At 46.2% G+C, this 68,302-nt stretch overlaps 4 protein-coding genes across 4 annotated transcripts in view; all 4 read right to left on the bottom strand.

Annotated features, from left to right (window-relative positions):
• The window catches only part of LOC148382085 (janus kinase and microtubule-interacting protein 3-like), a 2,153-nt gene extending 624 nt beyond the window's left edge, over nt 1-1,529 (bottom strand). The window contains exons 1-4 of the mRNA XM_088362679.1: nt 1,086-1,529; nt 931-1,001; nt 234-794; nt 1-11 (exon numbers count right to left, since the gene is read on the bottom strand). The exon at nt 1-11 is cut by the window's left edge and continues 52 nt beyond it. Coding sequence (XP_088218805.1) covers nt 1-11; nt 234-302 — 80 coding nt within the window. The 5' untranslated portion in view covers nt 303-794; nt 931-1,001; nt 1,086-1,529. The remainder of the gene's footprint in view (nt 12-233; nt 795-930; nt 1,002-1,085) is intronic.
• Nucleotides 1,530-21,167: 19,638 nt separating this feature from the next.
• LOC148382084 (janus kinase and microtubule-interacting protein 3-like) lies at nt 21,168-23,316 on the bottom strand. Its single transcript, XM_088362678.1, has 6 exons — nt 22,873-23,316; nt 22,718-22,788; nt 22,021-22,581; nt 21,736-21,798; nt 21,551-21,649; nt 21,168-21,461 (listed from the first exon to the last, which is right to left on the bottom strand). The coding sequence occupies exons 3-6, from the start codon at nt 22,087-22,089 to the stop codon at nt 21,168-21,170; spliced, it is 525 nt and encodes a 174-aa protein (XP_088218804.1). The 5' UTR covers nt 22,090-22,581; nt 22,718-22,788; nt 22,873-23,316.
• Nucleotides 23,317-44,902: 21,586 nt separating this feature from the next.
• Nucleotides 44,903-47,717, bottom strand: LOC148382083 (janus kinase and microtubule-interacting protein 3-like). Its single transcript, XM_088362677.1, has 6 exons — nt 46,608-47,717; nt 46,453-46,523; nt 45,756-46,316; nt 45,471-45,533; nt 45,286-45,384; nt 44,903-45,196 (listed from the first exon to the last, which is right to left on the bottom strand). The coding sequence occupies exons 3-6, from the start codon at nt 45,822-45,824 to the stop codon at nt 44,903-44,905; spliced, it is 525 nt and encodes a 174-aa protein (XP_088218803.1). The 5' UTR covers nt 45,825-46,316; nt 46,453-46,523; nt 46,608-47,717.
• Nucleotides 47,718-67,111: 19,394 nt separating this feature from the next.
• The window catches only part of LOC148382082 (janus kinase and microtubule-interacting protein 3-like), a 2,815-nt gene continuing 1,624 nt past the window's right edge, over nt 67,112-68,302 (bottom strand). Inside the window, exons 3-6 of the mRNA XM_088362676.1 lie at nt 67,965-68,302; nt 67,680-67,742; nt 67,495-67,593; nt 67,112-67,405 (exon numbers count right to left, since the gene is read on the bottom strand). The exon at nt 67,965-68,302 is cut by the window's right edge and continues 223 nt beyond it. Coding sequence (XP_088218802.1) covers nt 67,112-67,405; nt 67,495-67,593; nt 67,680-67,742; nt 67,965-68,033 — 525 coding nt within the window. The 5' untranslated portion in view covers nt 68,034-68,302. The remainder of the gene's footprint in view (nt 67,406-67,494; nt 67,594-67,679; nt 67,743-67,964) is intronic.

The raw sequence follows: 68,302 nt of genomic DNA, 5'->3' as shown, positions 1-68,302 counted from the left end.
CACTTGACATTCTAGAAGAGACAAACGCGTGGACAGCTTTGGAATGTTGTGTCATTTTCATCCACAAATTCTTTGGTTGACTGGAAAATGACATTTGCTTTTCTCCGCATTTTCCCAGCCACGTTCGGGGGGGGGGGGGGGGGGGGGGTTGGTCCAGTAATGCCAGACGGATGAGTGACTGAAGAATGTAGCTATTTTGTCTGAGAAAAAGGTGTGCTCATTGATGAGCTTACCTGTCCTTGTTGCTTCAGCGCTGACTCCAGATCTGCTACTCTGCTTTGATAGTGACCCATTTCTACCATCAGCTTTTCTCTGGTCTGAAAGGAGGAGGAGGGAGGCTCCTCCTCCTCCTTTCAGACCAGAGAACACCCGAGGCTGGGTGAGAACGGGGAGGCTGCGACCCGGCCGGGGGTTGCGGGAAGGGGCGCCACCTTGATCTCCTTCTCGGCGTCGTAGTCCCCTTTCGCTGGTCTGGGCTAGCAGAGCGTAGGCTCGTTGCAGCGCTTGATATTCTTGCGTCAGCTGGCGGTAGCGAAGCTCCGCCTCTTCATGCACACACCAATGCAACACAGCACTAGTACCAGAATCAGTCAGACCGGCGACAAAGCACCCGCGACGCAAAGACGAGTCCGATTCCAGGCTGAAGAGGAATGTTTGGTGCCAATACGCTGGCAGAAATGGCGGGCTACCTCTTCGGGTTCCGTGTCGGGGGTTCTGTCGGTGTGAAAAGACAAGGACGATCCGTCCGAGTCCACCAACACGTCTTCGTCGTAGCCGTAAAATGTTTCGATGACCTGCGGGCGCGGAAGCAAACATCTCTCTGAACAAACTGAAGCGACACCTCACGATGAATCGACGAGAGGAACGATAGCGAGAAAAAGGCCATTTCATCTTGCGCAACACCAAGCAGCCGCAAACAAACAGACTCACCTTGCAGGACCTCACGCTTTGTTCCTCCTCAGAGATTCTCGACGTCGGTATTGTAGCAGCAAATCTCTCTCCTGTCGACACAAATAATCCGCCTTTGAGATTCTTTGGATGCAAAGGGAACGAACGGCTCCGGCGCAGAAACAAACGCGACTCACAATGACATTTCTGACATGAGCTCCTGTCTCCAGAGCCTGAAAAACACGTCACCGGCGATGATTGGAGGGACGCTCGTCTTTTCCAAAAGTGACAACTACAGGGTGTGTCAGGGTTTTCCAGATTATCTTTATCGTATCATTGTGTTGCTTTGACTTTGACTGCGACCTGTAATAAATAATATTATTTATCCCTTATTTATCCCTATCGCTTATCCCTTCCTACACAAAGTCGTAAAACACCCCTTGCTATGTTTTGACTAGAGGTCAAGGGCTTCCTCTATTCAATCCACTCTTACACCCACCCTGTTTCTCTTAATTAAAATGCTCGTGCAGGAGCCGAGAGTCAGACTTCATTCGTACAACGGATGGACTCTCCACCTGCAGGTGTCCAAAAGAACTTACTTGTCTCCCGTGTGGTTCTTGCAAAATAAGTTGGAGCGAGCGCAACTCTAACAGGGTGCATTTTGCCACTAGCTGCCTACGGACAATGACGTCGCGCTCGCGGCTCATGGTTGACGGGCTGAGCAGCCGGGCAAGTCCGTCGTTTTCAGCGCACAGCGAGTGGCAAAGGCGCTGACAAAACGGGAGCTTTGAGCTGCTGAAAACGGCAAAACAAGTCTAAAGCGTGTTCAAACGCGTGCGCACAATGCTCCTGCTTGAAAGGTCGGAATTTAAGGGGCCAATTTTTTGGATGGCGGCCGCCGGCCAAGCTTTGGACGGAAAAGGTTTCCTGGCGACAGCGAGCGAGCGCGGCGCTGCCGTACGTGCACCGAGTCGCCTGCCTGAAGACCTTGGACAAGTCGTCGATGATGTGCCGCTGCTCCACAACTTGAAGGAACTCCATTTCACCGTCCTGCTGGCCGCAACCGCGGTCCAGGTCATTGAGCGAACTAGGCCTTCTCTGTGGAACACAAATGCAGTGGACTCTGTTGGCACGCCGCCGTTGTCCGCGTCGACTTACCAAGCTTGCCATCTCCTCGTTCTCCTGGGTGACAAAGCGCACTTTGTTTTCAAGGCGACACAGCACCAGCGAGAGTTCTTCATTCTTCCTGCTCAGGCGTTTGTTTTTGTACAGGAGTGGCAGAAACTGGCTTTCTGTTTCTCTCAGTCGCTTTAGCTGCAAGCATGAAGTGCGGGATGTGAAAGACGCACAACACGCGGGCCAGAACGTATCCATTCCTTTTGCATCGGTTTGAACGGAATCGTGGCTTTGGCTCCCAATAAAAGACATCTACCAGGCAACCGACTCGCCGCGCCGCTCAACTAATAAGCAAGCGCAATGGGTGCCTCGCTGGATGGCGCGCATCAAACGTAGCGCAAACCTTCAAGCGTGCCGTCAATAAATTACCAGTTCATTGCGCTCTTCAGAAAGCAGGGCGTTTCGATCCTCCAGTTTCCTGATGACTGCGCTGAGCTCAGCGATTTTCAGATGAAACCGTCGCGTGTCCCGATCCTCCTGAGACTGAAAACGCCCCGCAACACACACACACAAGCACTCGTTCAAAGTTCAAAACTGTTTTTGTGCTACCTTCCTCCAGCAACGAACTAAGTCATGCGTACTGCAAGTGTGTGATGAGGTGGCTTACGCAATGAAGAGGATTGCTAGTAGCGGCGTTGACCCCACTTCCAGGGTAGTTTAGGCCCGCCCTTTGGGAATCCCTCAGGGCAGCGATCTGCTGCTCGGCAGCCTGAGTCTGCAGCTGAAGGCGGTGGACGTGGCCGGCCCCAGGGCTTCATCCAAAACACTAACCGCTCTGTCTTTCAGCTTGATCTCATCCGTCTGGATGTACAAACGGGGAGCGCTCAGGCAGGCGGGCAAACTCATTTGCCAGAATTGTGACAAAAACAAAGAGAGCAACCGGCCAATTTTTTTCTTGAATCGACTAGAACACCTTTGCTGTGACAAAAGCGAAGCGAGCAACCGGACATTTTCTTCTTGTGAAATAGAATAGAATAGAATGCCTTAGGTGTCATTGCACTGCAGGTATACAACGAAATTGGGAACATAGCCACGCACCGCGCATCTGATCAGTCCTACCAGTCGGCGGATCTCCCTCTCGCAGTCTCTCTTGGTTCGGCTCAGCTCCTCCCGATGCTGGTGATGAGCCGATCGGAGCTCGGCCGCTCGGGACTGCCAGGCCTGCTGGGCCGCTGCCAGGGCTTCTTCCGCGCTCCTGGTGGAGGCGACACCGCTCGGTCTCCCGACACCGCCGCGTCTCCTCCACCTCCGCCAGCAAAGCGCCCCCCCTCCTCACCTGAGCAGACATTGCGCCACACCGGGCCGTTGAGACCGCAACGGAGCGCCGCGACGCTTACTGGGGACAAGCTACACAATACGGTAGCGGCCGCATCGAAGCCCGACGTGGCGTGCGGATAGTCAGACACGGATAGAGCGGATCCCCTTGTCCATGGAGCCGTCCCTCAGGCTGAGGACCAAGGCATTCAGTCGCTGGATCTCTCCATCTTTGATTTTGATCACTCTCATCAGCTCCATTTCATGCTGCCGCAGTAATGTCTCCCTGGTAATGGCTAACTCTTTCTGCTTCTCCTCATGGAGTTTGCTTTTGAGTTCCGTCATGGCGGCGGTGGCACGGTGGTGCTCCGCCCGCAGGTCCTGACTTCTCTCTCTCTCCAGACAGCTGACCTGACATGACTTAGACTTAGACTTAGACAAACTTTATTGTCATCTTGTCTGCACATGGTGCATACAAAACGAAATTCCGTTGCATACGTCTTACAACAAAGTAGTGATATTGCAGTTGAATAGAAGTAACATACCCTATGAAAATATATATATATACATATATACTATATATATATATATATATATATATATATTAAAAATAAGTATAAAGTGCAGCAGTGATAATTATGCAATAGTGCAAGTAGGCAAAACAGTATTCAAGAGTGTGCAGAGGAATGCTAAACCATGTATTAAACTTCTATTTAAAGGGTTTATACAAGTTCAGTAAAGTTGGTAGTGCGAGATAGTGCAAGATAGAGGTCCGTAGTGTCATAAAGTACAGTTCTGTGAATGTGTGATGCAGAGTTCAGTTTAGAGCTCAACAGTTCTAGTGTTCAACAGTCTGATGACAGCAGGGAAAAAGCTGTTGCAGAACCTGGTGGACCTGCAGCGGATGCTGCAAACCTCTTCCCAGAGGGCAGCAGGGAGAACAGTCCATGGTGGGGGTGTGATGGGTCATTGATGATGTTACGGGCACGGGACATGCAGCGCTGAGATGAAATGTCCTGAATGGAGGGAAGAGGAGCCCCTATGATCCTCTCTGCTGTCCTCACCACTCTCCTCACGTTCTTCCAATCGGAGGCGGTGCAGCCTCCACACCACACAGAGAGACAGCTTGTCAGAATGCTCTCTATGGTGCTCCTGTAGAACGTCCTCATGATGGGTGGGGGCAGGTGGGCTCTCCTCATCCTCCGCAGGAAGTACAAGCGCTTCTGTGCCCTCTTGACCAGTGCCGTAGTGTTCATAGTCCAGGTGAGGTCTTCTGTGATGTGGACCCCCAGGAATTTGGTGGTGCTGACCACCTCCACAGCTGAGCTGTTGATGATCAGTGGAGCGTGGTGAGGCTGTTTTTTCCTGAAGTCGACGATGATCTCCTTCATCTTCTCCTCATTCAGGATCAGGCTGTTTTCTCTGCACCAGCCCACCAGCTGCTCCACCTCCTCTCTGTAGTCCAGGTCGTTGTTGTCTCTGATGAGCCCCACCACCGTTGTGTCGTCTGCTGACTTCACGATGTGATTGGTGGTGAACCTGAGGACGCAGTCGTGTGTCATCAGGGTGCACAGCAGGGGGCTCAGGACGCAGCCCTGAAGGGAGCCTGTGCTGAGGGTGATGACATCAGAGGTGTTCTGTCCGACCCGGACTGACTGAGGTCTGTTGGTGAGGAAGTCTAGCAGCCAGTTGCGAAGGGGGGTGTTGAAGCCCAGGTGTTCCAATTTTCCTACCAGATGCTGTGGGATGATGGTGTTAAACGCTGAGCTGAAGTCCAGGAACAGCCGCCGCACATGGGTGTTCTTCTCCTCCAGGTGAGCCAGGCTCAGGTGAAGAACGGAGGAGATGGCGTCCTGAGTGGAGCGGTTTTGCCGGTCGGCAAACTGGAACGGGTCAAATAATAGGGGGAGTCTGGAAACGATGTGACCTTTAAGCAGCCTTTCGAAGCACTTCATCATAACCGGAGTCAGTGCAACAGGCCGGTAATCATTAAATGAGGTGATTTGAGGTTTCTTCGGCACCGGAATGATGGAGGCAGTCTTAAAGCACGCCGGCACTGTGGCTTGGCCCAGCGAGGTGTTAAAAATGTCTGTGATGACCCCAGCCAGATGACTTGCACATTCCCTGAACACACGCCCAGGAATGTTGTCGGGGCCAGGGGCCTTACAGGGGTTGACTCTCCTCAGGGTCTTCAACACATCGGCGGAGTCAAGGCAGAGTACCTCCTCTTCCTGATGGGGGACAGTTTTAACTGCTGGAGTGCCGTTTAGTGCCTCGAACCTCCCAAAGAAGTTATTTAGACCATTTAGAAAGTCAGCATCAACTACACCCACCGGGGGGGGGGAGGGTGAGTTGTAGTCTGTAATCGCCCGTATGCCTTGCCACATACTCCTGATGTTTTTGACGTCGTGGAAACGATCCTGAAATTTTCGACTGCGGTCTCGCTTCGCTATCCTGATGGCACGGTTCAAGTTGGCTCTCGCTGTCCTCAGTGTCTCCTTGTCGCCAGACTTGAAGGCAGAGTTCCGCGCTCGTAGCGTTTGACGTACCTCCTCAGTCATCCAGGGTCGTTGGTTGCCCCGGGTGATGATATTCTTAGTGGTGCTGACGTCCTCGGTGCATTTGTTGATGTAGGCTGACACAGTCATGGCACACGCATGTCTAATCTACATCGGGAAAACTGGGAGGGAGGGAGGCAGGCAGGGAGGCAGGCAGGGAGGCAGGCAGGGAGGCAGGCAGTGTCTGTCTGTTGAGGTTTTCACCTTGTTCTTCTCCTGCTGAAGTTCTAACTGGACGTCCATCAGTTTGGTTCTCAGCTCGTCATTGGCGGCCTGAAGGGCGTCCGTTCGCTCCGCCTTGGCCCGCCCTGCCGGAGCTCGTTTGGACATCTCTTACTCGAGTCTCGCCCGGTCGTCAGTCAGAGATCACAACATTTGTACCTGGAGAGCACAAACGCAGCGCTGTTTTCCACTGGCTTCGAACTCAACTTCAATCGGTACCGTAACTTACAACATCATAAACATAGAACTAGCTTGACTTATTCATTGAATAAATGCATTTGGTTCTTCAAAACTGCATCACGCAACATAGCGTGACCGAGACGGCCGTTATCCACCTGCGTGAAGTTATTTGGTGAAATGAATGAGATGTTTAAGACACCATCGTTCTGTCTCTATGTAGATGAAGGTAAATAATCGATTGCTGAAGGTCCAAAGGTGTTGTGATAAACAAATAAACATATTAGTGATTAGTGACATATTTGTGATAAACATATTAGGCAGGATAATCACATATGTTAACGTGACTGCCCACACTGTATTTATTTATGGTTATTTGTTAAATCGAGTACTGTTAGACATGAAATAGGAAGTGTTTAACATAAATGGAAGACGAAAGGGGTACTCACCATTGTAGCTCCTGCTGGTCAATGATACGAGCCTCTTCTTGCAGTGGAAAACATACAGCCAACAAACACCGTGGAACCTAAAGGAATGAAATTAAACATTAACATTTAGCCTCAACCAACATTCACAGATACAACGCAACGCAAACTACACAAACGTAAATCTTTTTAAACACAATGAGTTGTACTTACCGTGTACGCTCTAGACGGTCCACTTGCAAGCGGAAAATAAAGATATTTCTGTTGATAATCGTCGCGTTTGTATCCGGTGTCTCGCTCAAGGCCATTGCGCCCACAGATTTGAATTTTGGCGAGAGTTCAGCCTATTGACGTCATTTCCGCGGTGTAATACCCGCATATCTGAAACGGCAAAGTTAAGAGTAGAGTTAAATAAAGTTTTTAGTCAACGCAATAATTTACAACCGTTGACCAGTCGAAATAATCGTCGAAATTTGGCGTCTGTGGCTGGAAGCAGACGCCGAGTTCGACATTCCTCCCAAACGCCACACTCCCTCGCTTTTCAGGGCTAAAAAAAAACAGTTGTAATTACCTTGTACGCTCTAGACGGTCAAGTTGCAAGCTGAAAACAAAAATATTTGCCTTGTTAGTCATCGTGTTACTAACCGCTGTGTCTTGTTTGCCAGAACTGCCGCTTTCCTACTTCCTGTTGCAAGCCACGCCCACGGATTATAATTTTGCCGTGAGTTCCGCCTATTGACGTCATGTCCGCGTCACATGACTGCGACGTAATATTATCTAAAACTGTTTGTGCGGTATTGTGTTGTTCTGTGCGGTATTGTGTTATTCTGTGCGGCGTCGTGTTGTTCTGTGCGGCGTCGTGTTGTTCAGTGCGACGTCGTGTTGTTCAGTGCGGCATGGTGTTGTTCAGTGCGGCATGGTGTTGTTCAGTGCGGCATGGTGTTGTTCAGTGCGGCATAATGTTGTTCAGTGCGGCATAGTGTTGTTCAGTGCGGCATGGTGTTATTCAGTGCGGCATGGTGTTGTTCAGTGCGGCATGGTGTTGTTCAGTGCGGCATAATGTTGTTCAGTGCGCCATAATGTTGTTCAGTGCGGCATGGTGTTGTTCAGTGCGGGATGGTGTTGTTCAGTGCAGGATGGTGTTGTTCAGTGCGGCATGGTGTTGTTCAATGCGGCATGGTGTTGTTCAGTGCGGGATGGTGTTGTTCAGTGCGGCATGGTGTTGTTCAGTGCGGCATAATGTTGTTCAGTGCGGCATGGTGTTGTTCAGTGCGGCATGGTGTTGTTCAGTGCGGCATGGTGTTGTTCAGTGCGGCATGGTGTTGTTCAGTGCGGAATGGTGTTGTTCAGTGCGGCATGGTGTTGTTCAGTGCGGCATGGTGTTGTTCAGTGCGGCATGGTGTTGTTCAGTGCGGGGTGGTGTTGTTCAGTGCGGGATGGTGTTGTTCAGTGCGGCATGGTGTTGTTCAATGCGGCATGGTGTTGTTCAGTGCGGGATGGTGTTGTTCAATGCGGGATCGTGTTGTTCAGTGCGGCATAATGTTGTTCAGTGCAGCATGGTGTTGTTCAGTGCGGCATGGTGTTGTTCAGTGCGACATAATGTTGTTTAGTGCGGCATAATGTTGTTCAGTGCGGCATAATGTTGTTCAGTGCGGCATGGTGTTGTTCAGTGCGGCATGGTGTTGTTCAGTGCGGCATGGTGTTGTTCAGTGCAGGATGGTGTTGTTCAGTGCGGCATGGTGTTGTTCAATGCGGCATAGTGTTGTTCAGTGCGGGATGGTGTTGTTCAGTGCAGGATGGTGTTGTTCAGTGCGGCATGGTGTTGTTCAGTGTGGAATGGTGTTGTTCAGTGCGGCATGGTGTTGTTCAGTGCGGCATGGTGTTCAGTGCAGGATGGTGTTGTTCGATGCGGGATCGTGTTGTTCAGTGCGGCATGGTGTTGTTCAGTGCGGCATGGTGTTGTTCAGTGCGGCATAATGTTGTTCAGTGCGGCATGGTGTTGTTCAGTGCGGCATGGTGTTGTTCAGTGCGGCATGGTGTTGTTCAGTGCGGCATGGTGTTGTTCAGTGCGGCATAATGTTGTCCAGTGCGCCATAATGTTGTCCAGTGTGGCATGGTGTTGTTTAGTGCGGGATGGTGTTGTTCAGTGCAGGATGGTGTTGTTCAGTGCGGCATGGTGTTGTTCAATGCGGCATGGTGTTGTTCAGTGCGGGATGGTGTTGTTCAGTGCGGCATGGTGTTGTTCAGTGCGGCATAATGTTGTTCAGTGCGGCATGGTGTTGTTCAGTGCGGCATGGTGTTGTTCAGTGCGGCATGGTGTTGTTCAGTGCGGCATGGTGTTGTTCAGTGCGGAATGGTGTTGTTCAGTGCGGCATGGTGTTGTTCAGTGCGGGATGGTGTTGTTCAATGCGGGATCATGTTGTTCAGTGCGGGGTGTTGTTCAGTGCAGGATGGTGTTGTTCAGTGCAGGATGGTGTTGTTCAGTGCGGCATGGTGTTGTTCAATGCAGGATCGTGTTGTTCAGTGCAGCATAATGTTGTTCAGTGCAGCATGGTGTTGTTCAGTGCCGCATGGTGTTGTTCAATGCGGCATGGTGTTGTTCAGTGCGGGATGGTGTTGTTCAGTGCGGCATGGTGTTTTTCAGTGCGGCATAATGTTGTTCAGTGCGGGATGGTGTTGTTCAATGCGGGATCATGTTGTTCAGTGCGGGGTGGTGTTGTTCAGTGCAGGATGGTGTTGTTCAGTGCAGGATGGTGTTGTTCAGTGCGGCATGGTGTTGTTCAATGCAGGATCGTGTTGTTCAGTGCAGCATAATGTTGTTCAGTGCAGCATGGTGTTGTTCAGTGCGGCATGGTGTTGTTCAATGCAGGATCGTGTTGTTCAGTGCAGCATAATGTTGTTCAGTGCAGCATGGTGTTGTTCAGTGCGGCATGGTGTTGTTCAATGCGGCATGGTGTTGTTCAGTGCGGGATGGTGTTGTTCAGTGCGGCATGGTGTTTTTCAGTGCGGCATAATGTTGTTCAGTGCGGCATGGTGTTGTTCAGTGCGGCATGGTGTTGTTCAGTGCAGGATGGTGTTGTTCAGTGCGGCATGGTGTTGTTCAATGCAGGATCGTGTTTTTCAGTGCAGCATAATGTTGTTCAGTGCAGCATGGTGTTGTTCAGTGCGGCATAATGTTGTCCAGTGCGCCATAATGTTGTTCAGTGCGGCATGGTGTTGTTTAGTGCGGGATGGTGTTGTTCAGTGCAGGATGGTGTTGTTCAGTGCGGCATGGTGTTGTTCAATGCGGCATGGTGTTGTTCAGTGCGGGATGGTGTTGTTCAGTGCGGCATGGTGTTGTTCAGTGCGGCATAATGTTGTTCAGTGCGGCATGGTGTTGTTCAGTGCGGCATGGTGTTGTTCAGTGCGGCATGGTGTTGTTCAGTGCAGAATGGTGTTGTTCAGTGCGGCATGGTGTTGTTCAGTGCGGGATGGTGTTGTTCAATGCGGGATCATGTTGTTCAGTGCGGGGTGGTGTTGTTCAGTGCAGGATGGTGTTGTTCAGTGCAGGATGGTGTTGTTCAGTGCGGTATGGTGTTGTTCAATGCAGGATCGTGTTGTTCAGTGCAGCATAATGTTGTTCAGTGCAGCATAATGTTGTTCAGTGCGGCATGGTGTTGTTCAATGCGGCATGGTGTTGTTCAGTGCGGGATGGTGTTGTTCAGTGCGGCATGGTGTTTTTCAGTGCGGCATAATGTTGTTCAGTGCGGCATGGTGTTGTTCAGTGCGGCATGGTGTTGTTCAGTGCAGGATGGTGTTGTTCAGTGCGGCATGGTGTTGTCCAATGCAGGATCGTGTTGTTCAGTGCAGCATAATGTTGTTCAGTGCAGCATGGTGTTGTTCAGTGCGGCATGGTGTTGTTCAATGCGGCATGGTGTTGTTCACTGCGGGATGGTGTTGTTCAATGCGGGATCGTGTTGTTCAGTGCGGCATAATGTTGTTCAGTGCAGCATGGTGTTGTTCAGTGCGGCATGGTGTTGTTCAGTGCGACATAATGTTGTTTAGTGCGGCATAATGTTGTTCAGTGCGGCATAATGTTGTTCAGTGCGGCATGGTGTTGTTCAGTGCGGCATGGTGTTGTTCAGTGCGGCATGGTGTTGTTCAGTGCAGGATGGTGTTGTTCAGTGCGGCATGGTGTTGTTTAATGCGGCATGGTGTTGTTCAGTGCGGGATGGTGTTGTTCAGTGCAGGATGGTGTTGTTCAGTGCGGCATGGTGTTGTTCAGTGCGGCATAATGTTGTTCAGTGCGGCATAATGTTGTTCAGTGCGGCATAATGTTGTTCAGTGCGGCATAATGTTGTTCAGTGCGGGATGGTGTTGTTCATTGCGGCATGGTGTTGTTCAGTGCGGCATGGTGTTGTTCAGTGCGGCATGGTGTTGTTCAGTGCGGGATGGTGTTGTTCAGTGCAGGATGGTGTTGTTCAGTGCGGCATGGTGTTGTTCAGTGCGGCATGGTGTTGTTCATTTCGGCATAATGTTGTTCAGTGCGGCATAATGTTGTTTAGTGCGGCATGGTGTTGTTCAGTGCGGGATGGTGTTGTTCAGTGCGTTATAATGTTGTTCAGTGCGGCATGGTGTTGTTCAGTGCGGCATGGTGTTGTTCAGTGCGGCATGGTGTTGTTCAGTGCGGCATAATGTTGTTCAGTGCGGCATAATGTTGTTCAGTGCGGCATGGTGTTGTTCAGTGCGGGATGGTGTTGTTCAGTGCGGGATGGTGTTGTTCAGTGCGGCATGGTGTTCAATGCGGAATGGTGTTGTTCAGTGCAGGATGGTGTTGTTCAGTGCGGCATGGTGTTGTTCAGTGCGGCATAATGTTGTTCAGTGCGGCATGGTGTTGTTCAGTGCGGCATGGTGTTGTTCAGTGCGGCATGGTGTTGTTCAGTGCGGCATGGTGTTGTTCAGTGCGGCATAATGTTGTTCAGTGCGGCATGGTGTTGTTCAGTGCGGCATAATGTTCAGTGCGGCATAATGTTGTTCAGTGCGGCATGGTGTTGTTCAGTGCGGGATGGTGTTGTTCAGTGCAGGATGGTGTTGTTCAGTGCGGCATGGTGTTCAGTGCGGGATGGTGTCTTTCAGTGCGGCATGGTGTCGTTCAGTGCGGCATGGTGTCTTTCAGTGCGGCATGGTGTCGTTCAGTGAGGCATGGTGTTGTTCAGTGCGGCATGGTGTTGTTTAGTGCGGCATGGTGTTGTTCAGTGCGGGATGGTGTTGTTCAGTGTGGCATGGTGTTCAGTGCGGCATGGTGTTGTTCAGTGCGGTATCGTGTTGTTCAGTGCGGTATCGTGTTTCTCAGTGCGGTATCGTGTTGTTCAGTGCAGTATCGTTGTGTTGTTCGTATTGTGTTTAACACTTAGCCTCTAACACTTAGCCTCTAACACTTAGCCTCTAGCATCTAGAAGGTAAATAAATAGGAAGGAAGGACTCACCGGTGACGTCTTCGCCCACGTCCAAGCGTTGTACTTTGTATTTTCATCCTTCTGACAGTGGAAAACATAGCCAACAAACACCGTGGAACCTAAACGAATGAAAGAAAACTATCATTTGGCCACAACCAACATTCACAGATACAACACAATGTGACGTGCGGGGTTGAGGTTAAAGGTTGAGTGAAGGGCCCTCGTTTTAAACTACTTTTTTAAAAAGGATTGGGAACAAGTAAGACGTATTTAATTTATTTAATGGGAAGTAGTAAGAGCTATTGAATTTAATCTATGTATTATATTCTATTGTATTGTATTCTGTTGTATTCTTTTGGATTGTATTCACACTAACCCCACTAAAACTTCAGCCCACAAAAACTCGCCTCTGGCGCCTAGCCTCTGGCACTTAGCCTCTAACACTTAGCCTTTAACACTTAGCCTTTAACACTTAGCCTTTAACACTTAGCCTAGAAGGTGAATAAATAGGGTTAAAGGTTGAGTGAAGGGACCTCGTTTTAAACTACTTTTTTGTAAAGGAGTGGGAACAAGTAAGACGTATTTAATTTATTTAATGGGAAGTAGTAAGACTTATTAAATTTATTTAATCTACTTTTCTTCCCAGGCAAAATTTGATGTGCTGCAATTCCAAATTTCCAAAGTGAATGAAGGAATGAAGTCCTTTAAATTATGATTTTGTATAAATACTAGGCATTAACACAAAATCGACGGCACAAAATGGGCAGACTTTACTTGTTTGAAAAGGACTGGTTACAAGACAGACTTTTTTAATTTATTTAATGGGAAGAAGACTTATTTAGTTTAATTGATCTATTTTTGTTCCCTGCCAAAATTCGATTTGCTGCAATTCCAAATTTCCAAAGTGAATGAAGGAAAGAAGTCGTTTAAATTATGATTTTGTTTAAATACTAGGCATAGACACAAAATCTACGGCACAAAATGGGCAGACTTTACTTGTTTGAAGAGGACTGGTTACAAGACAGACTTTTCTGATTTATTTAATGGGAAGAAGACTTATTTAGTTTATTTAATCTATTTTTGTTCCCTGGCAAAATTGGATTTGCTGAAATTGTATTTTGCCAAATCTTGCCTTGAGACCTGATAGGAAGTATTAAACGCTTAGTTAAATCAATACAAGTTGGTAATAAGAGCGAGTAATGTTGGTTGAACCGATGAATGAAGGTTGAAAGCAATTTAAATTATGACTTTGTATAAATACTAGATATTAACAGAACATCTACTGCGCGAAATGGGCAGAGTTTACTTGTTTGAGAAGGAGTGGCTTATTCAAAACTAAGATTTATTTAATCTGTTTGTTCCCAGGCAAAATTGGATGTGATGCAATTCCAAATTTCACCACATGATGGTGCCCAATTTTGACTTCATAGGACATATTAAACACTTAGCTTGTTATTATGTTCAAGGTAATCAGATTTGTTTATTATTCTAATGGCCTCTTCAAAACTATTCTGGATTACTACTTTGGATCTATTCTACATTACTTGGCAACAACATACTCTGTAACAGATTAGGCAGTATAATCATATCTGTTAACTTGAGAGTGCCCACACTCAATCTACTTATCGTGATGTGTTAAATCAATTACTGTTAGACATTATTTGTCTGATAATCTACCAAATCTTTGAATTGAAGAATTTGTGATTTAATTAATAGCTTGTTGTTATGTTAAGGGTAATCAGACTTGTATATAATTCTAATGGCCTTCTTTTGAAAACTATTCTGAATTACAACTTTGGATCTTATATTACTTTGCAACAATCTACTCCGTGACAGATTAGGCAGTATAATCACATATGTTAACTTCAGTGCCCACACTGTATTTATTTATGGTTATTTGTTAAATCAAGTACTGTTAGACATGAAATAGGAAGTGTTTAACATAAATGTTATGGCTACTCACCATTGTAGCTCGCTCCTGGTCAATGATACGAGCCTCTTCTTGCAGTGGAAAACTTGCAGCCAACAAACACCGTGGAACCTAAAGGAATGAAATTAAACATTAACATTTCGCCTCGACCAATTTTCACACGTACAACGCAACGCGGCTACACTTCTGCTATTACAAACGTAAATCTCCTTAAACACAATGAGTGTTACTTACCGTGTACGCTCTAGACGGTCCAGTTGCAAGCAGAAAATAAAGATATTTCTGTTGATAATCGTCGCTGCTCAGTGGCTCACGGCCATCGCGCCAACAGATTTGAATTTTGGCGGAGGTTCGGGCAATTACGTCATATCCACGGCACATGACTGCGACGTAATACCCGCTTATCTGAAACGGCAGTTAAAAGTAGAGTTACATCAAGTTTTCTTGGAACCTAAACGAATGAAAGAAAACTATCATTTGGCCACAACCAACATTCACAGATACAACACAACGTGCGGGGTTGGGGTTAAAGATTGAGTGAAGGGCCCTCGTTTTAAACTACTGTTTTGAAAAGGAGTGGGAACAAGTAAGACGTATTTAATTTATTTAATGGGAAGTAGTAAGACTTATTAAATTTATTTAATCTACTTTTCTTCCCAGGCAAAATTTGATGTGCTGCAATTCCAAATTTCCAAAGTGAATGAAGGAATGAAGTCCTTTAAATTATGATTTTGTATAAATACTAGGCATTAACACAAAATCGACGGCACAAAATGGGCAGACTTTACTTGTTTGAAAAGGACTGGTTACAAGACAGACTTTTTTAATTTATTTAATGGGAAGAAGACTTATTTAGTTTAATTGATCTATTTTTGTTCCCTGCCAAAATTCGATTTGCTGCAATTCCAAATTTCCAAAGTGAATGAAGGAAAGAAGTCGTTTAAATTATGATTTTGTTTAAATACTAGGCATAGACACAAAATCTACGGCACAAAATGGGCAGACTTTACTTGTTTGAAGAGGACTGGTTACAAGACAGACTTTTCTGATTTATTTAATGGGAAGAGGACTTATTTAGTTTATTTAATCTATTTTTGTTCCCTGGCAAAATTGGATTTGCTGAAATTGTATTTTGCCAAATCTCGATTTGAGACCTGATAGGAAGTATTAAACGCTTAGTTAAATCAATACAAGTTGGTAATAAGAGCGAGTAATGTTGGTTGAACCGATGAATGAAGGTTGAAAGCAATTTAAATTATGACTTTGTATAAATACTAGATATTAACAGAACATCTACTGCGCAAAATGGGCAGAGTTTACTTGTTTGAGAAGGAGTGGCTTATTCAAAACTAAGATTTATGTAATCTGTTTGTTCCCAGGCAAAATTGGATGTGATGCAATTCCAAATTTCACCACATGATGGTGCCCAATTTTGACTTCATAGGACATATTAAACACTTAGCTTGTTATTATGTTCAAGGTAATCAGATTTGTTTATCATTCTAATGGCCTCTTCAAAACTATTCTGGATTACTACTTTGGATCTATTCTACATTACTTGGCAACAACATACTCTGTAACAGATTAGGCAGTATAATCACATATGTTAACTTGAGAGTGCCCACACTCAATCTACTTATCGTGATGTGTTAAATCAATTACTGTTAGACATTATTTGTCTGATAATCTACCAAATCTTTGAATTGAAGAATTTGTGATTTAATTAATAGCTTGTTCAGGGTAATCAGACTTGTATATAATTCTAATGGCCTTCTTTTGAAAACTATTCTGAATTACAACTTTGGATCTTATATTACTTTGCAACAATCTACTCCGTGACAGATTAGGCAGTATAATCACATATGTTAACTTCAGTGCCCACACTGTATTTATTTATGGTTATTTGTTAAATCAAGTACTGTTAGACATGAAATAGGAAGTGTTTAACATAAATGTTATGGCTACTCACCATTGTAGCTCGCTCCTGATCAATGATACGAGCCTCTTCTTGCAGTGGAAAACTTGCAGCCAACAAACACCGTGGAACCTAAAGGAATGAAATTAAACATTAACATTTCGCCTCGACCAATTTTCACACGTACAACGCAACGCGGCTACACTTCTGCTATTACAAACGTAAATCTCCTTAAACACAATGAGTGTTACTTACCGTGTACGCTCTAGACGGTCCAGTTGCAAGCAGAAAATAAAGATATTTCTGTTGATAATCGTCGCTGCTCAGTGGCTCACGGCCATCGCGCCAACAGATTTGAATTTTGGCGGAGGTTCGGGCAATTACGTCATATCCGCGGCATTTGACTGCGACGTAATACCCGCTTATCTGAAACGGCAGTTAAAAGTAGAGTTACATCAAGTTTTCTTGGAACCTAAACGAATGAAAGAAAACTATCATTTGGCCACAACCAACATTCACAGATACAACACAACGTGCGGGGTTGAGGTTAAAGATTGAGTGAAGGGCCCTCGTTTTAAACTACTGTTTTGAAAAGGAGTGGGAACAAGTAAGACGTATTTAATTTATTTAATGGGAAGTAGTAAGACTTATTAAATTTATTTAATCTACTTTTCTTCCCAGGCAAAATTTGATGTGCTGCAATTCCAAATTTCCAAAGTGAATGAAGGAATGAAGTCCTTTAAATTATGATTTTGTATAAATACTAGGCATTAACACAAAATCGACGGCACAAAATGGGCAGACTTTACTTGTTTGAAAAGGACTGGTTACAAGACAGACTTTTTTAATTTATTTAATGGGAAGAAGACTTATTTAGTTTAATTGATCTATTTTTGTTCCCTGCCAAAATTCGATTTGCTGCAATTCCAAATTTCCAAAGTGAATGAAGGAAAGAAGTCGTTTAAATTATGATTTTGTTTAAATACTAGGCATAGACACAAATTCTACGGCACAAAATGGGCAGACTTTACTTGTTTGAAGAGGACTGGTTACAAGACAGACTTTTCTGATTTATTTAATGGGAAGAGGACTTATTTAGTTTATTTAATCTATTTTTGTTCCCTGGCAAAATTGGATTTGCTGAAATTGTATTTTGCCAAATCTCGATTTGAGACCTGATAGGAAGTATTAAACGCTTAGTTAAATCAATACAAGTTGGTAATAAGAGCGAGTAATGTTGGTTGAACCGATGAATGAAGGTTGAAAGCAATTTAAATTATGACTTTGTATAAATACTAGATATTAACAGAACATCTACTGCGCAAAATGGGCAGAGTTTACTTGTTTGAGAAGGAGTGGCTTATTCAAAACTAAGATTTATGTAATGTGTTTGTTCCCAGGCAAAATTGGATGTGATGCAATTCCAAATTTCACCACATGATGGTGCCCAATTTTGACTTCATAGGACATATTAAACACTTAGCTTGTTATTATGTTCAAGGTAATCAGATTTGTTTATCATTCTAATGGCCTCTTCAAAACTATTCTGGATTACTACTTTGGATCTATTCTACATTACTTGGCAACAACATACTCTGTAACAGATTAGGCAGTATAATCACATATGTTAACTTGAGAGTGCCCACACTCAATCTACTTATCGTGATGTGTTAAATCAATTACTGTTAGACATTATTTGTCTGATAATCTACCAAATCTTTGAATTGAAGAATTTGTGATTTAATTAATAGCTTGTTCAGGGTAATCAGACTTGTATATAATTCTAATGGCCTTCTTTTGAAAACTATTCTGAATTACAACTTTGGATCTTATATTACTTTGCAACAATCTACTCGGTGACAGATTAGGCAGTATAATCACATATGTTAACTTCAGTGCCCACACTGTATTTATTTATGGTTATTTGTTAAATCAAGTACTGTTAGACATGAAATAGGAAGTGTTTAACATAAATGTTATGGCTACTCACCATTGTAGCTCGCTCCTGGTCAATGATATGAGCCTCTTCTTGCAGTGGAAAACTTGCAGCCAACAAACACCGTGGAACCTAAAGGAATGAAATTAAACATTAACATTTCGCCCGGACCAACATTCACACGTACAACGCAACGCGGCTACACTTCTGCTATTACAAACGTAAATCTCCTTAAACACAACGAGTGTTACTTACCGTGTACGCTCTAGGCAAAATTGGATGTGATGCAATTCCAAATCTATCTGAAACGGCAGTTAAAAGTAGAGTTACATCAAGTTTTCTTTTTTAATCAACACAATCATTTACAACCGTTGACCAGAAAGAATCGTCGAAATTCGACGTCCCCCACAAACGCCACGCTCACTCGCTTTTCAGGGCAACAAAAGTACTTCTTTTTAAAAACGATGAGTTGTACTTACCGTGTACGCTCTGGACGGTCCAGTTGCAAGCAGAAAATAAAAATATTTCTCTTGTTAGTCGTTTGTTACCATCCGCTGTGTCTTTGTCAACATCGCCGCCATTTTCCTACTTCCTGCTGCGAGCCACGCCCACGGATTTAAATTTGGGCGGAAGCTCTTTCCATTGGCGTCGTTTTCGCGTATAGCAAATCCGATTGGTTGGGAAGGGGGCACGGTTATGCAGCCGAGGGGTCCTGTGATCGGTGGGATGTAAAGTAGGCGTCGACGTCACGTCCGCGTCACGTGACCACGACGTGGCAGACGTCATATAGCAACCGCTGTTTTGTTTAGTAGACTTACAGTTGTTATGCATTGACATAATGGCGCACACACCAAATAGATTTAAATAAATTAAATAATTCTTCTGCCCACTCTCTTTTAAACAAGTTAACTCTCCCCGCGGATTTGAATTCCGGCGAAAGTTACGCCCATCGACGTCACGTATGTCACGTGACCACGACGTGGCAGATGTCATATAGCAACCGCTGTTTTGTTTAGTAGATTTACAGTTGTTATGCATTGGCATAATGGTGTGCACTCAAAATAGATTTAAATAAATTAAATATTTCTTCTGCCTACTCCCTTTTAAACAAGTTAACTCTGCCCACGTCCATTGACGTCTTGTCTGCGTCACGTGACCACGACGTAGCGACGTCATATAGTAACCGCTGTTTTGACCAGTAGACTTAGTTATTATGCGTTGACATAATGGCGCACTGGTTAGCATGGCCACCTCTTAAGCATGATGATGCGGGTTCGACGCCTGATCAATGTTAGCATGGAGTGAGCTGAAGTGCATGGCGCTGAAGATTTGAATCTTTGAAATGCGCTGAGGTCTGACATATCAGGCAGAATGGTTTGTCATCACGTTCAACAAAAAATAGAAACTTTCCCACTCTGATTAAAACGTCCTGTGTTCATCTACGTATTTTCGTTTTGCTGTGCATCTTTTCCCTGCCATTTCGAGAGCCCAATTGACACTCATAGTTTAAAGAAATGTGTTTGCCCATCCTACTTTGTGGAATTTCACCACATGCGCTTTTGACCAAAATACCAAATTGAACTCAAGTGAAGCCAACACGCACAACCCCCCCCCCCCCCACACACACACACACACACACAAATGTTGATATGAACATAAAAGAGCCGCATGCGGTTCGGGAGTTGCGGCTTGGCCAAACCTGTACTATACAACTTTATTTGTATAAAATTTTCACAACAGCTGTCACACAAACAAAGCGGGAAAAACCGAAGACGTGCGTGTTCCGCCCACGCTGGATTTATTTGCACCTTTGAAAAGACACCGTATTGCCGCAGATGTGGCAAAGAGTACTTTTGGGCATCTGAGACGGAAGGATGTCCAAAGCATCACGTCACCTGCTCTGGTAGGCATGGTGGTGGGACGTTGAGGTCAACCGCTTTGGGGTTGGCTGACTCTTTGATCGCAGGATGCCACACACTTGAAGACAGAAGCAGAAAAGCAGAGCTAAATGCAAAATGTACTCACCGGTGACTCCAATTTTTTTCCCCCCTGAAGAAACAGCTGGACGGGTGGCCCCGGCTGGCCAGTGGGACTCTTGTTATTCTGACCCTTTTTAGTGCGCGTTTGGGGCAACAACCGTTTTTTGTGGCGCTCTCTTCTGGTTCAAAAGTGCCCTGCATGTGAATTTGCTTTTCCTGCCTTCTGATTGGATGAGCGCCGGTGTGACGCGGTGCCTCTGTCACCGTGGCGGGGGGTATACGTTGGCATCGGAGCGTCTGCCAACGTCTGAGACCGGCTGGCAGTGTATCGGAGGTGTCGAGTGCGGTGCCGCTGGAGCTCACTCACCAGCTGGTGTTAGGGCCACAGAATGAAGGCCAAGGAGAAGAATAGAAAGAGAAACAGAAACTTCTCCTCCAATTGTTTGATTTGTCTCTTCTGAGCTTCGATGAATTCTTTCAGCTCTTTGTTCCTCTAGGACGGACAAATGGAAAGTGGCATTCAAAAGCCAGTAAGCGTGCAAGTAAGTGCCGGGCTGGCTTTGGGCCCTTACCTGTTGCGCGCTGTGCAGCAGATCCATTCTCTCTTGGAGGATGCAAGCGTCGCGCTCCCTCAACTCGCACATCAGGGCTCGCTTCCATTGGTCCACGGCGCTCCTAAGCTCTTCTCTCTGATCCGCCGTCAGCACGTCATTCACGCCAGCGTGGCTGGCTTTTTCGCCGTCCGTGGCGGGGCAGTCCCGCTGCGGTAGCGCCTCGTACAACATGGCCTCCAGCTCCAGGATCCTCTGGGCCGCAATCCTCGTCCATCAGTGGTCCGGCGGGAGATTTGAGGGCGGCTTACCTTATGAGCCTGGTCCATGGAACACTTCCTGAAGTCCAACTCTTCATCCAGGTAGCCCTTCTGCTTGCAGAACATATCCTAGCACAGCTCAAGGTCAGAATTGTTGGGGCACATTGCCGGAGTTCCCCTTGGCTGATGTCGCGTGTCTGTCTACCTTCTCACTTTCAATGTCCAACATCTTCTGTTGAAGTGTTGACTTGGTCACTTTGATGTATTCTAACCACTGAGGAAAGGCTGCTGTCACATAAGCAGAATGCGAGAGCGTGCGTGGACGTGCGTGTTACCTTCTCGGCTAGGGTGAGAAGGGTCCTGGCGTGAATCACGACCACCTGCTCCTCGCTGGTGAGATTCTGCAAGAGCCCAAAGGCACAGCGTCAACAAGCTTCTTTCAGCGCAAAGCCTTCCAAAAGTCACATTTGAGCCGCCGAGTCTCGTGGAGTGCGAACATAAGGAGTTCGACATACACTTACGGCGTTATAGCCCAGGATGTCCAGCTTCTTCATCAGATCACTGATGACGATGTCCGGGGGAAAGGCGCAAGGAGCAATGTAAGGTGTTCTGGGACCTCGGGTTAAGGTTAGGGTTGCGAGGGACGCCTTACGTACGCTCACGCCCTCGGCCTCGCAGTAGATCTGCAAAGGGCTGAGGCCGTCTGGGAAACGGACTTGCAGAAACTTCAAGACGGGGGAGCGCCACTCCCTCTCCTGAAAGGCAGAGGCATGCATCCGTCCGTCCGTCCGTCCGTCCGTCCGTCACATCTCTGGCCTCAACACGCTTGTGCGAGTCTTCCCACCTCCAGCTCCAGGATGCGGAACTCAAGCAGTTCGTTTTGGTCTCGGATATCCTGGATGTGCTCTTTCAGACGCGCTTCTTCCGCCTCCATCCGCCTGACCTGAAAAGACAGTCAGACCTCATCTGCGGGGCTTCCCGACAGGTGTGACGCCAAGCGACTCCGCCCAGCGCCTTTCTTTCCGTCACCTTTTCGGCCAACTGCTGATTGCTCTGACGCAGCAGCTGCTTCTCCTCCACCCACTTGACATTCTAGAAGAGACAAACGCGTGGACAGCTTTGGAATGTTGTGTCATTTTCATCCACAAATTCTTTGGTTGACTGGAAAATGACATTTGCTTTTCTCCGCATTTTCCCAGCCACGTTCGGGGGGGGGGGGGGGGGGGGGGTTGGTCCAGTAATGCCAGACGGATGAGTGACTGAAGAATGTAGCTATTTTGTCTGAGAAAAAGGTGTGCTCATTGATGAGCTTACCTGTCCTTGTTGCTTCAGCGCTGACTCCAGATCTGCTACTCTGCTTTGATAGTGACCCATTTCTACCATCAGCTTTTCTCTGGTCTGAAAGGAGGAGGAGGGAGGCTCCTCCTCCTCCTTTCAGACCAGAGAACACCCGAGGCTGGGTGAGAACGGGGAGGCTGCGACCCGGCCGGGGGTTGCGGGAAGGGGCGCCACCTTGATCTCCTTCTCGGCGTCGTAGTCCCCTTTCGCTGGTCTGGGCTAGCAGAGCGTAGGCTCGTTGCAGCGCTTGATATTCTTGCGTCAGCTGGCGGTAGCGAAGCTCCGCCTCTTCATGCACACACCAATGCAACACAGCACTAGTACCAGAATCAGTCAGACCGGCGACAAAGCACCCGCGACGCAAAGACGAGTCCGATTCCAGGCTGAAGAGGAATGTTTGGTGCCAATACGCTGGCAGAAATGGCGGGCTACCTCTTCGGGTTCCGTGTCGGGGGTTCTGTCGGTGTGAAAAGACAAGGACGATCCGTCCGAGTCCACCAACACGTCTTCGTCGTAGCCGTAAAATGTTTCGATGACCTGCGGGCGCGGAAGCAAACATCTCTCTGAACAAACTGAAGCGACACCTCACGATGAATCGACGAGAGGAACGATAGCGAGAAAAAGGCCATTTCATCTTGCGCAACACCAAGCAGCCGCAAACAAACAGACTCACCTTGCAGGACCTCACGCTTTGTTCCTCCTCAGAGATTCTCGACGTCGGTATTGTAGCAGCAAATCTCTCTCCTGTCGACACAAATAATCCGCCTTTGAGATTCTTTGGATGCAAAGGGAACGAACGGCTCCGGCGCAGAAACAAACGCGACTCACAATGACATTTCTGACATGAGCTCCTGTCTCCAGAGCCTGAAAAACACGTCACCGGCGATGATTGGAGGGACGCTCGTCTTTTCCAAAAGTGACAACTACAGGGTGTGTCAGGGTTTTCCAGATTATCTTTATCGTATCATTGTGTTGCTTTGACTTTGACTGCGACCTGTAATAAATAATATTATTTATCCCTTATTTATCCCTATCGCTTATCCCTTCCTACACAAAGTCGTAAAACACCCCTTGCTATGTTTTGACTAGAGGTCAAGGGCTTCCTCTATTCAATCCACTCTTACACCCACCCTGTTTCTCTTAATTAAAATGCTCGTGCAGGAGCCGAGAGTCAGACTTCATTCGTACAACGGATGGACTCTCCACCTGCAGGTGTCCAAAAGAACTTACTTGTCTCCCGTGTGGTTCTTGCAAAATAAGTTGGAGCGAGCGCAACTCTAACAGGGTGCATTTTGCCACTAGCTGCCTACGGACAATGACGTCGCGCTCGCGGCTCATGGTTGACGGGCTGAGCAGCCGGGCAAGTCCGTCGTTTTCAGCGCACAGCGAGTGGCAAAGGCGCTGACAAAACGGGAGCTTTGAGCTGCTGAAAACGGCAAAACAAGTCTAAAGCGTGTTCAAACGCGTGCGCACAATGCTCCTGCTTGAAAGGTCGGAATTTAAGGGGCCAATTTTTTGGATGGCGGCCGCCGGCCAAGCTTTGGACGGAAAAGGTTTCCTGGCGACAGCGAGCGAGCGCGGCGCTGCCGTACGTGCACCGAGTCGCCTGCCTGAAGACCTTGGACAAGTCGTCGATGATGTGCCGCTGCTCCACAACTTGAAGGAACTCCATTTCACCGTCCTGCTGGCCGCAACCGCGGTCCAGGTCATTGAGCGAACTAGGCCTTCTCTGTGGAACACAAATGCAGTGGACTCTGTTGGCACGCCGCCGTTGTCCGCGTCGACTTACCAAGCTTGCCATCTCCTCGTTCTCCTGGGTGACAAAGCGCACTTTGTTTTCAAGGCGACACAGCACCAGCGAGAGTTCTTCATTCTTCCTGCTCAGGCGTTTGTTTTTGTACAGGAGTGGCAGAAACTGGCTTTCTGTTTCTCTCAGTCGCTTTAGCTGCAAGCATGAAGTGCGGGATGTGAAAGACGCACAACACGCGGGCCAGAACGTATCCATTCCTTTTGCATCGGTTTGAACGGAATCGTGGCTTTGGCTCCCAATAAAAGACATCTACCAGGCAACCGACTCGCCGCGCCGCTCAACTAATAAGCAAGCGCAATGGGTGCCTCGCTGGATGGCGCGCATCAAACGTAGCGCAAACCTTCAAGCGTGCCGTCAATAAATTACCAGTTCATTGCGCTCTTCAGAAAGCAGGGCGTTTCGATCCTCCAGTTTCCTGATGACTGCGCTGAGCTCAGCGATTTTCAGATGAAACCGTCGCGTGTCCCGATCCTCCTGAGACTGAAAACGCCCCGCAACACACACACACAAGCACTCGTTCAAAGTTCAAAACTGTTTTTGTGCTACCTTCCTCCAGCAACGAACTAAGTCATGCGTACTGCAAGTGTGTGATGAGGTGGCTTACGCAATGAAGAGGATTGCTAGTAGCGGCGTTGACCCCACTTCCAGGGTAGTTTAGGCCCGCCCTTTGGGAATCCCTCAGGGCAGCGATCTGCTGCTCGGCAGCCTGAGTCTGCAGCTGAAGGCGGTGGACGTGGCCGGCCCCAGGGCTTCATCCAAAACACTAACCGCTCTGTCTTTCAGCTTGATCTCATCCGTCTGGATGTACAAACGGGGAGCGCTCAGGCAGGCGGGCAAACTCATTTGCCAGAATTGTGACAAAAACAAAGAGAGCAACCGGCCAATTTTTTTCTTGAATCGACTAGAACACCTTTGCTGTGACAAAAGCGAAGCGAGCAACCGGACATTTTCTTCTTGTGAAATAGAATAGAATAGAATGCCTTAGGTGTCATTGCACTGCAGGTATACAACGAAATTGGGAACATAGCCACGCACCGCGCATCTGATCAGTCCTACCAGTCGGCGGATCTCCCTCTCGCAGTCTCTCTTGGTTCGGCTCAGCTCCTCCCGATGCTGGTGATGAGCCGATCGGAGCTCGGCCGCTCGGGACTGCCAGGCCTGCTGGGCCGCTGCCAGGGCTTCTTCCGCGCTCCTGGTGGAGGCGACACCGCTCGGTCTCCCGACACCGCCGCGTCTCCTCCACCTCCGCCAGCAAAGCGCCCCCCCTCCTCACCTGAGCAGACATTGCGCCACACCGGGCCGTTGAGACCGCAACGGAGCGCCGCGACGCTTACTGGGGACAAGCTACACAATACGGTAGCGGCCGCATCGAAGCCCGACGTGGCGTGCGGATAGTCAGACACGGATAGAGCGGATCCCCTTGTCCATGGAGCCGTCCCTCAGGCTGAGGACCAAGGCATTCAGTCGCTGGATCTCTCCATCTTTGATTTTGATCACTCTCATCAGCTCCATTTCATGCTGCCGCAGTAATGTCTCCCTGGTAATGGCTAACTCTTTCTGCTTCTCCTCATGGAGTTTGCTTTTGAGTTCCGTCATGGCGGCGGTGGCACGGTGGTGCTCCGCCCGCAGGTCCTGACTTCTCTCTCTCTCCAGACAGCTGACCTGACATGACTTAGACTTAGACTTAGACAAACTTTATTGTCATCTTGTCTGCACATGGTGCATACAAAACGAAATTCCGTTGCATACGTCTTACAACAAAGTAGTGATATTGCAGTTGAATAGAAGTAACATACCCTATGAAAATATATATATATACATATATACTATATATATATATATATATATATATATATTAAAAATAAGTATAAAGTGCAGCAGTGATAATTATGCAATAGTGCAAGTAGGCAAAACAGTATTCAAGAGTGTGCAGAGGAATGCTAAACCATGTATTAAACTTCTATTTAAAGGGTTTATACAAGTTCAGTAAAGTTGGTAGTGCGAGATAGTGCAAGATAGAGGTCCGTAGTGTCATAAAGTACAGTTCTGTGAATGTGTGATGCAGAGTTCAGTTTAGAGCTCAACAGTTCTAGTGTTCAACAGTCTGATGACAGCAGGGAAAAAGCTGTTGCAGAACCTGGTGGACCTGCAGCGGATGCTGCAAACCTCTTCCCAGAGGGCAGCAGGGAGAACAGTCCATGGTGGGGGTGTGATGGGTCATTGATGATGTTACGGGCACGGGACATGCAGCGCTGAGATGAAATGTCCTGAATGGAGGGAAGAGGAGCCCCTATGATCCTCTCTGCTGTCCTCACCACTCTCCTCACGTTCTTCCAATCGGAGGCGGTGCAGCCTCCACACCACACAGAGAGACAGCTTGTCAGAATGCTCTCTATGGTGCTCCTGTAGAACGTCCTCATGATGGGTGGGGGCAGGTGGGCTCTCCTCATCCTCCGCAGGAAGTACAAGCGCTTCTGTGCCCTCTTGACCAGTGCCGTAGTGTTCATAGTCCAGGTGAGGTCTTCTGTGATGTGGACCCCCAGGAATTTGGTGGTGCTGACCACCTCCACAGCTGAGCTGTTGATGATCAGTGGAGCGTGGTGAGGCTGTTTTTTCCTGAAGTCGACGATGATCTCCTTCATCTTCTCCTCATTCAGGATCAGGCTGTTTTCTCTGCACCAGCCCACCAGCTGCTCCACCTCCTCTCTGTAGTCCAGGTCGTTGTTGTCTCTGATGAGCCCCACCACCGTTGTGTCGTCTGCTGACTTCACGATGTGATTGGTGGTGAACCTGAGGACGCAGTCGTGTGTCATCAGGGTGCACAGCAGGGGGCTCAGGACGCAGCCCTGAAGGGAGCCTGTGCTGAGGGTGATGACATCAGAGGTGTTCTGTCCGACCCGGACTGACTGAGGTCTGTTGGTGAGGAAGTCTAGCAGCCAGTTGCGAAGGGGGGTGTTGAAGCCCAGGTGTTCCAATTTTCCTACCAGATGCTGTGGGATGATGGTGTTAAACGCTGAGCTGAAGTCCAGGAACAGCCGCCGCACATGGGTGTTCTTCTCCTCCAGGTGAGCCAGGCTCAGGTGAAGAACGGAGGAGATGGCGTCCTGAGTGGAGCGGTTTTGCCGGTCGGCAAACTGGAACGGGTCAAATAATAGGGGGAGTCTGGAAACGATGTGACCTTTAAGCAGCCTTTCGAAGCACTTCATCATAACCGGAGTCAGTGCAACAGGCCGGTAATCATTAAATGAGGTGATTTGAGGTTTCTTCGGCACCGGAATGATGGAGGCAGTCTTAAAGCACGCCGGCACTGTGGCTTGGCCCAGCGAGGTGTTAAAAATGTCTGTGATGACCCCAGCCAGATGACTTGCACATTCCCTGAACACACGCCCAGGAATGTTGTCGGGGCCAGGGGCCTTACAGGGGTTGACTCTCCTCAGGGTCTTCAACACATCGGCGGAGTCAAGGCAGAGTACCTCCTCTTCCTGATGGGGGACAGTTTTAACTGCTGGAGTGCCGTTTAGTGCCTCGAACCTCCCAAAGAAGTTATTTAGACCATTTAGAAAGTCAGCATCAACTACACCCACCGGGGGGGGGGAGGGTGAGTTGTAGTCTGTAATCGCCCGTATGCCTTGCCACATACTCCTGATGTTTTTGACGTCGTGGAAACGATCCTGAAATTTTCGACTGCGGTCTCGCTTCGCTATCCTGATGGCACGGTTCAAGTTGGCTCTCGCTGTCCTCAGTGTCTCCTTGTCGCCAGACTTGAAGGCAGAGTTCCGCGCTCGTAGCGTTTGACGTACCTCCTCAGTCATCCAGGGTCGTTGGTTGCCCCGGGTGATGATATTCTTAGTGGTGCTGACGTCCTCGGTGCATTTGTTGATGTAGGCTGACACAGTCATGGCACACGCATGTCTAATCTACATCGGGAAAACTGGGAGGGAGGGAGGCAGGCAGGGAGGCAGGCAGGGAGGCAGGCAGGGAGGCAGGCAGTGTCTGTCTGTTGAGGTTTTCACCTTGTTCTTCTCCTGCTGAAGTTCTAACTGGACGTCCATCAGTTTGGTTCTCAGCTCGTCATTGGCGGCCTGAAGGGCGTCCGTTCGCTCCGCCTTGGCCCGCCCTGCCGGAGCTCGTTTGGACATCTCTTACTCGAGTCTCGCCCGGTCGTCAGTCAGAGATCACAACATTTGTACCTGGAGAGCACAAACGCAGCGCTGTTTTCCACTGGCTTCGAACTCAACTTCAATCGGTACCGTAACTTACAACATCATAAACATAGAACTAGCTTGACTTATTCATTGAATAAATGCATTTGGTTCTTCAAAACTGCATCACGCAACATAGCGTGACCGAGACGGCCGTTATCCACCTGCGTGAAGTTATTTGGTGAAATGAATGAGATGTTTAAGACACCATCGTTCTGTCTCTATGTAGATGAAGGTAAATAATCGATTGCTGAAGGTCCAAAGGTGTTGTGATAAACAAATAAACATATTAGTGATTAGTGACATATTTGTGATAAACATATTAGGCAGGATAATCACATATGTTAACGTGACTGCCCACACTGTATTTATTTATGGTTATTTGTTAAATCGAGTACTGTTAGACATGAAATAGGAAGTGTTTAACATAAATGGAAGACGAAAGGGGTACTCACCATTGTAGCTCCTGCTGGTCAATGATACGAGCCTCTTCTTGCAGTGGAAAACATACAGCCAACAAACACCGTGGAACCTAAAGGAATGAAATTAAACATTAACATTTAGCCTCAACCAACATTCACAGATACAACGCAACGCAAACTACACAAACGTAAATCTTTTTAAACACAATGAGTTGTACTTACCGTGTACGCTCTAGACGGTCCACTTGCAAGCGGAAAATAAAGATATTTCTGTTGATAATCGTCGCGTTTGTATCCGGTGTCTCGCTCAAGGCCATTGCGCCCACAGATTTGAATTTTGGCGAGAGTTCAGCCTATTGACGTCATTTCCGCGGTGTAATACCCGCATATCTGAAACGGCAAAGTTAAGAGTAGAGTTAAATAAAGTTTTTAGTCAACGCAATAATTTACAACCGTTGACCAGTCGAAATAATCGTCGAAATTTGGCGTCTGTGGCTGGAAGCAGACGCCGAGTTCGACATTCCTCCCAAACGCCACACTCCCTCGCTTTTCAGGGCTAAAAAAAAACAGTTGTAATTACCTTGTACGCTCTAGACGGTCAAGTTGCAAGCTGAAAACAAAAATATTTGCCTTGTTAGTCATCGTGTTACTAACCGCTGTGTCTTGTTTGCCAGAACTGCCGCTTTCCTACTTCCTGTTGCAAGCCACGCCCACGGATTATAATTTTGCCGTGAGTTCCGCCTATTGACGTCATGTCCGCGTCACATGACTGCGACGTAATATTATCTAAAACTGTTTGTGCGGTATTGTGTTGTTCTGTGCGGTATTGTGTTATTCTGTGCGGCGTCGTGTTGTTCTGTGCGGCGTCGTGTTGTTCAGTGCGACGTCGTGTTGTTCAGTGCGGCATGGTGTTGTTCAGTGCGGCATGGTGTTGTTCAGTGCGGCATGGTGTTGTTCAGTGCGGCATAATGTTGTTCAGTGCGGCATAGTGTTGTTCAGTGCGGCATGGTGTTATTCAGTGCGGCATGGTGTTGTTCAGTGCGGCATGGTGTTGTTCAGTGCGGCATAATGTTGTTCAGTGCGCCATAATGTTGTTCAGTGCGGCATGGTGTTGTTCAGTGCGGGATGGTGTTGTTCAGTGCAGGATGGTGTTGTTCAGTGCGGCATGGTGTTGTTCAATGCGGCATGGTGTTGTTCAGTGCGGGATGGTGTTGTTCAGTGCGGCATGGTGTTGTTCAGTGCGGCATAATGTTGTTCAGTGCGGCATGGTGTTGTTCAGTGCGGCATGGTGTTGTTCAGTGCGGCATGGTGTTGTTCAGTGCGGCATGGTGTTGTTCAGTGCGGAATGGTGTTGTTCAGTGCGGCATGGTGTTGTTCAGTGCGGCATGGTGTTGTTCAGTGCGGCATGGTGTTGTTCAGTGCGGGGTGGTGTTGTTCAGTGCGGGATGGTGTTGTTCAGTGCGGCATGGTGTTGTTCAATGCGGCATGGTGTTGTTCAGTGCGGGATGGTGTTGTTCAATGCGGGATCGTGTTGTTCAGTGCGGCATAATGTTGTTCAGTGCAGCATGGTGTTGTTCAGTGCGGCATGGTGTTGTTCAGTGCGACATAATGTTGTTTAGTGCGGCATAATGTTGTTCAGTGCGGCATAATGTTGTTCAGTGCGGCATGGTGTTGTTCAGTGCGGCATGGTGTTGTTCAGTGCGGCATGGTGTTGTTCAGTGCAGGATGGTGTTGTTCAGTGCGGCATGGTGTTGTTCAATGCGGCATAGTGTTGTTCAGTGCGGGATGGTGTTGTTCAGTGCAGGATGGTGTTGTTCAGTGCGGCATGGTGTTGTTCAGTGTGGAATGGTGTTGTTCAGTGCGGCATGGTGTTGTTCAGTGCGGCATGGTGTTCAGTGCAGGATGGTGTTGTTCGATGCGGGATCGTGTTGTTCAGTGCGGCATGGTGTTGTTCAGTGCGGCATGGTGTTGTTCAGTGCGGCATAATGTTGTTCAGTGCGGCATGGTGTTGTTCAGTGCGGCATGGTGTTGTTCAGTGCGGCATGGTGTTGTTCAGTGCGGCATGGTGTTGTTCAGTGCGGCATAATGTTGTCCAGTGCGCCATAATGTTGTCCAGTGTGGCATGGTGTTGTTTAGTGCGGGATGGTGTTGTTCAGTGCAGGATGGTGTTGTTCAGTGCGGCATGGTGTTGTTCAATGCGGCATGGTGTTGTTCAGTGCGGGATGGTGTTGTTCAGTGCGGCATGGTGTTGTTCAGTGCGGCATAATGTTGTTCAGTGCGGCATGGTGTTGTTCAGTGCGGCATGGTGTTGTTCAGTGCGGCATGGTGTTGTTCAGTGCGGCATGGTGTTGTTCAGTGCGGAATGGTGTTGTTCAGTGCGGCATGGTGTTGTTCAGTGCGGGATGGTGTTGTTCAATGCGGGATCATGTTGTTCAGTGCGGGGTGTTGTTCAGTGCAGGATGGTGTTGTTCAGTGCAGGATGGTGTTGTTCAGTGCGGCATGGTGTTGTTCAATGCAGGATCGTGTTGTTCAGTGCAGCATAATGTTGTTCAGTGCAGCATGGTGTTGTTCAGTGCCGCATGGTGTTGTTCAATGCGGCATGGTGTTGTTCAGTGCGGGATGGTGTTGTTCAGTGCGGCATGGTGTTTTTCAGTGCGGCATAATGTTGTTCAGTGCGGGATGGTGTTGTTCAATGCGGGATCATGTTGTTCAGTGCGGGGTGGTGTTGTTCAGTGCAGGATGGTGTTGTTCAGTGCAGGATGGTGTTGTTCAGTGCGGCATGGTGTTGTTCAATGCAGGATCGTGTTGTTCAGTGCAGCATAATGTTGTTCAGTGCAGCATGGTGTTGTTCAGTGCGGCATGGTGTTGTTCAATGCAGGATCGTGTTGTTCAGTGCAGCATAATGTTGTTCAGTGCAGCATGGTGTTGTTCAGTGCGGCATGGTGTTGTTCAATGCGGCATGGTGTTGTTCAGTGCGGGATGGTGTTGTTCAGTGCGGCATGGTGTTTTTCAGTGCGGCATAATGTTGTTCAGTGCGGCATGGTGTTGTTCAGTGCGGCATGGTGTTGTTCAGTGCAGGATGGTGTTGTTCAGTGCGGCATGGTGTTGTTCAATGCAGGATCGTGTTTTTCAGTGCAGCATAATGTTGTTCAGTGCAGCATGGTGTTGTTCAGTGCGGCATAATGTTGTCCAGTGCGCCATAATGTTGTTCAGTGCGGCATGGTGTTGTTTAGTGCGGGATGGTGTTGTTCAGTGCAGGATGGTGTTGTTCAGTGCGGCATGGTGTTGTTCAATGCGGCATGGTGTTGTTCAGTGCGGGATGGTGTTGTTCAGTGCGGCATGGTGTTGTTCAGTGCGGCATAATGTTGTTCAGTGCGGCATGGTGTTGTTCAGTGCGGCATGGTGTTGTTCAGTGCGGCATGGTGTTGTTCAGTGCAGAATGGTGTTGTTCAGTGCGGCATGGTGTTGTTCAGTGCGGGATGGTGTTGTTCAATGCGGGATCATGTTGTTCAGTGCGGGGTGGTGTTGTTCAGTGCAGGATGGTGTTGTTCAGTGCAGGATGGTGTTGTTCAGTGCGGTATGGTGTTGTTCAATGCAGGATCGTGTTGTTCAGTGCAGCATAATGTTGTTCAGTGCAGCATAATGTTGTTCAGTGCGGCATGGTGTTGTTCAATGCGGCATGGTGTTGTTCAGTGCGGGATGGTGTTGTTCAGTGCGGCATGGTGTTTTTCAGTGCGGCATAATGTTGTTCAGTGCGGCATGGTGTTGTTCAGTGCGGCATGGTGTTGTTCAGTGCAGGATGGTGTTGTTCAGTGCGGCATGGTGTTGTCCAATGCAGGATCGTGTTGTTCAGTGCAGCATAATGTTGTTCAGTGCAGCATGGTGTTGTTCAGTGCGGCATGGTGTTGTTCAATGCGGCATGGTGTTGTTCACTGCGGGATGGTGTTGTTCAATGCGGGATCGTGTTGTTCAGTGCGGCATAATGTTGTTCAGTGCAGCATGGTGTTGTTCAGTGCGGCATGGTGTTGTTCAGTGCGACATAATGTTGTTTAGTGCGGCATAATGTTGTTCAGTGCGGCATAATGTTGTTCAGTGCGGCATGGTGTTGTTCAGTGCGGCATGGTGTTGTTCAGTGCGGCATGGTGTTGTTCAGTGCAGGATGGTGTTGTTCAGTGCGGCATGGTGTTGTTTAATGCGGCATGGTGTTGTTCAGTGCGGGATGGTGTTGTTCAGTGCAGGATGGTGTTGTTCAGTGCGGCATGGTGTTGTTCAGTGCGGCATAATGTTGTTCAGTGCGGCATAATGTTGTTCAGTGCGGCATAATGTTGTTCAGTGCGGCATAATGTTGTTCAGTGCGGGATGGTGTTGTTCATTGCGGCATGGTGTTGTTCAGTGCGGCATGGTGTTGTTCAGTGCGGCATGGTGTTGTTCAGTGCGGGATGGTGTTGTTCAGTGCAGGATGGTGTTGTTCAGTGCGGCATGGTGTTGTTCAGTGCGGCATGGTGTTGTTCATTTCGGCATAATGTTGTTCAGTGCGGCATAATGTTGTTTAGTGCGGCATGGTGTTGTTCAGTGCGGGATGGTGTTGTTCAGTGCGTTATAATGTTGTTCAGTGCGGCATGGTGTTGTTCAGTGCGGCATGGTGTTGTTCAGTGCGGCATGGTGTTGTTCAGTGCGGCATAATGTTGTTCAGTGCGGCATAATGTTGTTCAGTGCGGCATGGTGTTGTTCAGTGCGGGATGGTGTTGTTCAGTGCGGGATGGTGTTGTTCAGTGCGGCATGGTGTTCAATGCGGAATGGTGTTGTTCAGTGCAGGATGGTGTTGTTCAGTGCGGCATGGTGTTGTTCAGTGCGGCATAATGTTGTTCAGTGCGGCATGGTGTTGTTCAGTGCGGCATGGTGTTGTTCAGTGCGGCATGGTGTTGTTCAGTGCGGCATGGTGTTGTTCAGTGCGGCATAATGTTGTTCAGTGCGGCATGGTGTTGTTCAGTGCGGCATAATGTTCAGTGCGGCATAATGTTGTTCAGTGCGGCATGGTGTTGTTCAGTGCGGGATGGTGTTGTTCAGTGCAGGATGGTGTTGTTCAGTGCGGCATGGTGTTCAGTGCGGGATGGTGTCTTTCAGTGCGGCATGGTGTCGTTCAGTGCGGCATGGTGTCTTTCAGTGCGGCATGGTGTCGTTCAGTGAGGCATGGTGTTGTTCAGTGCGGCATGGTGTTGTTTAGTGCGGCATGGTGTTGTTCAGTGCGGGATGGTGTTGTTCAGTGTGGCATGGTGTTCAGTGCGGCATGGTGTTGTTCAGTGCGGTATCGTGTTGTTCAGTGCGGTATCGTGTTTCTCAGTGCGGTATCGTGTTGTTCAGTGCAGTATCGTTGTGTTGTTCGTATTGTGTTTAACACTTAGCCTCTAACACTTAGCCTCTAACACTTAGCCTCTAGCATCTAGAAGGTAAATAAATAGGAAGGAAGGACTCACCGGTGACGTCTTCGCCCACGTCCAAGCGTTGTACTTTGTATTTTCATCCTTCTGACAGTGGAAAACATAGCCAACAAACACCGTGGAACCTAAACGAATGAAAGAAAACTATCATTTGGCCACAACCAACATTCACAGATACAACACAATGTGACGTGCGGGGTTGAGGTTAAAGGTTGAGTGAAGGGCCCTCGTTTTAAACTACTTTTTTAAAAAGGATTGGGAACAAGTAAGACGTATTTAATTTATTTAATGGGAAGTAGTAAGAGCTATTGAATTTAATCTATGTATTATATTCTATTGTATTGTATTCTGTTGTATTCTTTTGGATTGTATTCACACTAACCCCACTAAAACTTCAGCCCACAAAAACTCGCCTCTGGCGCCTAGCCTCTGGCACTTAGCCTCTAACACTTAGCCTTTAACACTTAGCCTTTAACACTTAGCCTTTAACACTTAGCCTAGAAGGTGAATAAATAGGGTTAAAGGTTGAGTGAAGGGACCTCGTTTTAAACTACTTTTTTGTAAAGGAGTGGGAACAAGTAAGACGTATTTAATTTATTTAATGGGAAGTAGTAAGACTTATTAAATTTATTTAATCTACTTTTCTTCCCAGGCAAAATTTGATGTGCTGCAATTCCAAATTTCCAAAGTGAATGAAGGAATGAAGTCCTTTAAATTATGATTTTGTATAAATACTAGGCATTAACACAAAATCGACGGCACAAAATGGGCAGACTTTACTTGTTTGAAAAGGACTGGTTACAAGACAGACTTTTTTAATTTATTTAATGGGAAGAAGACTTATTTAGTTTAATTGATCTATTTTTGTTCCCTGCCAAAATTCGATTTGCTGCAATTCCAAATTTCCAAAGTGAATGAAGGAAAGAAGTCGTTTAAATTATGATTTTGTTTAAATACTAGGCATAGACACAAAATCTACGGCACAAAATGGGCAGACTTTACTTGTTTGAAGAGGACTGGTTACAAGACAGACTTTTCTGATTTATTTAATGGGAAGAAGACTTATTTAGTTTATTTAATCTATTTTTGTTCCCTGGCAAAATTGGATTTGCTGAAATTGTATTTTGCCAAATCTTGCCTTGAGACCTGATAGGAAGTATTAAACGCTTAGTTAAATCAATACAAGTTGGTAATAAGAGCGAGTAATGTTGGTTGAACCGATGAATGAAGGTTGAAAGCAATTTAAATTATGACTTTGTATAAATACTAGATATTAACAGAACATCTACTGCGCGAAATGGGCAGAGTTTACTTGTTTGAGAAGGAGTGGCTTATTCAAAACTAAGATTTATTTAATCTGTTTGTTCCCAGGCAAAATTGGATGTGATGCAATTCCAAATTTCACCACATGATGGTGCCCAATTTTGACTTCATAGGACATATTAAACACTTAGCTTGTTATTATGTTCAAGGTAATCAGATTTGTTTATTATTCTAATGGCCTCTTCAAAACTATTCTGGATTACTACTTTGGATCTATTCTACATTACTTGGCAACAACATACTCTGTAACAGATTAGGCAGTATAATCATATCTGTTAACTTGAGAGTGCCCACACTCAATCTACTTATCGTGATGTGTTAAATCAATTACTGTTAGACATTATTTGTCTGATAATCTACCAAATCTTTGAATTGAAGAATTTGTGATTTAATTAATAGCTTGTTGTTATGTTAAGGGTAATCAGACTTGTATATAATTCTAATGGCCTTCTTTTGAAAACTATTCTGAATTACAACTTTGGATCTTATATTACTTTGCAACAATCTACTCCGTGACAGATTAGGCAGTATAATCACATATGTTAACTTCAGTGCCCACACTGTATTTATTTATGGTTATTTGTTAAATCAAGTACTGTTAGACATGAAATAGGAAGTGTTTAACATAAATGTTATGGCTACTCACCATTGTAGCTCGCTCCTGGTCAATGATACGAGCCTCTTCTTGCAGTGGAAAACTTGCAGCCAACAAACACCGTGGAACCTAAAGGAATGAAATTAAACATTAACATTTCGCCTCGACCAATTTTCACACGTACAACGCAACGCGGCTACACTTCTGCTATTACAAACGTAAATCTCCTTAAACACAATGAGTGTTACTTACCGTGTACGCTCTAGACGGTCCAGTTGCAAGCAGAAAATAAAGATATTTCTGTTGATAATCGTCGCTGCTCAGTGGCTCACGGCCATCGCGCCAACAGATTTGAATTTTGGCGGAGGTTCGGGCAATTACGTCATATCCACGGCACATGACTGCGACGTAATACCCGCTTATCTGAAACGGCAGTTAAAAGTAGAGTTACATCAAGTTTTCTTGGAACCTAAACGAATGAAAGAAAACTATCATTTGGCCACAACCAACATTCACAGATACAACACAACGTGCGGGGTTGGGGTTAAAGATTGAGTGAAGGGCCCTCGTTTTAAACTACTGTTTTGAAAAGGAGTGGGAACAAGTAAGACGTATTTAATTTATTTAATGGGAAGTAGTAAGACTTATTAAATTTATTTAATCTACTTTTCTTCCCAGGCAAAATTTGATGTGCTGCAATTCCAAATTTCCAAAGTGAATGAAGGAATGAAGTCCTTTAAATTATGATTTTGTATAAATACTAGGCATTAACACAAAATCGACGGCACAAAATGGGCAGACTTTACTTGTTTGAAAAGGACTGGTTACAAGACAGACTTTTTTAATTTATTTAATGGGAAGAAGACTTATTTAGTTTAATTGATCTATTTTTGTTCCCTGCCAAAATTCGATTTGCTGCAATTCCAAATTTCCAAAGTGAATGAAGGAAAGAAGTCGTTTAAATTATGATTTTGTTTAAATACTAGGCATAGACACAAAATCTACGGCACAAAATGGGCAGACTTTACTTGTTTGAAGAGGACTGGTTACAAGACAGACTTTTCTGATTTATTTAATGGGAAGAGGACTTATTTAGTTTATTTAATCTATTTTTGTTCCCTGGCAAAATTGGATTTGCTGAAATTGTATTTTGCCAAATCTCGATTTGAGACCTGATAGGAAGTATTAAACGCTTAGTTAAATCAATACAAGTTGGTAATAAGAGCGAGTAATGTTGGTTGAACCGATGAATGAAGGTTGAAAGCAATTTAAATTATGACTTTGTATAAATACTAGATATTAACAGAACATCTACTGCGCAAAATGGGCAGAGTTTACTTGTTTGAGAAGGAGTGGCTTATTCAAAACTAAGATTTATGTAATCTGTTTGTTCCCAGGCAAAATTGGATGTGATGCAATTCCAAATTTCACCACATGATGGTGCCCAATTTTGACTTCATAGGACATATTAAACACTTAGCTTGTTATTATGTTCAAGGTAATCAGATTTGTTTATCATTCTAATGGCCTCTTCAAAACTATTCTGGATTACTACTTTGGATCTATTCTACATTACTTGGCAACAACATACTCTGTAACAGATTAGGCAGTATAATCACATATGTTAACTTGAGAGTGCCCACACTCAATCTACTTATCGTGATGTGTTAAATCAATTACTGTTAGACATTATTTGTCTGATAATCTACCAAATCTTTGAATTGAAGAATTTGTGATTTAATTAATAGCTTGTTGTTATGTTAAGGGTAATCAGACTTGTATATAATTCTAATGGCCTTCTTTTGAAAACTATTCTGAATTACAACTTTGGATCTTATATTACTTTGCAACAATCTACTCCGTGACAGATTAGGCAGTATAATCACATATGTTAACTTCAGTGCCCACACTGTATTTATTTATGGTTATTTGTTAAATCAAGTACTGTTAGACATGAAATAGGAAGTGTTTAACATAAATGTTATGGCTACTCACCATTGTAGCTCGCTCCTGGTCAATGATACGAGCCTCTTCTTGCAGTGGAAAACTTGCAGCCAACAAACACCGTGGAACCTAAAGGAATGAAATTAAACATTAACATTTCGCCTCGACCAATTTTCACACGTACAACGCAACGCGGCTACACTTCTGCTATTACAAACGTAAATCTCCTTAAACACAATGAGTGTTACTTACCGTGTACGCTCTAGACGGTCCAGTTGCAAGCAGAAAATAAAGATATTTCTGTTGATAATCGTCGCTGCTCAGTGGCTCACGGCCATCGCGCCAACAGATTTGAATTTTGGCGGAGGTTCGGGCAATTACGTCATATCCACGGCACATGACTGCGACGTAATACCCGCTTATCTGAAACGGCAGTTAAAAGTAGAGTTACATCAAGTTTTCTTGGAACCTAAACGAATGAAAGAAAACTATCATTTGGCCACAACCAACATTCACAGATACAACACAACGTGCGGGGTTGGGGTTAAAGATTGAGTGAAGGGCCCTCGTTTTAAACTACTGTTTTGAAAAGGAGTGGGAACAAGTAAGACGTATTTAATTTATTTAATGGGAAGTAGTAAGACTTATTAAATTTATTTAATCTACTTTTCTTCCCAGGCAAAATTTGATGTGCTGCAATTCCAAATTTCCAAAGTGAATGAAGGAATGAAGTCCTTTAAATTATGATTTTGTATAAATACTAGGCATTAACACAAAATCGACGGCACAAAATGGGCAGACTTTACTTGTTTGAAAAGGACTGGTTACAAGACAGACTTTTTTAATTTATTTAATGGGAAGAAGACTTATTTAGTTTAATTGATCTATTTTTGTTCCCTGCCAAAATTCGATTTGCTGCAATTCCAAATTTCCAAAGTGAATGAAGGAAAGAAGTCGTTTAAATTATGATTTTGTTTAAATACTAGGCATAGACACAAAATCTACGGCACAAAATGGGCAGACTTTACTTGTTTGAAGAGGACTGGTTACAAGACAGACTTTTCTGATTTATTTAATGGGAAGAGGACTTATTTAGTTTATTTAATCTATTTTTGTTCCCTGGCAAAATTGGATTTGCTGAAATTGTATTTTGCCAAATCTCGATTTGAGACCTGATAGGAAGTATTAAACGCTTAGTTAAATCAATACAAGTTGGTAATAAGAGCGAGTAATGTTGGTTGAACCGATGAATGAAGGTTGAAAGCAATTTAAATTATGACTTTGTATAAATACTAGATATTAACAGAACATCTACTGCGCAAAATGGGCAGAGTTTACTTGTTTGAGAAGGAGTGGCTTATTCAAAACTAAGATTTATGTAATCTGTTTGTTCCCAGGCAAAATTGGATGTGATGCAATTCCAAATTTCACCACATGATGGTGCCCAATTTTGACTTCATAGGACATATTAAACACTTAGCTTGTTATTATGTTCAAGGTAATCAGATTTGTTTATCATTCTAATGGCCTCTTCAAAACTATTCTGGATTACTACTTTGGATCTATTCTACATTACTTGGCAACAACATACTCTGTAACAGATTAGGCAGTATAATCACATATGTTAACTTGAGAGTGCCCACACTCAATCTACTTATCGTGATGTGTTAAATCAATTACTGTTAGACATTATTTGTCTGATAATCTACCAAATCTTTGAATTGAAGAATTTGTGATTTAATTAATAGCTTGTTCAGGGTAATCAGACTTGTATATAATTCTAATGGCCTTCTTTTGAAAACTATTCTGAATTACAACTTTGGATCTTATATTACTTTGCAACAATCTACTCCGTGACAGATTAGGCAGTATAATCACATATGTTAACTTCAGTGCCCACACTGTATTTATTTATGGTTATTTGTTAAATCAAGTACTGTTAGACATGAAATAGGAAGTGTTTAACATAAATGTTATGGCTACTCACCATTGTAGCTCGCTCCTGATCAATGATACGAGCCTCTTCTTGCAGTGGAAAACTTGCAGCCAACAAACACCGTGGAACCTAAAGGAATGAAATTAAACATTAACATTTCGCCTCGACCAATTTTCACACGTACAACGCAACGCGGCTACACTTCTGCTATTACAAACGTAAATCTCCTTAAACACAATGAGTGTTACTTACCGTGTACGCTCTAGACGGTCCAGTTGCAAGCAGAAAATAAAGATATTTCTGTTGATAATCGTCGCTGCTCAGTGGCTCACGGCCATCGCGCCAACAGATTTGAATTTTGGCGGAGGTTCGGGCAATTACGTCATATCCGCGGCATTTGACTGCGACGTAATACCCGCTTATCTGAAACGGCAGTTAAAAGTAGAGTTACATCAAGTTTTCTTGGAACCTAAACGAATGAAAGAAAACTATCATTTGGCCACAACCAACATTCACAGATACAACACAACGTGCGGGGTTGAGGTTAAAGATTGAGTGAAGGGCCCTCGTTTTAAACTACTGTTTTGAAAAGGAGTGGGAACAAGTAAGACGTATTTAATTTATTTAATGGGAAGTAGTAAGACTTATTAAATTTATTTAATCTACTTTTCTTCCCAGGCAAAATTTGATGTGCTGCAATTCCAAATTTCCAAAGTGAATGAAGGAATGAAGTCCTTTAAATTATGATTTTGTATAAATACTAGGCATTAACACAAAATCGACGGCACAAAATGGGCAGACTTTACTTGTTTGAAAAGGACTGGTTACAAGACAGACTTTTTTAATTTATTTAATGGGAAGAAGACTTATTTAGTTTAATTGATCTATTTTTGTTCCCTGCCAAAATTCGATTTGCTGCAATTCCAAATTTCCAAAGTGAATGAAGGAAAGAAGTCGTTTAAATTATGATTTTGTTTAAATACTAGGCATAGACACAAATTCTACGGCACAAAATGGGCAGACTTTACTTGTTTGAAGAGGACTGGTTACAAGACAGACTTTTCTGATTTATTTAATGGGAAGAGGACTTATTTAGTTTATTTAATCTATTTTTGTTCCCTGGCAAAATTGGATTTGCTGAAATTGTATTTTGCCAAATCTCGATTTGAGACCTGATAGGAAGTATTAAACGCTTAGTTAAATCAATACAAGTTGGTAATAAGAGCGAGTAATGTTGGTTGAACCGATGAATGAAGGTTGAAAGCAATTTAAATTATGACTTTGTATAAATACTAGATATTAACAGAACATCTACTGCGCAAAATGGGCAGAGTTTACTTGTTTGAGAAGGAGTGGCTTATTCAAAACTAAGATTTATGTAATGTGTTTGTTCCCAGGCAAAATTGGATGTGATGCAATTCCAAATTTCACCACATGATGGTGCCCAATTTTGACTTCATAGGACATATTAAACACTTAGCTTGTTATTATGTTCAAGGTAATCAGATTTGTTTATCATTCTAATGGCCTCTTCAAAACTATTCTGGATTACTACTTTGGATCTATTCTACATTACTTGGCAACAACATACTCTGTAACAGATTAGGCAGTATAATCACATATGTTAACTTGAGAGTGCCCACACTCAATCTACTTATCGTGATGTGTTAAATCAATTACTGTTAGACATTATTTGTCTGATAATCTACCAAATCTTTGAATTGAAGAATTTGTGATTTAATTAATAGCTTGTTCAGGGTAATCAGACTTGTATATAATTCTAATGGCCTTCTTTTGAAAACTATTCTGAATTACAACTTTGGATCTTATATTACTTTGCAACAATCTACTCGGTGACAGATTAGGCAGTATAATCACATATGTTAACTTCAGTGCCCACACTGTATTTATTTATGGTTATTTGTTAAATCAAGTACTGTTAGACATGAAATAGGAAGTGTTTAACATAAATGTTATGGCTACTCACCATTGTAGCTCGCTCCTGGTCAATGATATGAGCCTCTTCTTGCAGTGGAAAACTTGCAGCCAACAAACACCGTGGAACCTAAAGGAATGAAATTAAACATTAACATTTCGCCCGGACCAACATTCACACGTACAACGCAACGCGGCTACACTTCTGCTATTACAAACGTAAATCTCCTTAAACACAACGAGTGTTACTTACCGTGTACGCTCTAGGCAAAATTGGATGTGATGCAATTCCAAATCTATCTGAAACGGCAGTTAAAAGTAGAGTTACATCAAGTTTTCTTTTTTAATCAACACAATCATTTACAACCGTTGACCAGAAAGAATCGTCGAAATTCGACGTCCCCCACAAACGCCACGCTCACTCGCTTTTCAGGGCAACAAAAGTACTTCTTTTTAAAAACGATGAGTTGTACTTACCGTGTACGCTCTGGACGGTCCAGTTGCAAGCAGAAAATAAAAATATTTCTCTTGTTAGTCGTTTGTTACCATCCGCTGTGTCTTTGTCAACATCGCCGCCATTTTCCTACTTCCTGCTGCGAGCCACGCCCACGGATTTAAATTTGGGCGGAAGCTCTTTCCATTGGCGTCGTTTTCGCGTATAGCAAATCCGATTGGTTGGGAAGGGGGCACGGTTATGCAGCCGAGGGGTCCTGTGATCGGTGGGATGTAAAGTAGGCGTCGACGTCACGTCCGCGTCACGTGACCACGACGTGGCAGACGTCATATAGCAACCGCTGTTTTGTTTAGTAGACTTACAGTTGTTATGCATTGACATAATGGCGCACACACCAAATAGATTTAAATAAATTAAATAATTCTTCTGCCCACTCTCTTTTAAACAAGTTAACTCTCCCCGCGGATTTGAATTCCGGCGAAAGTTACGCCCATCGACGTCACGTATGTCACGTGACCACGACGTGGCAGATGTCATATAGCAACCGCTGTTTTGTTTAGTAGATTTACAGTTGTTATGCATTGGCATAATGGTGTGCACTCAAAATAGATTTAAATAAATTAAATATTTCTTCTGCCTACTCCCTTTTAAACAAGTTAACTCTGCCCACGTCCATTGACGTCTTGTCTGCGTCACGTGACCACGACGTAGCGACGTCATATAGTAACCGCTGTTTTGACCAGTAGACTTAGTTATTATGCGTTGACATAATGGCGCACTGGTTAGCATGGCCACCTCTTAAGCATGATGATGCGGGTTCGACGCCTGATCAATGTTAGCATGGAGTGAGCTGAAGTGCATGGCGCTGAAGATTTGAATCTTTGAAATGCGCTGAGGTCTGACATATCAGGCAGAATGGTTTGCCATCACGTTCAACAAAAAATAGAAACTTTCCCACTCTGATTAAAACGTCCTGTGTTCATCTACGTATTTTCGTTTTGCTGTGCATCTTTTCCCTGCCATTTCGAGAGCCCAATTGACACTCATAGTTTAAAGAAATGTGTTTGCCCATCCTACTTTGTGGAATTTCACCACATGCGCTTTTGACCAAAATACCAAATTGAACTCAAGTGAAGCCAACACGCACAACCCCCCCCCCCCCCCCCCCCACACACACACACACACACAAATGTTGATATGAACATAAAAGAGCCGCATGCGGTTCGGGAGTTGCGGCTTGGCCAAACCTGTACTATACAACTTTATTTGTATAAAATTTTCACAACAGCTGTCACACAAACAAAGCGGGAAAAACCGAAGACGTGCGTGTTCCGCCCACGCTGGATTTATTTGCACCTTTGAAAAGACACCGTATTGCCGCAGATGTGGCAAAGAGTACTTTTGGGCATCTGAGACGGAAGGATGTCCAAAGCATCACGTCACCTGCTCTGGTAGGCATGGTGGTGGGACGTTGAGGTCAACCGCTTTGGGGTTGGCTGACTCTTTGATCGCAGGATGCCACACACTTGAAGACAGAAGCAGAAAAGCAGAGCTAAATGCAAAATGTACTCACCGGTGACTCCAATTTTTTTCCCCCCTGAAGAAACAGCTGGACGGGTGGCCCCGGCTGGCCAGTGGGACTCTTGTTATTCTGACCCTTTTTAGTGCGCGTTTGGGGCAACAACCGTTTTTTGTGGCGCTCTCTTCTGGTTCAAAAGTGCCCTGCATGTGAATTTGCTTTTCCTGCCTTCTGATTGGATGAGCGCCGGTGTGACGCGGTGCCTCTGTCACCGTGGCGGGGGGTATACGTTGGCATCGGAGCGTCTGCCAACGTCTGAGACCGGCTGGCAGTGTATCGGAGGTGTCGAGTGCGGTGCCGCTGGAGCTCACTCACCAGCTGGTGTTAGGGCCACAGAATGAAGGCCAAGGAGAAGAATAGAAAGAGAAACAGAAACTTCTCCTCCAATTGTTTGATTTGTCTCTTCTGAGCTTCGATGAATTCTTTCAGCTCTTTGTTCCTCTAGGACGGACAAATGGAAAGTGGCATTCAAAAGCCAGTAAGCGTGCAAGTAAGTGCCGGGCTGGCTTTGGGCCCTTACCTGTTGCGCGCTGTGCAGCAGATCCATTCTCTCTTGGAGGATGCAAGCGTCGCGCTCCCTCAACTCGCACATCAGGGCTCGCTTCCATTGGTCCACGGCGCTCCTAAGCTCTTCTCTCTGATCCGCCGTCAGCACGTCATTCACGCCAGCGTGGCTGGCTTTTTCGCCGTCCGTGGCGGGGCAGTCCCGCTGCGGTAGCGCCTCGTACAACATGGCCTCCAGCTCCAGGATCCTCTGGGCCGCAATCCTCGTCCATCAGTGGTCCGGCGGGAGATTTGAGGGCGGCTTACCTTATGAGCCTGGTCCATGGAACACTTCCTGAAGTCCAACTCTTCATCCAGGTAGCCCTTCTGCTTGCAGAACATATCCTAGCACAGCTCAAGGTCAGAATTGTTGGGGCACATTGCCGGAGTTCCCCTTGGCTGATGTCGCGTGTCTGTCTACCTTCTCACTTTCAATGTCCAACATCTTCTGTTGAAGTGTTGACTTGGTCACTTTGATGTATTCTAACCACTGAGGAAAGGCTGCTGTCACATAAGCAGAATGCGAGAGCGTGCGTGGACGTGCGTGTTACCTTCTCGGCTAGGGTGAGAAGGGTCCTGGCGTGAATCACGACCACCTGCTCCTCGCTGGTGAGATTCTGCAAGAGCCCAAAGGCACAGCGTCAACAAGCTTCTTTCAGCGCAAAGCCTTCCAAAAGTCACATTTGAGCCGCCGAGTCTCGTGGAGTGCGAACATAAGGAGTTCGACATACACTTACGGCGTTATAGCCCAGGATGTCCAGCTTCTTCATCAGATCACTGATGACGATGTCCGGGGGAAAGGCGCAAGGAGCAATGTAAGGTGTTCTGGGACCTCGGGTTAAGGTTAGGGTTGCGAGGGACGCCTTACGTACGCTCACGCCCTCGGCCTCGCAGTAGATCTGCAAAGGGCTGAGGCCGTCTGGGAAACGGACTTGCAGAAACTTCAAGACGGGGGAGCGCCACTCCCTCTCCTGAAAGGCAGAGGCATGCATCCGTCCGTCCGTCCGTCCGTCCGTCCGTCACATCTCTGGCCTCAACACGCTTGTGCGAGTCTTCCCACCTCCAGCTCCAGGATGCGGAACTCAAGCAGTTCGTTTTGGTCTCGGATATCCTGGATGTGCTCTTTCAGACGCGCTTCTTCCGCCTCCATCCGCCTGACCTGAAAAGACAGTCAGACCTCATCTGCGGGGCTTCCCGACAGGTGTGACGCCAAGCGACTCCGCCCAGCGCCTTTCTTTCCGTCACCTTTTCGGCCAACTGCTGATTGCTCTGACGCAGCAGCTGCTTCTCCTCCACCCACTTGACATTCTAGAAGAGACAAACGCGTGGACAGCTTTGGAATGTTGTGTCATTTTCATCCACAAATTCTTTGGTTGACTGGAAAATGACATTTGCTTTTCTCCGCATTTTCCCAGCCACGTTCGGGGGGGGGGGGGGGGGGGGGGTTGGTCCAGTAATGCCAGACGGATGAGTGACTGAAGAATGTAGCTATTTTGTCTGAGAAAAAGGTGTGCTCATTGATGAGCTTACCTGTCCTTGTTGCTTCAGCGCTGACTCCAGATCTGCTACTCTGCTTTGATAGTGACCCATTTCTACCATCAGCTTTTCTCTGGTCTGAAAGGAGGAGGAGGGAGGCTCCTCCTCCTCCTTTCAGACCAGAGAACACCCGAGGCTGGGTGAGAACGGGGAGGCTGCGACCCGGCCGGGGGTTGCGGGAAGGGGCGCCACCTTGATCTCCTTCTCGGCGTCGTAGTCCCCTTTCGCTGGTCTGGGCTAGCAGAGCGTAGGCTCGTTGCAGCGCTTGATATTCTTGCGTCAGCTGGCGGTAGCGAAGCTCCGCCTCTTCATGCACACACCAATGCAACACAGCACTAGTACCAGAATCAGTCAGACCGGCGACAAAGCACCCGCGACGCAAAGACGAGTCCGATTCCAGGCTGAAGAGGAATGTTTGGTGCCAATACGCTGGCAGAAATGGCGGGCTACCTCTTCGGGTTCCGTGTCGGGGGTTCTGTCGGTGTGAAAAGACAAGGACGATCCGTCCGAGTCCACCAACACGTCTTCGTCGTAGCCGTAAAATGTTTCGATGACCTGCGGGCGCGGAAGCAAACATCTCTCTGAACAAACTGAAGCGACACCTCACGATGAATCGACGAGAGGAACGATAGCGAGAAAAAGGCCATTTCATCTTGCGCAACACCAAGCAGCCGCAAACAAACAGACTCACCTTGCAGGACCTCACGCTTTGTTCCTCCTCAGAGATTCTCGACGTCGGTATTGTAGCAGCAAATCTCTCTCCTGTCGACACAAATAATCCGCCTTTGAGATTCTTTGGATGCAAAGGGAACGAACGGCTCCGGCGCAGAAACAAACGCGACTCACAATGACATTTCTGACATGAGCTCCTGTCTCCAGAGCCTGAAAAACACGTCACCGGCGATGATTGGAGGGACGCTCGTCTTTTCCAAAAGTGACAACTACAGGGTGTGTCAGGGTTTTCCAGATTATCTTTATCGTATCATTGTGTTGCTTTGACTTTGACTGCGACCTGTAATAAATAATATTATTTATCCCTTATTTATCCCTATCGCTTATCCCTTCCTACACAAAGTCGTAAAACACCCCTTGCTATGTTTTGACTAGAGGTCAAGGGCTTCCTCTATTCAATCCACTCTTACACCCACCCTGTTTCTCTTAATTAAAATGCTCGTGCAGGAGCCGAGAGTCAGACTTCATTCGTACAACGGATGGACTCTCCACCTGCAGGTGTCCAAAAGAACTTACTTGTCTCCCGTGTGGTTCTTGCAAAATAAGTTGGAGCGAGCGCAACTCTAACAGGGTGCATTTTGCCACTAGCTGCCTACGGACAATGACGTCGCGCTCGCGGCTCATGGTTGACGGGCTGAGCAGCCGGGCAAGTCCGTCGTTTTCAGCGCACAGCGAGTGGCAAAGGCGCTGACAAAACGGGAGCTTTGAGCTGCTGAAAACGGCAAAACAAGTCTAAAGCGTGTTCAAACGCGTGCGCACAATGCTCCTGCTTGAAAGGTCGGAATTTAAGGGGCCAATTTTTTGGATGGCGGCCGCCGGCCAAGCTTTGGACGGAAAAGGTTTCCTGGCGACAGCGAGCGAGCGCGGCGCTGCCGTACGTGCACCGAGTCGCCTGCCTGAAGACCTTGGACAAGTCGTCGATGATGTGCCGCTGCTCCACAACTTGAAGGAACTCCATTTCACCGTCCTGCTGGCCGCAACCGCGGTCCAGGTCATTGAGCGAACTAGGCCTTCTCTGTGGAACACAAATGCAGTGGACTCTGTTGGCACGCCGCCGTTGTCCGCGTCGACTTACCTAGCTTGCCATCTCCTCGTTCTCCTGGGTGACAAAGCGCACTTTGTTTTCAAGGCGACACAGCACCAGCGAGAGTTCTTCATTCTTCCTGCTCAGGCGTTTGTTTTTGTACAGGAGTGGCAGAAACTGGCTTTCTGTTTCTCTCAGTCGCTTTAGCTGCAAGCATGAAGTGCGGGATGTGAAAGACGCACAACACGCGGGCCAGAACGTATCCATTCCTTTTGCATCGGTTTGAACGGAATCGTGGCTTTGGCTCCCAATAAAAGACATCTACCAGGCAACCGACTCGCCGCGCCGCTCAACTAATAAGCAAGCGCAATGGGTGCCTCGCTGGATGGCGCGCATCAAACGTAGCGCAAACCTTCAAGCGTGCCGTCAATAAATTACCAGTTCATTGCGCTCTTCAGAAAGCAGGGCGTTTCGATCCTCCAGTTTCCTGATGACTGCGCTGAGCTCAGCGATTTTCAGATGAAACCGTCGCGTGTCCCGATCCTCCTGAGACTGAAAACGCCCCGCAACACACACACACAAGCACTCGTTCAAAGTTCAAAACTGTTTTTGTGCTACCTTCCTCCAGCAACGAACTAAGTCATGCGTACTGCAAGTGTGTGATGAGGTGGCTTACGCAATGAAGAGGATTGCTAGTAGCGGCGTTGACCCCACTTCCAGGGTAGTTTAGGCCCGCCCTTTGGGAATCCCTCAGGGCAGCGATCTGCTGCTCGGCAGCCTGAGTCTGCAGCTGAAGGCGGTGGACGTGGCCGGCCCCAGGGCTTCATCCAAAACACTAACCGCTCTGTCTTTCAGCTTGATCTCATCCGTCTGGATGTACAAACGGGGAGCGCTCAGGCAGGCGGGCAAACTCATTTGCCAGAATTGTGACAAAAACAAAGAGAGCAACCGGCCAATTTTTTTCTTGAATCGACTACAACACCTTTGCTGTGACAAAAGCGAAGCGAGCAACCGGACATTTTCTTCTTGTGAAATAGAATAGAATAGAATGCCTTAGGTGTCATTGCACTGCAGGTATACAACGAAATTGGGAACATAGCCACGCACCGCGCATCTGATCAGTCCTACCAGTCGGCGGATCTCCCTCTCGCAGTCTCTCTTGGTTCGGCTCAGCTCCTCCCGATGCTGGTGATGAGCCGATCGGAGCTCGGCCGCTCGGGACTGCCAGGCCTGCTGGGCCGCTGCCAGGGCTTCTTCCGCGCTCCTGGTGGAGGCGACACCGCTCGGTCTCCCGACACCGCCGCGTCTCCTCCACCTCCGCCAGCAAAGCGCCCCCCCTCCTCACCTGAGCAGACATTGCGCCACACCGGGCCGTTGAGACCGCAACGGAGCGCCGCGACGCTTACTGGGGACAAGCTACACAATACGGTAGCGGCCGCATCGAAGCCCGACGTGGCGTGCGGATAGTCAGACACGGATAGAGCGGATCCCCTTGTCCATGGAGCCGTCCCTCAGGCTGAGGACCAAGGCATTCAGTCGCTGGATCTCTCCATCTTTGATTTTGATCACTCTCATCAGCTCCATTTCATGCTGCCGCAGTAATGTCTCCCTGGTAATGGCTAACTCTTTCTGCTTCTCCTCATGGAGTTTGCTTTTGAGTTCCGTCATGGCGGCGGTGGCACGGTGGTGCTCCGCCCGCAGGTCCTGACTTCTCTCTCTCTCCAGACAGCTGACCTGACATGACTTAGACTTAGACTTAGACAAACTTTATTGTCATCTTGTCTGCACATGGTGCATACAAAACGAAATTCCGTTGCATACGTCTTACAACAAAGTAGTGATATTGCAGTTGAATAGAAGTAACATACCCTATGAAAATATATATATATACATATATACTATATATATATATATATATATATATATATATATATATATATATAAAATAAGTATAAAGTGCAGCAGTGATAATTATGCAATAGTGCAAGTAGGCAAAACAGTATTCAAGAGTGTGCAGAGGAATGCTAAACCATGTATTAAACTTCTATTTAAAGGGTTTATACAAGTTCAGTAAAGTTGGTAGTGCGAGATAGTGCAAGATAGAGGTCCGTAGTGTCATAAAGTACAGTTCTGTGAATGTGTGATGCAGAGTTCAGTTTAGAGCTCAACAGTTCTAGTGTTCAACAGTCTGATGACAGCAGGGAAAAAGCTGTTGCAGAACCTGGTGGACCTGCAGCGGATGCTGCAAACCTCTTCCCAGAGGGCAGCAGGGAGAACAGTCCATGGTGGGGGTGTGATGGGTCATTGATGATGTTACGGGCACGGGACATGCAGCGCTGAGATGAAATGTCCTGAATGGAGGGAAGAGGAGCCCCTATGATCCTCTCTGCTGTCCTCACCACTCTCCTCACGTTCTTCCAATCGGAGGCGGTGCAGCCTCCACACCACACAGAGAGACAGCTTGTCAGAATGCTCTCTATGGTGCTCCTGTAGAACGTCCTCATGATGGGTGGGGGCAGGTGGGCTCTCCTCATCCTCCGCAGGAAGTACAAGCGCTTCTGTGCCCTCTTGACCAGTGCCGTAGTGTTCATAGTCCAGGTGAGGTCTTCTGTGATGTGGACCCCCAGGAATTTGGTGGTGCTGACCACCTCCACAGCTGAGCTGTTGATGATCAGTGGAGCGTGGTGAGGCTGTTTTTTCCTGAAGTCGACGATGATCTCCTTCATCTTCTCCTCATTCAGGATCAGGCTGTTTTCTCTGCACCAGCCCACCAGCTGCTCCACCTCCTCTCTGTAGTCCAGGTCGTTGTTGTCTCTGATGAGCCCCACCACCGTTGTGTCGTCTGCTGACTTCACGATGTGATTGGTGGTGAACCTGAGGACGCAGTCGTGTGTCATCAGGGTGCACAGCAGGGGGCTCAGGACGCAGCCCTGAAGGGAGCCTGTGCTGAGGGTGATGACATCAGAGGTGTTCTGTCCGACCCGGACTGACTGAGGTCTGTTGGTGAGGAAGTCTAGCAGCCAGTTGCGAAGGGGGGTGTTGAAGCCCAGGTGTTCCAATTTTCCTACCAGATGCTGTGGGATGATGGTGTTAAACGCTGAGCTGAAGTCCAGGAACAGCCTCCGCACATGGGTGTTCTTCTCCTCCAGGTGAGCCAGGCTCAGGTGAAGAACGGAGGAGATGGCGTCCTGAGTGGAGCGGTTTTGCCGGTCGGCAAACTGGAACGGGTCAAATAATAGGGGGAGTCTGGAAACGATGTGACCTTTAAGCAGCCTTTCGAAGCACTTCATCATAACCGGAGTCAGTGCAACAGGCCGGTAATCATTAAATGAGGTGATTTGAGGTTTCTTCGGCACCGGAATGATGGAGGCAGTCTTAAAGCACGCCGGCACTGTGGCTTGGCCCAGCGAGGTGTTAAAAATGTCTGTGATGACCCCAGCCAGATGACTTGCACATTCCCTGAACACACGCCCAGGAATGTTGTCGGGGCCAGGGGCCTTACAGGGGTTGACTCTCCTCAGGGTCTTCAACACATCGGCGGAGTCAAGGCAGAGTACCTCCTCTTCCTGATGGGGGACAGTTTTAACTGCTGGAGTGCCGTTTAGTGCCTCGAACCTCCCAAAGAAGTTATTTAGACCATTTAGAAAGTCAGCATCAACTACACCCACCGGGGGGGGGGAGGGTGAGTTGTAGTCTGTAATCGCCCGTATGCCTTGCCACATACTCCTGATGTTTTTGACGTCGTGGAAACGATCCTGAAATTTTCGACTGCGGTCTCGCTTCGCTATCCTGATGGCACGGTTCAAGTTGGCTCTCGCTGTCCTCAGTGTCTCCTTGTCGCCAGACTTGAAGGCAGAGTTCCGCGCTCGTAGCGTTTGACGTACCTCCTCAGTCATCCAGGGTCGTTGGTTGCCCCGGGTGATGATATTCTTAGTGGTGCTGACGTCCTCGGTGCATTTGTTGATGTAGGCTGACAGTCATGGCACACGCATGTCTAATCTACATCGGGAAAACTGGGAGGGAGGGAGGCAGGCAGGGAGGCAGGCAGGGAGGCAGGCAGGGAGGCAGGCAGTGTCTGTCTTTTGAGGTTTTCACCTTGTTCTTCTCCTGCTGAAGTTCTAACTGGACGTCCATCAGTTTGGTTCTCAGCTCGTCATTGGCGGCCTGAAGGGCGTCCGTTCGCTCCGCCTTGGCCCGCCCTGCCGGAGCTCGTTTGGACATCTCTTACTCGAGTCTCGCCCGGTCGTCAGTCAGAGATCACAACATTTGTACCTGGAGAGCACAAACGCAGCGCTGTTTTCCACTGGCTTCGAACTCAACTTCAATCGGTACCGTAACTTACAACATCATAAACATAGAACTAGCTTGACTTATTCATTGAATAAATGCATTTGGTTCTTCAAAACTGCATCACGCAACATAGCGTGACCGAGACGGCCGTTATCCACCTGCGTGAAGTTATTTGGTGAAATGAATGAGATGTTTAAGACACCATCGTTCTGTCTCTATGTAGATGAAGGTAAATAATCGATTGCTGAAGGTCCAAAGGTGTTGTGATAAACAAATAAACATATTAGTGATTAGTGACATATTTGTGATAAACATATTAGGCAGGATAATCACATATGTTAACGTGACTGCCCACACTGTATTTATTTATGGTTATTTGTTAAATCGAGTACTGTTAGACATGAAATAGGAAGTGTTTAACATAAATGGAAGACGAAAGGGGTACTCACCATTGTAGCTCCTGCTGGTCAATGATACGAGCCTCTTCTTGCAGTGGAAAACATACAGCCAACAAACACCGTGGAACCTAAAGGAATGAAATTAAACATTAACATTTAGCCTCAACCAACATTCACAGATACAACGCAACGCAAACTACACAAACGTAAATCTTTTTAAACACAATGAGTTGTACTTACCGTGTACGCTCTAGACGGTCCACTTGCAAGCGGAAAATAAAGATATTTCTGTTGATAATCGTCGCGTTTGTATCCGGTGTCTCGCTCAAGGCCATTGCGCCCACAGATTTGAATTTTGGCGAGAGTTCAGCCTATTGACGTCATTTCCGCGGTGTAATACCCGCATATCTGAAACGGCAAAGTTAAGAGTAGAGTTAAATAAAGTTTTTAGTCAACGCAATAATTTACAACCGTTGACCAGTCGAAATAATCGTCGAAATTTGGCGTCTGTGGCTGGAAGCAGACGCCGAGTTCGACATTCCTCCCAAACGCCACACTCCCTCGCTTTTCAGGGCTAAAAAAAAACAGTTGTAATTACCTTGTACGCTCTAGACGGTCAAGTTGCAAGCTGAAAACAAAAATATTTGCCTTGTTAGTCATCGTGTTACTAACCGCTGTGTCTTGTTTGCCAGAACTGCCGCTTTCCTACTTCCTGTTGCAAGCCACGCCCACGGATTATAATTTTGCCGTGAGTTCCGCCTATTGACGTCATGTCCGCGTCACATGACTGCGACGTAATATTATCTAAAACTGTTTGTGCGGTATTGTGTTGTTCTGTGCGGTATTGTGTTATTCTGTGCGGCGTCGTGTTGTTCTGTGCGGCGTCGTGTTGTTCAGTGCGACGTCGTGTTGTTCAGTGCGGCATGGTGTTGTTCAGTGCGGCATGGTGTTGTTCAGTGCGGCATAATGTTGTTCAGTGCGGCATAGTGTTGTTCAGTGCGGCATGGTGTTATTCAGTGCGGCATGGTGTTGTTCAGTGCGGCATGGTGTTGTTCAGTGCGGCATAATGTTGTTCAGTGCGCCATAATGTTGTTCAGTGCGGCATGGTGTTGTTCAGTGCGGGATGGTGTTGTTCAGTGCAGGATGGTGTTGTTCAGTGCGGCATGGTGTTGTTCAATGCGGCATGGTGTTGTTCAGTGCGGGATGGTGTTGTTCAGTGCGGCATGGTGTTGTTCAGTGCGGCATAATGTTGTTCAGTGCGGCATGGTGTTGTTCAGTGCGGCATGGTGTTGTTCAGTGCGGCATGGTGTTGTTCAGTGCGGCATGGTGTTGTTCAGTGCGGAATGGTGTTGTTCAGTGCGGCATGGTGTTGTTCAGTGCGGCATGGTGTTGTTCAGTGCGGCATGGTGTTGTTCAGTGCGGGGTGGTGTTGTTCAGTGCGGGATGGTGTTGTTCAGTGCGGCATGGTGTTGTTCAATGCGGCATGGTGTTGTTCAGTGCGGGATGGTGTTGTTCAATGCGGGATCGTGTTGTTCAGTGCGGCATAATGTTGTTCAGTGCAGCATGGTGTTGTTCAGTGCGGCATGGTGTTGTTCAGTGCGACATAATGTTGTTTAGTGCGGCATAATGTTGTTCAGTGCGGCATAATGTTGTTCAGTGCGGCATGGTGTTGTTCAGTGCGGCATGGTGTTGTTCAGTGCGGCATGGTGTTGTTCAGTGCAGGATGGTGTTGTTCAGTGCGGCATGGTGTTGTTCAATGCGGCATGGTGTTGTTCAGTGCGGGATGGTGTTGTTCAGTGCAGGATGGTGTTGTTCAGTGCGGCATGGTGTTGTTCAGTGTGGAATGGTGTTGTTCAGTGCGGCATGGTGTTGTTCAGTGCGGCATGGTGTTGTTCAGTGCAGGATGGTGTTGTTCGATGCGGGATCGTGTTGTTCAGTGCGGCATGGTGTTGTTCAGTGCGGCATGGTGTTGTTCAGTGCGGCATAATGTTGTTCAGTGCGGCATGGTGTTGTTCAGTGCGGCATGGTGTTGTTCAGTGCGGCATGGTGTTGTTCAGTGCGGCATGGTGTTGTTCAGTGCGGCATAATGTTGTCCAGTGCGCCATAATGTTGTTCAGTGTGGCATGGTGTTGTTTAGTGCGGGATGGTGTTGTTCAGTGCAGGATGGTGTTGTTCAGTGCGGCATGGTGTTGTTCAATGCGGCATGGTGTTGTTCAGTGCGGGATGGTGTTGTTCAGTGCGGCATGGTGTTGTTCAGTGCGGCATAATGTTGTTCAGTGCGGCATGGTGTTGTTCAGTGCGGCATGGTGTTGTTCAGTGCGGCATGGTGTTGTTCAGTGCGGCATGGTGTTGTTCAGTGCGGAATGGTGTTGTTCAGTGCGGCATGGTGTTGTTCAGTGCGGGATGGTGTTGTTCAATGCGGGATCATGTTGTTCAGTGCGGGGTGGTGTTGTTCAGTGCAGGATGGTGTTGTTCAGTGCAGGATGGTGTTGTTCAGTGCGGCATGGTGTTGTTCAATGCAGGATCGTGTTGTTCAGTGCAGCATAATGTTGTTCAGTGCAGCATGGTGTTGTTCAGTGCGGCATGGTGTTGTTCAATGCGGCATGGTGTTGTTCAGTGCGGGATGGTGTTGTTCAGTGCGGCATGGTGTTTTTCAGTGCGGCATAATGTTGTTCAGTGCGGCATGGTGTTGTTCAGTGCGGCATGGTGTTGTTCAGTGCAGGATGGTGTTGTTCAGTGCGGCATGGTGTTGTTCAATGCAGGATCGTGTTGTTCAGTGCAGCATAATGTTGTTCAGTGCAGCATGGTGTTGTTCAGTGCGGCATAATGTTGTCCAGTGCGCCATAATGTTGTTCAGTGCGGCATGGTGTTGTTTAGTGCGGGATGGTGTTGTTCAGTGCAGGATGGTGTTGTTCAGTGCGGCATGGTGTTGTTCAATGCGGCATGGTGTTGTTCAGTGCGGGATGGTGTTGTTAAGTGCGGCATGGTGTTGTTCAGTGCGGCATAATGTTGTTCAGTGCGGCATGGTGTTGTTCAGTGCGGCATGGTGTTGTTCAGTGCGGCATGGTGTTGTTCAGTGCGGCATGGTGTTGTTCAGTGCGGCATGGTGTTGTTCAGTGCGGCATGGTGTTGTTCAGTGCGGAATGGTGTTGTTCAGTGCGGCATGGTGTTGTTCAGTGCGGGATGGTGTTGTTCAATGCGGGATCATGTTGTTCAGTGCGGGGTGGTGTTGTTCAGTGCAGGATGGTGTTGTTCAGTGCAGGATGGTGTTGTTCAGTGCGGCATGGTGTTGTTCAATGCAGGATCGTGTTGTTCAGTGCAGCATAATGTTGTTCAGTGCAGCATGGTGTTGTTCAGTGCGGCATGGTGTTGTTCAATGCGGCATGGTGTTGTTCAGTGCGGGATGGTGTTGTTCAGTGCGGCATGGTGTTTTTCAGTGCGGCATAATGTTGTTCAGTGCGGCATGGTGTTGTTCAGTGCGGCATGGTGTTGTTCAGTGCAGGATGGTGTTGTTCAGTGCGGCATGGTGTTGTTCAATGCAGGATCGTGTTTTTCAGTGCAGCATAATGTTGTTCAGTGCAGCATGGTGTTGTTCAGTGCGGCATAATGTTGTCCAGTGCGCCATAATGTTGTTCAGTGCGGCATGGTGTTGTTTAGTGCGGGATGGTGTTGTTCAGTGCAGGATGGTGTTGTTCAGTGCGGCATGGTGTTGTTCAATGCGGCATGGTGTTGTTCAGTGCGGGATGGTGTTGTTCAGTGCGGCATGGTGTTGTTCAGTGCGGCATAATGTTGTTCAGTGCGGCATGGTGTTGTTCAGTGCGGCATGGTGTTGTTCAGTGCGGCATGGTGTTGTTCAGTGCGGCATGGTGTTGTTCAGTGCAGAATGGTGTTGTTCAGTGCGGCATGGTGTTGTTCAGTGCGGGATGGTGTTGTTCAATGCGGGATCATGTTGTTCAGTGCGGGGTGGTGTTGTTCAGTGCAGGATGGTGTTGTTCAGTGCAGGATGGTGTTGTTCAGTGCGGCATGGTGTTGTTCAATGCAGGATCGTGTTGTTCAGTGCAGCATAATGTTGTTCAGTGCAGCATGGTGTTGTTCAGTGCGGCATGGTGTTGTTCAATGCGGCATGGTGTTGTTCAGTGCGGGATGGTGTTGTTCAGTGCGGCATGGTGTTTTTCAGTGCGGCATAATGTTGTTCAGTGCGGCATGGTGTTGTTCAGTGCGGCATGGTGTTGTTCAGTGCAGGATGGTGTTGTTCAGTGCGGCATGGTGTTGTCCAATGCAGGATCGTGTTGTTCAGTGCAGCATAATGTTGTTCAGTGCAGCATGGTGTTGTTCAGTGCGGCATGGTGTTGTTCAATGCGGCATGGTGTTGTTCACTGCGGGATGGTGTTGTTCAATGCGGGATCGTGTTGTTCAGTGCGGCATAATGTTGTTCAGTGCAGCATGGTGTTGTTCAGTGCGGCATGGTGTTGTTCAGTGCGACATAATGTTGTTTAGTGCGGCATAATGTTGTTCAGTGCGGCATAATGTTGTTCAGTGCGGCATGGTGTTGTTCAGTGCGGCATGGTGTTGTTCAGTGCGGCATGGTGTTGTTCAGTGCAGGATGGTGTTGTTCAGTGCGGCATGGTGTTGTTTAATGCGGCATGGTGTTGTTCAGTGCGGGATGGTGTTGTTCAGTGCAGGATGGTGTTGTTCAGTGCGGCATGGTGTTGTTCAGTGCGGCATAATGTTGTTCAGTGCGGCATAATGTTGTTCAGTGCGGCATAATGTTGTTCAGTGCGGCATAATGTTGTTCAGTGCGGGATGGTGTTGTTCATTGCGGCATGGTGTTGTTCAGTGCGGCATGGTGTTGTTCAGTGCGGCATGGTGTTGTTCAGTGCGGGATGGTGTTGTTCAGTGCAGGATGGTGTTGTTCAGTGCGGCATGGTGTTGTTCAGTGCGGCATGGTGTTGTTCATTTCGGCATAATGTTGTTCAGTGCGGCATAATGTTGTTTAGTGCGGCATGGTGTTGTTCAGTGCGGGATGGTGTTGTTCAGTGCGTTATAATGTTGTTCAGTGCGGCATGGTGTTGTTCAGTGCGGCATGGTGTTGTTCAGTGCGGCATGGTGTTGTTCAGTGCGGCATAATGTTGTTCAGTGCGGCATGGTGTTGTTCAGTGCGGGATGGTGTTGTTCAGTGCGGGATGGTGTTGTTCAGTGCGGCATGGTGTTCAATGCGGAATGGTGTTGTTCAGTGCAGGATGGTGTTGTTCAGTGCGGCATGGTGTTGTTCAGTGCGGCATAATGTTGTTCAGTGCGGCATGGTGTTGTTCAGTGCGGCATGGTGTTGTTCAGTGCGGCATGGTGTTGTTCAGTGCGGCATAATGTTGTTCAGTGCGGCATGGTGTTGTTCAGTGCGGCATGGTGTTGTTCAGTGCGGCATAATGTTCAGTGCGGCATAATGTTCTTCAGTGCGGCATGGTGTTGTTCAGTGCGGGATGGTGTTGTTCAGTGCAGGATGGTGTTGTTCAGTGCGGCATGGTGTTCAGTGCGGGATGGTGTCTTTCAGTGCGGCATGGTGTCGTTCAGTGCGGCATGGTGTCTTTCAGTGCGGCATGGTGTCGTTCAGTGAGGCATGGTGTTGTTCAGTGCGGCATGGTGTTGTTTAGTGCGGCATGGTGTTGTTCAGTGCGGGATGGTGTTGTTCAGTGTGGCATGGTGTTCAGTGCGGCATGGTGTTGTTCAGTGCGGTATCGTGTTGTTCAGTGCGGTATCGTGTTTCTCAGTGCGGTATCGTGTTGTTCAGTGCAGTATCGTTGTGTTGTTCGTATTGTGTTTAACACTTAGCCTCTAACACTTAGCCTCTAACACTTAGCCTCTAGCATCTAGAAGGTAAATAAATAGGAAGGAAGGACTCACCGGTGACGTCTTCGCCCACGTCCAAGCGTTGTACTTTGTATTTTCATCCTTCTGACAGTGGAAAACATAGCCAACAAACACCGTGGAACCTAAACGAATGAAAGAAAACTATCATTTGGCCACAACCAACATTCACAGATACAACACAATGTGACGTGCGGGGTTGAGGTTAAAGGTTGAGTGAAGGGCCCTCGTTTTAAACTACTTTTTTGAAAAGGATTGGGAACAAGTAAGATGTATTTAATTTATTTAATGGGAAGTAGTAAGAGCTATTGAATTTAATCTATGTATTATATTCTATTGTATTGTATTCTGTTGTATTCTTTTGGATTGTATTCACACTAACCCCACTAAAACTTCAGCCCACAAAAACTCGCCTCTGGCGCCTAGCCTCTGGCACTTAGCCTCTAACACTTAGCCTTTAACACTTAGCCTTTAACACTTAGCCTTTAACACTTAGCCTAGAAGGTGAATAAATAGGGTTAAAGGTTGAGTGAAGGGACCTCGTTTTAAACTACTTTTTTGTAAAGGAGTGGGAACAAGTAAGACGTATTTAATTTATTTAATGGGAAGTAGTAAGACTTATTAAATTTATTTAATCTACTTTTCTTCCCAGGCAAAATTTGATGTGCTGCAATTCCAAATTTCCAAAGTGAATGAAGGAATGAAGTCCTTTAAATTATGATTTTGTATAAATACTAGGCATTAACACAAAATCGACGGCACAAAATGGGCAGACTTTACTTGTTTGAAAAGGACTGGTTACAAGACAGACTTTTTTAATTTATTTAATGGGAAGAAGACTTATTTAGTTTAATTGATCTATTTTTGTTCCCTGCCAAAATTCGATTTGCTGCAATTCCAAATTTCCAAAGTGAATGAAGGAAAGAAGTCGTTTAAATTATGATTTTGTTTAAATACTAGGCATAGACACAAAATCTACGGCACAAAATGGGCAGACTTTACTTGTTTGAAGAGGACTGGTTACAAGACAGACTTTTCTGATTTATTTAATGGGAAGAAGACTTATTTAGTTTATTTAATCTATTTTTGTTCCCTGGCAAAATTGGATTTGCTGAAATTGTATTTTGCCAAATCTTGCCTTGAGACCTGATAGGAAGTATTAAACGCTTAGTTAAATCAATACAAGTTGGTAATAAGAGCGAGTAATGTTGGTTGAACCGATGAATGAAGGTTGAAAGCAATTTAAATTATGACTTTGTATAAATACTAGATATTAACAGAACATCTACTGCGCGAAATGGGCAGAGTTTACTTGTTTGAGAAGGAGTGGCTTATTCAAAACTAAGATTTATTTAATCTGTTTGTTCCCAGGCAAAATTGGATGTGATGCAATTCCAAATTTCACCACATGATGGTGCCCAATTTTGACTTCATAGGACATATTAAACACTTAGCTTGTTATTATGTTCAAGGTAATCAGATTTGTTTATTATTCTAATGGCCTCTTCAAAACTATTCTGGATTACTACTTTGGATCTATTCTACATTACTTGGCAACAACATACTCTGTAACAGATTAGGCAGTATAATCATATCTGTTAACTTGAGAGTGCCCACACTCAATCTACTTATCGTGATGTGTTAAATCAATTACTGTTAGACATTATTTGTCTGATAATCTACCAAATCTTTGAATTGAAGAATTTGTGATTTAATTAATAGCTTGTTGTTATGTTAAGGGTAATCAGACTTGTATATAATTCTAATGGCCTTCTTTTGAAAACTATTCTGAATTACAACTTTGGATCTTATATTACTTTGCAACAATCTACTCCGTGACAGATTAGGCAGTATAATCACATATGTTAACTTCAGTGCCCACACTGTATTTATTTATGGTTATTTGTTAAATCAAGTACTGTTAGACATGAAATAGGAAGTGTTTAACATAAATGTTATGGCTACTCACCATTGTAGCTCGCTCCTGGTCAATGATACGAGCCTCTTCTTGCAGTGGAAAACTTGCAGCCAACAAACACCGTGGAACCTAAAGGAATGAAATTAAACATTAACATTTCGCCTCGACCAATTTTCACACGTACAACGCAACGCGGCTACACTTCTGCTATTACAAACGTAAATCTCCTTAAACACAATGAGTGTTACTTACCGTGTACGCTCTAGACGGTCCAGTTGCAAGCAGAAAATAAAGATATTTCTGTTGATAATCGTCGCTGCTCAGTGGCTCACGGCCATCGCGCCAACAGATTTGAATTTTGGCGGAGGTTCGGGCAATTACGTCATATCCACGGCACATGACTGCGACGTAATACCCGCTTATCTGAAACGGCAGTTAAAAGTAGAGTTACATCAAGTTTTCTTGGAACCTAAACGAATGAAAGAAAACTATCATTTGGCCACAACCAACATTCACAGATACAACACAACGTGCGGGGTTGGGGTTAAAGATTGAGTGAAGGGCCCTCGTTTTAAACTACTGTTTTGAAAAGGAGTGGGAACAAGTAAGACGTATTTAATTTATTTAATGGGAAGTAGTAAGACTTATTAAATTTATTTAATCTACTTTTCTTCCCAGGCAAAATTTGATGTGCTGCAATTCCAAATTTCCAAAGTGAATGAAGGAATGAAGTCCTTTAAATTATGATTTTGTATAAATACTAGGCATTAACACAAAATCGACGGCACAAAATGGGCAGACTTTACTTGTTTGAAAAGGACTGGTTACAAGACAGACTTTTTTAATTTATTTAATGGGAAGAAGACTTATTTAGTTTAATTGATCTATTTTTGTTCCCTGCCAAAATTCGATTTGCTGCAATTCCAAATTTCCAAAGTGAATGAAGGAAAGAAGTCGTTTAAATTATGATTTTGTTTAAATACTAGGCATAGACACAAAATCTACGGCACAAAATGGGCAGACTTTACTTGTTTGAAGAGGACTGGTTACAAGACAGACTTTTCTGATTTATTTAATGGGAAGAGGACTTATTTAGTTTATTTAATCTATTTTTGTTCCCTGGCAAAATTGGATTTGCTGAAATTGTATTTTGCCAAATCTCGATTTGAGACCTGATAGGAAGTATTAAACGCTTAGTTAAATCAATACAAGTTGGTAATAAGAGCGAGTAATGTTGGTTGAACCGATGAATGAAGGTTGAAAGCAATTTAAATTATGACTTTGTATAAATACTAGATATTAACAGAACATCTACTGCGCAAAATGGGCAGAGTTTACTTGTTTGAGAAGGAGTGGCTTATTCAAAACTAAGATTTATGTAATCTGTTTGTTCCCAGGCAAAATTGGATGTGATGCAATTCCAAATTTCACCACATGATGGTGCCCAATTTTGACTTCATAGGACATATTAAACACTTAGCTTGTTATTATGTTCAAGGTAATCAGATTTGTTTATCATTCTAATGGCCTCTTCAAAACTATTCTGGATTACTACTTTGGATCTATTCTACATTACTTGGCAACAACATACTCTGTAACAGATTAGGCAGTATAATCACATATGTTAACTTGAGAGTGCCCACACTCAATCTACTTATCGTGATGTGTTAAATCAATTACTGTTAGACATTATTTGTCTGATAATCTACCAAATCTTTGAATTGAAGAATTTGTGATTTAATTAATAGCTTGTTCAGGGTAATCAGACTTGTATATAATTCTAATGGCCTTCTTTTGAAAACTATTCTGAATTACAACTTTGGATCTTATATTACTTTGCAACAATCTACTCCGTGACAGATTAGGCAGTATAATCACATATGTTAACTTCAGTGCCCACACTGTATTTATTTATGGTTATTTGTTAAATCAAGTACTGTTAGACATGAAATAGGAAGTGTTTAACATAAATGTTATGGCTACTCACCATTGTAGCTCGCTCCTGATCAATGATACGAGCCTCTTCTTGCAGTGGAAAACTTGCAGCCAACAAACACCGTGGAACCTAAAGGAATGAAATTAAACATTAACATTTCGCCTCGACCAATTTTCACACGTACAACGCAACGCGGCTACACTTCTGCTATTACAAACGTAAATCTCCTTAAACACAATGAGTGTTACTTACCGTGTACGCTCTAGACGGTCCAGTTGCAAGCAGAAAATAAAGATATTTCTGTTGATAATCGTCGCTGCTCAGTGGCTCACGGCCATCGCGCCAACAGATTTGAATTTTGGCGGAGGTTCGGGCAATTACGTCATATCCGCGGCATTTGACTGCGACGTAATACCCGCTTATCTGAAACGGCAGTTAAAAGTAGAGTTACATCAAGTTTTCTTGGAACCTAAACGAATGAAAGAAAACTATCATTTGGCCACAACCAACATTCACAGATACAACACAACGTGCGGGGTTGAGGTTAAAGATTGAGTGAAGGGCCCTCGTTTTAAACTACTGTTTTGAAAAGGAGTGGGAACAAGTAAGACGTATTTAATTTATTTAATGGGAAGTAGTAAGACTTATTAAATTTATTTAATCTACTTTTCTTCCCAGGCAAAATTTGATGTGCTGCAATTCCAAATTTCCAAAGTGAATGAAGGAATGAAGTCCTTTAAATTATGATTTTGTATAAATACTAGGCATTAACACAAAATCGACGGCACAAAATGGGCAGACTTTACTTGTTTGAAAAGGACTGGTTACAAGACAGACTTTTTTAATTTATTTAATGGGAAGAAGACTTATTTAGTTTAATTGATCTATTTTTGTTCCCTGCCAAAATTCGATTTGCTGCAATTCCAAATTTCCAAAGTGAATGAAGGAAAGAAGTCGTTTAAATTATGATTTTGTTTAAATACTAGGCATAGACACAAATTCTACGGCACAAAATGGGCAGACTTTACTTGTTTGAAGAGGACTGGTTACAAGACAGACTTTTCTGATTTATTTAATGGGAAGAGGACTTATTTAGTTTATTTAATCTATTTTTGTTCCCTGGCAAAATTGGATTTGCTGAAATTGTATTTTGCCAAATCTCGATTTGAGACCTGATAGGAAGTATTAAACGCTTAGTTAAATCAATACAAGTTGGTAATAAGAGCGAGTAATGTTGGTTGAACCGATGAATGAAGGTTGAAAGCAATTTAAATTATGACTTTGTATAAATACTAGATATTAACAGAACATCTACTGCGCAAAATGGGCAGAGTTTACTTGTTTGAGAAGGAGTGGCTTATTCAAAACTAAGATTTATGTAATGTGTTTGTTCCCAGGCAAAATTGGATGTGATGCAATTCCAAATTTCACCACATGATGGTGCCCAATTTTGACTTCATAGGACATATTAAACACTTAGCTTGTTATTATGTTCAAGGTAATCAGATTTGTTTATCATTCTAATGGCCTCTTCAAAACTATTCTGGATTACTACTTTGGATCTATTCTACATTACTTGGCAACAACATACTCTGTAACAGATTAGGCAGTATAATCACATATGTTAACTTGAGAGTGCCCACACTCAATCTACTTATCGTGATGTGTTAAATCAATTACTGTTAGACATTATTTGTCTGATAATCTACCAAATCTTTGAATTGAAGAATTTGTGATTTAATTAATAGCTTGTTCAGGGTAATCAGACTTGTATATAATTCTAATGGCCTTCTTTTGAAAACTATTCTGAATTACAACTTTGGATCTTATATTACTTTGCAACAATCTACTCGGTGACAGATTAGGCAGTATAATCACATATGTTAACTTCAGTGCCCACACTGTATTTATTTATGGTTATTTGTTAAATCAAGTACTGTTAGACATGAAATAGGAAGTGTTTAACATAAATGTTATGGCTACTCACCATTGTAGCTCGCTCCTGGTCAATGATATGAGCCTCTTCTTGCAGTGGAAAACTTGCAGCCAACAAACACCGTGGAACCTAAAGGAATGAAATTAAACATTAACATTTCGCCCGGACCAACATTCACACGTACAACGCAACGCGGCTACACTTCTGCTATTACAAACGTAAATCTCCTTAAACACAACGAGTGTTACTTACCGTGTACGCTCTAGGCAAAATTGGATGTGATGCAATTCCAAATCTATCTGAAACGGCAGTTAAAAGTAGAGTTACATCAAGTTTTCTTTTTTAATCAACACAATCATTTACAACCGTTGACCAGAAAGAATCGTCGAAATTCGACGTCCCCCACAAACGCCACGCTCACTCGCTTTTCAGGGCAACAAAAGTACTTCTTTTTAAAAACGATGAGTTGTACTTACCGTGTACGCTCTGGACGGTCCAGTTGCAAGCAGAAAATAAAAATATTTCTCTTGTTAGTCGTTTGTTACCATCCGCTGTGTCTTTGTCAACATCGCCGCCATTTTCCTACTTCCTGCTGCGAGCCACGCCCACGGATTTAAATTTGGGCGGAAGCTCTTTCCATTGGCGTCGTTTTCGCGTATAGCAAATCCGATTGGTTGGGAAGGGGGCACGGTTATGCAGCCGAGGGGTCCTGTGATCGGTGGGATGTAAAGTAGGCGTCGACGTCACGTCCGCGTCACGTGACCACGACGTGGCAGACGTCATATAGCAACCGCTGTTTTGTTTAGTAGACTTACAGTTGTTATGCATTGACATAATGGCGCACACACCAAATAGATTTAAATAAATTAAATAATTCTTCTGCCCACTCTCTTTTAAACAAGTTAACTCTCCCCGCGGATTTGAATTCCGGCGAAAGTTACGCCCATCGACGTCACGTATGTCACGTGACCACGACGTGGCAGATGTCATATAGCAACCGCTGTTTTGTTTAGTAGATTTACAGTTGTTATGCATTGGCATAATGGTGTGCACTCAAAATAGATTTAAATAAATTAAATATTTCTTCTGCCTACTCCCTTTTAAACAAGTTAACTCTGCCCACGTCCATTGACGTCTTGTCTGCGTCACGTGACCACGACGTAGCGACGTCATATAGTAACCGCTGTTTTGACCAGTAGACTTAGTTATTATGCGTTGACATAATGGCGCACTGGTTAGCATGGCCACCTCTTAAGCATGATGATGCGGGTTCGACGCCTGATCAATGTTAGCATGGAGTGAGCTGAAGTGCATGGCGCTGAAGATTTGAATCTTTGAAATGCGCTGAGGTCTGACATATCAGGCAGAATGGTTTGCCATCACGTTCAACAAAAAATAGAAACTTTCCCACTCTGATTAAAACGTCCTGTGTTCATCTACGTATTTTCGTTTTGCTGTGCATCTTTTCCCTGCCATTTCGAGAGCCCAATTGACACTCATAGTTTAAAGAAATGTGTTTGCCCATCCTACTTTGTGGAATTTCACCACATGCGCTTTTGACCAAAATACCAAATTGAACTCAAGTGAAGCCAACACGCACAACCCCCCCCCCCCCCCCCCCCCCCCCCCCCCCCACACACACAAATGTTGATATGAACATAAAAGAGCCGCATGCGGTTCGGGAGTTGCGGCTTGGCCAAACCTGTACTATACAACTTTATTTGTATAAAATTTTCACAACAGCTGTCACACAAACAAAGCGGGAAAAACCGAAGACGTGCGTGTTCCGCCCACGCTGGATTTATTTGCACCTTTGAAAAGACACCGTATTGCCGCAGATGTGGCAAAGAGTACTTTTGGGCATCTGAGACGGAAGGATGTCCAAAGCATCACGTCACCTGCTCTGGTAGGCATGGTGGTGGGACGTTGAGGTCAACCGCTTTGGGGTTGGCTGACTCTTTGATCGCAGGATGCCACACACTTGAAGACAGAAGCAGAAAAGCAGAGCTAAATGCAAAATGTACTCACCGGTGACTCCAATTTTTTTCCCCCCTGAAGAAACAGCTGGACGGGTGGCCCCGGCTGGCCAGTGGGACTCTTGTTATTCTGACCCTTTTTAGTGCGCGTTTGGGGCAACAACCGTTTTTTGTGGCGCTCTCTTCTGGTTCAAAAGTGCCCTGCATGTGAATTTGCTTTTCCTGCCTTCTGATTGGATGAGCGCCGGTGTGACGCGGTGCCTCTGTCACCGTGGCGGGGGGTATACGTTGGCATCGGAGCGTCTGCCAACGTCTGAGACCGGCTGGCAGTGTATCGGAGGTGTCGAGTGCGGTGCCGCTGGAGCTCACTCACCAGCTGGTGTTAGGGCCACAGAATGAAGGCCAAGGAGAAGAATAGAAAGAGAAACAGAAACTTCTCCTCCAATTGTTTGATTTGTCTCTTCTGAGCTTCGATGAATTCTTTCAGCTCTTTGTTCCTCTAGGACGGACAAATGGAAAGTGGCATTCAAAAGCCAGTAAGCGTGCAAGTAAGTGCCGGGCTGGCTTTGGGCCCTTACCTGTTGCGCGCTGTGCAGCAGATCCATTCTCTCTTGGAGGATGCAAGCGTCGCGCTCCCTCAACTCGCACATCAGGGCTCGCTTCCATTGGTCCACGGCGCTCCTAAGCTCTTCTCTCTGATCCGCCGTCAGCACGTCATTCACGCCAGCGTGGCTGGCTTTTTCGCCGTCCGTGGCGGGGCAGTCCCGCTGCGGTAGCGCCTCGTACAACATGGCCTCCAGCTCCAGGATCCTCTGGGCCGCAATCCTCGTCCATCAGTGGTCCGGCGGGAGATTTGAGGGCGGCTTACCTTATGAGCCTGGTCCATGGAACACTTCCTGAAGTCCAACTCTTCATCCAGGTAGCCCTTCTGCTTGCAGAACATATCCTAGCACAGCTCAAGGTCAGAATTGTTGGGGCACATTGCCGGAGTTCCCCTTGGCTGATGTCGCGTGTCTGTCTACCTTCTCACTTTCAATGTCCAACATCTTCTGTTGAAGTGTTGACTTGGTCACTTTGATGTATTCTAACCACTGAGGAAAGGCTGCTGTCACATAAGCAGAATGCGAGAGCGTGCGTGGACGTGCGTGTTACCTTCTCGGCTAGGGTGAGAAGGGTCCTGGCGTGAATCACGACCACCTGCTCCTCGCTGGTGAGATTCTGCAAGAGCCCAAAGGCACAGCGTCAACAAGCTTCTTTCAGCGCAAAGCCTTCCAAAAGTCACATTTGAGCCGCCGAGTCTCGTGGAGTGCGAACATAAGGAGTTCGACATACACTTACGGCGTTATAGCCCAGGATGTCCAGCTTCTTCATCAGATCACTGATGACGATGTCCGGGGGAAAGGCGCAAGGAGCAATGTAAGGTGTTCTGGGACCTCGGGTTAAGGTTAGGGTTGCGAGGGACGCCTTACGTACGCTCACGCCCTCGGCCTCGCAGTAGATCTGCAAAGGGCTGAGGCCGTCTGGGAAACGGACTTGCAGAAACTTCAAGACGGGGGAGCGCCACTCCCTCTCCTGAAAGGCAGAGGCATGCATCCGTCCGTCCGTCCGTCCGTCCGTCCGTCACATCTCTGGCCTCAACACGCTTGTGCGAGTCTTCCCACCTCCAGCTCCAGGATGCGGAACTCAAGCAGTTCGTTTTGGTCTCGGATATCCTGGATGTGCTCTTTCAGACGCGCTTCTTCCGCCTCCATCCGCCTGACCTGAAAAGACAGTCAGACCTCATCTGCGGGGCTTCCCGACAGGTGTGACGCCAAGCGACTCCGCCCAGCGCCTTTCTTTCCGTCACCTTTTCGGCCAACTGCTGATTGCTCTGACGCAGCAGCTGCTTCTCCTCCACCCACTTGACATTCTAGAAGAGACAAACGCGTGGACAGCTTTGGAATGTTGTGTCATTTTCATCCACAAATTCTTTGGTTGACTGGAAAATGACATTTGCTTTTCTCCGCATTTTCCCAGCCACGTTCGGGGGGGGGGGGGGGGGGGGGGTTGGTCCAGTAATGCCAGACGGATGAGTGACTGAAGAATGTAGCTATTTTGTCTGAGAAAAAGGTGTGCTCATTGATGAGCTTACCTGTCCTTGTTGCTTCAGCGCTGACTCCAGATCTGCTACTCTGCTTTGATAGTGACCCATTTCTACCATCAGCTTTTCTCTGGTCTGAAAGGAGGAGGAGGGAGGCTCCTCCTCCTCCTTTCAGACCAGAGAACACCCGAGGCTGGGTGAGAACGGGGAGGCTGCGACCCGGCCGGGGGTTGCGGGAAGGGGCGCCACCTTGATCTCCTTCTCGGCGTCGTAGTCCCCTTTCGCTGGTCTGGGCTAGCAGAGCGTAGGCTCGTTGCAGCGCTTGATATTCTTGCGTCAGCTGGCGGTAGCGAAGCTCCGCCTCTTCATGCACACACCAATGCAACACA

The sequence above is a fragment of the Syngnathus floridae genome, chromosome 19 (assembly GCF_059516105.1).
Source record: "Syngnathus floridae isolate MCC-2025c chromosome 19, RoL_Sflo_1.0, whole genome shotgun sequence".
Classification (NCBI taxonomy): domain Eukaryota; kingdom Metazoa; phylum Chordata; class Actinopteri; order Syngnathiformes; family Syngnathidae; genus Syngnathus; species Syngnathus floridae.
The sequence above is the reverse complement of the archived record's forward strand: the minus strand, read 5'-3'. Positions and strand labels throughout refer to the sequence as shown.

Bases quoted from the DNA above. Each gene is read 5' to 3' on its own strand.
- LOC148382083 (XM_088362677.1), bottom strand. From the start codon at position 45,824: ATGGTAGAAATGGGTCACTATCAAAGCAGAGTAGCAGATCTGGAGTCA. The intron at 45,385-45,470 runs GTGACGGAAAGA...CTGTCTTTTCAG, and splicing joins ATCAGCAGTTGGCCGAAAAG to GTCAGGCGGATGGAGGCGGA. The intron at 45,197-45,285 runs GTGGGAAGACTC...TCTGCCTTTCAG, and splicing joins TCCGCATCCTGGAGCTGGAG to GAGAGGGAGTGGCGCTCCCC.
- LOC148382084 (XM_088362678.1), bottom strand. From the start codon at position 22,089: ATGGTAGAAATGGGTCACTATCAAAGCAGAGTAGCAGATCTGGAGTCA. The intron at 21,799-22,020 runs GTAAGCTCATCA...TGTCTCTTCTAG, and splicing joins CGCTGAAGCAACAAGGACAG to AATGTCAAGTGGGTGGAGGA. The intron at 21,650-21,735 runs GTGACGGAAAGA...CTGTCTTTTCAG, and splicing joins ATCAGCAGTTGGCCGAAAAG to GTCAGGCGGATGGAGGCGGA.